The sequence below is a fragment of the Arachis ipaensis genome, chromosome B3 (genome assembly GCF_059453495.1).
Source record: "Arachis ipaensis isolate K30076 ecotype BB chromosome B3, ASM5945349v1, whole genome shotgun sequence".
In the NCBI taxonomy this organism is placed as follows: Eukaryota; Viridiplantae; Streptophyta; class Magnoliopsida; order Fabales; family Fabaceae; genus Arachis; species Arachis ipaensis.
In genome coordinates this window covers 26,847,301-26,919,389 of record NC_142438.1, presented here as the reverse complement: position 1 = coordinate 26,919,389, position 72,089 = coordinate 26,847,301, and the positions used below count along the sequence as shown (strand labels likewise).

At 34.6% G+C, this 72,089-nt stretch overlaps 1 protein-coding gene, 1 non-coding gene and 2 pseudogenes across 3 annotated transcripts; all 4 read left to right on the top strand.

Moving 5' to 3' along the window:
* Positions 1–5,386: 5,386 nt before the first annotated feature.
* LOC107632855 (uncharacterized) lies at positions 5,387–6,663 on the top strand (annotated as a pseudogene).
* Positions 6,664–24,790: 18,127 nt separating this feature from the next.
* On the top strand, positions 24,791–28,290 carry LOC107630145 (thiamine thiazole synthase, chloroplastic). The gene is made up of 3 exons (XM_016333204.2): positions 24,791–25,280; positions 26,655–27,143; positions 27,961–28,290. The coding sequence occupies exons 1-3, from the start codon at positions 24,864–24,866 to the stop codon at positions 28,117–28,119; spliced, it is 1,065 nt and encodes a 354-aa protein (XP_016188690.1). The 5' UTR covers positions 24,791–24,863; the 3' UTR covers positions 28,120–28,290.
* An 11,338-nt stretch (positions 28,291–39,628) lies between these two features.
* On the top strand, positions 39,629–40,616 carry LOC110269419 (uncharacterized; annotated as a pseudogene). The gene is made up of 2 exons (XR_015907163.1): positions 39,629–39,718; positions 40,164–40,616. The product of XR_015907163.1 is annotated as an uncharacterized LOC110269419 (transcript).
* A 20,438-nt stretch (positions 40,617–61,054) lies between these two features.
* LOC148570122 (small nucleolar RNA R71) lies at positions 61,055–61,162 on the top strand. Its single transcript, XR_015908301.1, has one exon. It is a non-coding gene; the product is annotated as a small nucleolar RNA R71 (small nucleolar RNA).
* Positions 61,163–72,089: the final 10,927 nt, after the last annotated feature.

Here is a 72,089-nt window from a genome sequence, read left to right as displayed (position 1 = left end):
CATACGAATTGTGAACAGAAGTAGTTATCGTTAGTCATCATAAATAGTAAATAGTGCCAACATAACATTAGCGATGAACATATTGAAACTCTAAATACTCACATCCCCGAACTGAAGTAAATCTATCCTAAACCTCCAATGTGCGACTAGAGGCCCTTTGTCGCTCAACGTTGGCTGATAACCTGACCATTTGAAACCCAAAACATTTTATCAACAATAGAAATAAACTGATAACATATTAAAAATCACAGCATAACCCAAAAGTAAGTACTTCGACGCCAACTAGGGAACTACTAGAAGATCCATAACTGCAGGAACTGCAATGGACCGGCTAACTTGATGACGTTCCTGTTGGCCACACGATACATACACCGGTATAACCATGACAGAGCAGCAAACCCTCAGCTATATCGACCCATGTCCTTCATCTTGGCTACATAGGGTAGCCAACGAATATGAAGACGTGTACCAGACTTATCGCCGAATAGATGAGTCGATAAGAGCATCATGATATACGCAGGGGCATACCTCCTAACCGTAGCATCGTTTGCAGCCTGCGGAAGCTCACTAAATGTCTCCTACATCCAAGTGCACTTCGCCGTGAACTTGTCGATACAGTTCACAGGAGGTAAAACACCTAATAGCTCCTCGAACCATGCCCATGCTAGGCGGCCATCGTCGATGTGTCGCTCAAAGTTTGTCAAGAATTTGCTGACGTATTGGTCGTCGATTAAAAGTCCTAATTGGTATGCTACATCATGTAGCCTAATCGTGCACTCTCCGAATGGCATATGAAAAGTATGCATATCCGGACGCCATCTCTCTATGAATGCAGTCACTAATGGCTCATCCAATCTAGACCAAGTCTTGTTCAGCCTTGCAAGGTGGTATAAACCGGTCATCTGCAAGTACGATATGATCCTATCATCCAGGGACATACCGTGTTACCTTCTCATGCTGGTGATACATCGCTGGAGCTGCACAACGATACAAGATTGTTTATAACAACCATAACCAAACAGTGTTCGATTAAAAAAATTCTAAATACGTTAAATATTGCATGCCCTAATTTATAAAAAATCGTTTATAAGAACCATGAAAAAATTGTTCATAGAAACCACAACAAAACGCTAAATAATGCATGACCTAATTCAAAAAAAAAAACATAACCCAAATATACAATCTTACTCGTTCAAACAAAAGAAAAAAATGATAAAATTAAATGGGCCTAACACATGACTACTTTGAAAAAAAATATCTTTAACATATAAAACATATCGCAATCCTCAATCACCATCATGACTGCCAAAGTTGACTTAAAGTGAATTCTAACCCTTAACTACTTCTCACTGAATATAACTAATAATTTAAAAAATCTAACAGAGCCTACAATCAATACTCTAACTAACATTTTAGGTACCATTTCAAGTTTTCAAAATCTAACTAACTAATAACTTACTACTTCTAACCACCGTTTATATTAAAAAAATTAATTTTCTAATTTTTAACTAAGGACTATAAACAACTACTAGAGGAAGCATGTTAACATTACTAGCATGACTAAATTATGTTGAAAACAAAAATTTTCATTCACTAACCTCTTCATAGACGGCACCAGCAATAGGCGCAACTCCATCCAACTGATAGATACAGTTTGGATCGTCCTCCATGTGTTCAGATTTGAAATTTGTGGAGTTTATTTCCAAAATTTTTGTCCAAGTTCGTTTGTGGTGGGGTTGGGTGAGAGTAATTTGTAATTCGAACCAGGTGAATTCGAATTCTACATATAGGCCTTATGCAAGTAAATTGACTCCATTGATATCGATTTACTAATAATCTTCAATGGCTGTAAATTGAAGTCATTGCATTCGATTTAGTAAGGATGGTAAATCTAAACCACTTGTTTCGATTTACTATGTACACAATGCAAAGCCCATTGATTCGATTTACCATGAGCTTCTCAACTCAACGTTTAAACCCTAGTAAATCGAAGCTATCTAACTTGATTTTTTCCTTAACCTACTAAATCGAATACTATAAATTCGATTTACATATAAATAAGCAAAACGACTTGCACGTAACCTTTTTTGCTTTGGGACTTTCACGTAATATTGCAATGAGTTTGGTTTATGAACATGTTTTATCCTTCTATCTTTATTATTTTTAATTTGCAACTATATTTTATTATCATTGTTATTTTCTCTACCATCGTTAACATCAACACCAATGGCATCAACATCAACATCACTTGTCTCTTCTCTCATTTCTTGTTTGATATTTTTTTTATTTTTAAAAGGTTTTCGTACTACAATTATTTTTTCTTCATGCACATTACTTCTAACAATAGTCTTTCTCCACTTTACCATCACCAATAAAAAAAAGTTTTAAAAAATAAAATCCTACCTATTACAAATAAAATCCTACTCAATCAATTTTCTTTACTTTTGACATTTTTTTACAAAAAATCGTATTATTCTAAAATAATAAAGTTGAAAATCAAAGTATTTTTTTAACCAAAATCGTCTTGTTCTTCGGAAAAATAAATAGGAATAGATTAAGTATTTACTCTTTCACATTTACCATAGTTACTAAAATTTTTTATTTTGAATTTTATTAATATTAAATTATTAATTTTAAATATTTAATTTTATTATTTATTGATTTAAATAATTTTATTAATTTTATTGAGTTTCTCTTTTTGCCTATTAAATTTTGGGAGTCGTTCAAGTTTTCAGATTTTTTATTTAAATAAATAAAAAATGTAATAATTATCAAAATAAATAATTTTTAAAATATTTACCGTTTTGCGTTCTCCAGTCATATCTCGTTTACAGTGTAAACGAGATAAGGCTGAGGGTTGCCTATAAGTATAAGTCGTTTACACACATTTGTTGGACCCCACTTTGACCTAGTCAAACTCTTTCTCCCATCTTTTGACCTTTTCCTTCCATATCTGAGTCCGAGACGGTGATGGCACGCCAGGCGGGCAACGACGGTGATATCAACAGACTAAACGAGACTTCACATTACGCTGGGGCGGCCGACTTTGAGGTTAGTTGTGTTATGTTCAGTTAATCTAAGTATGTGGACATTGTTAGGGTAGTCTCGTAGTGACAAACACTGAGTAAGATGCTTTAGGGTTAGGACTGTATGATGAATTTAGAACAATATTTGCTTGTCTAAGATTGGTATTACTTAATTAGGGTTTGCTTACCGACATAAGTAAGTTAGAGACAGATGTAGAGTAGACACATGGTAGTATATTACTAAGTACGAGTAGTACTTTGTTCCTTAGTAGAGTAGAAAAATGTATTATTATGTATGTATAGATTAAAAATTTATTTTTCATTCCGCAGAGGCCTCGCCTTCTATTGCCCTGGCGAGTCAGCCATACTCTTCCTCCACCCGATGCCATCGTCCCGTATCTGGTTGAGGCCGGATTCGGTGACACGGTACCGCTCAGGGACTTCACATTTGACAATTCTCTAATTTCGGCACTCGTGGAGCGATGGCATCCGGAGACGCACACGTTTTATCTTCCGTGGGGGTGAGGTCACTATCACCCTACAGGACGTGGCGTACCACCTTGGCTTGCGTGCACACGGGAACCCCGTTGGGGGGTGCCTTCGTGACTTCGGTCGGTGGTACGGCATTGAGACGTGGGCAATGGTGGAGCAGCTGCTTGGTGCCAGGCCACCGGTAGCGGCACAGCAGACAGAGCAGAGGAAGGAGTCGTTCACGCTGAAGCTGGTTTGGTTGCGTGATCGTGTACGACAGATGCCCCCCACCGACGATCCTGAGACCCTCCGACAGTATGCGCGATGCTACATTATGTTACTGATCGGAAGGTATCTGCTGACAGACAAGTCCAATAACCTGGTGTACGTACGGTGGTTACCGCTTCTCCGGGACTTCGAGGAGTGCAGGGCGCTATCATGGGGCTCTGCTGTGCTGGCTTGGACTTACCAGTCACTCTGTTTAGCGGTACAACGGGGAGTCACGGATATCGCCGGTCAAGAAACGGAGTCCTCTCGTGCATGGCATCCAAATTCAGACTGTGATAGTGAGACGGAACTGCCGAAAGCGCCGGTATCGGAAAAGGGGGAGGCAGGACATGGCGGGGGACAGTCGGAACGGGTGTCTCCGAAACACATTCATTCTCATCCTCACCATCGGACGATTCGCTATCACCACTGTCCGCCACTTAATCCTTATCCGACTCCTCCTCACCCTCCTCCGCCTCATCCACTGGAACGGCGACATGAATGGTGCGGTGGTGCGAGAGGTCGGTCGTCCTGCACATAGGTCGAGTGTACAGAAGGACCACCGCCATTGTGCCCCACCTCTGCAGACAGCTCCATTACTTGCCCCACCATGATCCTCCCATGTATATTGAACATGACTCGCACATGCTCTTCCCCTTAAGTCGGAATAGTCAAAATCGAAAGACTCCATTACCCATAGGGGCCAGTAACCTATACGCCACCCTTCCGATTTCTCTCGCCACTGTACCTCCGAGCTTGCTCAGTATCAAACTCTTCAAATCCGACAACGTATTCACACGTTGAGTGCGAAATAATATTGGATCCTCGCACTCAAATGTGACCCCGTTGTCGCCGTTAAACATGCGGCAATTGGAATACACAAGCACAACTATATAAGGATTATTACTGACCATGCCTTGTATTTGTGAGAAATATGATATGAAAAGTTTGTGAAGAATACCAAAGGTTACACATTCTTTTATAGCTGGTGGGACACAACTCATTGTATCTCGTTTACAGTATAAACGAGATGAGTATTCCATGTATCTCATTTACACTATAAACGAGATATGATTGGAAAACACAAAACGATAAATATTTTTTAAATTATTTATTTCGGTAATTATTACAATTTTTTATTTATTTAAATAAAAAATCCTCAAGTTTTCATAGGATTACATTTTTTTCCTAAACCTTGGGAGATGTATGAATTTTATACTAAAATATCAAACATAATACTTATATATTCTCACGATTTTACCTATAAAAATAGCAAATATATAAAAAAACGATAAATCAGTAATATTGAATTCAATTTATGAGGAGTGCTAGGGAGCCACCAACTTTTGTGATTTGTAGCCATCAAATAGCCATCAATGATGATTTTAATGGTGTGAGATTGGTATGAGATTTCATCCAATGGCTCACTTTTCTTTGCTGGTTACATGCTGGCCAGAATTTGAAAAAGTTGCTGGCCCTAGACTTTTCCCAAAAAAAAAAGCAGCTCAGACTCGGACACTATCGGATCAAATCAAAATACCCCTCTAAAACCTCAAAGGCAAAAATCCAAAACCCTAATTACCCGCCCCGCCCCCTTTCTTCTTCTTCCTCTTCTCTCCGAAATGGCTTCCGCAGCCTCTCCAAGAATACCCACCGAGACGGTGAAGAGCGTCGTGGAGGCTCTCCTGAAGTGGCGAGATTCCAATTCCGAGTCTCACAAACCCAAACTCTTCGACACTGACAAAGAATTCATTTACTTAGTCGTCACTCTGAAAACCATCCCTCACAAATCCCGCATTAACCCTTACAAGGTCCCTTTACCCCACTCTCTCCTCTCTCCCTTCAACGAGACTTGCCTCATCATCGACGACAGGTCCAAATCCAAACTCACTAAACAAGAAGCTCAAAAGAAGATCAAGGCCAATAACGTCGCCGTTTCCAAGGTCCTCAGGTTGTCGAAGCTGGCCTCCGATTACCGCCCTTTCGAGGCAAAGCGGAAGCTCTGTGATTCATATGATCTTTTTTCGCTGATAAGAGAGTGGTGCCTTTGATGCCCAGGCTGTTGGGGAAGAAATTCTTTAAGAAGAAGAAGGCAGTGTAGGTGGACTTGACTAAGAAGAATTGGAAGGAGCAGGTGGATAAGGCGTGTTCGTCGGCGCTTCTGTTTCTTGGAATGGGGACTTATTGTGTTGTGAAGGTTGCCAAGGTTTCCATGGAGAGTGAGCAGATTGTTGAGAATATAATGGCTGTCATTGAGGGGGTTGTTGAGGTTGTGCTGAAGAAGTGGGCGAATGTGAGGTCCTTGCATGTTAAGCTTTACGAGTCGCTGGCGCTGCCTGTCTTCCAGGCTATTCCGGAGGTGAAGTTGAGGATTGAGGGAAGTAAGGTTGAGGAGGCAGAGAAAGAGAAGCAGACGATGGAGGAGGAGGAGGAAGAGGGCGAAGACGATAGTGGCGCGAAGGCAGTGAAGAAGAAGAAGAAGAAGGGAAGGATTCATGAAGTTAGATACATGGATAGCGAAGTTGGTGAGGATAATGTTGAATATGTGGCAGGTAGTGAGGATGATGGTGGTGGTGTTGTTATGGAGGAAGATTTAAAGGATGCTGGAAAAGGTAGTGGAGAATTGGCGAATAAGAAGAGGAAGAAAGGGGCATTGAGTGAGTTGAGCAGTGTCAAAGAATTGAAAAAATCTGTTAAGAAAAGTGGTAAACTGAATAAATCTGCAAAAGTGATGAAGGAAAATTCCATCGAGAAGAGTCAGAATAGTGAATTATCTGCTAAGGATGGAGATTTAGGAAAGAAGGGGAAGAATATCAAGAAGAAACAATCTCTATTGAAGTCAGAAGAAGATGATTTGAAAAAGAAAGTGAGGGCTAAGAAAAGTAAGAAGGCTGCTTAAGGTTATTATTAGGATTTACTGTTAGATTTCACTGCTTGATTTAACTCTTGGTGGCTGCCATGTGTTGTTTTCACTTGTTGAGTCCTCTGGCAGATTTTGTATCAAGCATAATTTATTTTGTTATTCTTTCTGCGTTCTGTTTTGATCATTTTATAACTTGCTATTGCTACTATCCAATATTCCTATACTTGAGCTTTAGATTGATTTGTGAGAAGGAGAATCAAAATATTGTTTTCTCAGTTCAGAAAACTCTTTTAAGTTGTTTAGATTTCATATTGTCAGAGACTCCATAGAAATTGTGAGACGAATGGTCCCTTACTTTAAAGTAAAAGGCTTATCAAAGTTTAGCTTGAAAATCTACTACCTCCTATTTTGCCTAAGTATATCTCTGAAATTATTGTCTTCGATATCTTGCATGTTGGCTTCTAGTTTTCATTTCTTGAGCTCCAAGAATATTAGAAAATGGAAAATCTATTACTCTTGTTGACTTCTTTTTACAGATTGAGAGGATTAAAGAAGCTTATGATACTCTTGAATTCATCGTAGGACTTGGGATATATTTGTTTTCCTAGTTAACTCTATTATGATTTGTTATATATCGAATGTAAATGGTGTCAAATGTACTTATGTTTCATTCGGGAATTTAGAGTAGAATTGGGTAAAGAGTGAAGATTTCTTTAATTTAGAATGAACATATAAATTTTTATTGGTGAATTTTTTTTAATTCTATAAAAAGCAATTTTCACTCTTCACTCTTTACCCTAGCAATATACCCTTTCATACTTGCATCTTTTATTGTTTTGGCATTTATCGTCCGTGCCGTAGTTCCAGTTAACTCAAATGATATAACAAGCTTACGTATTCCTTTAGTTCTGTGTTTTTTGACGTATTGAACATTAACTAGCATACTAGAAACTTGTATATTCCAAAGTTATTTCTTTTTTTTTTCTTTTCCTTTCCTTTCCTTTTTGTTATTTTTTTTATAACTTTATATTGAGGGTCATCTGGTCTCTTATTCACTTGCATACTTTCTTCATGGCTGGAAGATACTTAGCATCTGTTGCAAAGTGTGATTGAATGAGTTATAATTCAGGGTTTTCCAGGTAAATTTCAGTTATTTCAAAAAATAGATTTTCTCAATTTTTTTTGTCGATTGTTGTTATAAAGTGTGATTTCTCACGCTCTTTAAGTGGGACAAAAAAAAGCATGCGAAAGATGTTAAATGTTATAAGATTACACTTGACAATAGGTAAGAGGGAAAGAAACATCATTCCCTTTTTGTTTAGACATCATGGATTCTGCCTCATTTGCTTCATTTTCTGGTTAGTCAGCATGGTTCCTATTCACATGTCAATGAAGGATCAGATAAATTGGATCTGTGTTATGCTTTTAGGTGATGATACTTTATAGCCGCAAGTTGTTAAAATTATCAAAGCAAGTTCTACAAGAGTATTTGAATAAGTTTGATTTGTGAAATTTGGTTTGTAGCGTTGCAAGTTGTAATTACTGTCTATATTTCTCTCCGGTATTTTGTTGGCGGTGATGTTACACGACTAAATTATTTTAATGATTAAGTTCAATTAAGTTAGTTTAATAGTTTGAAAATTGATAACAAAAAATTTTTAATTGAAGAAAATGGAGAAAAAACAAGAAAGAGAGAGTATAAAAAAAAGAAAAATTTAATTAGATGTAGTTATAAAATTAAGGGATAAATATTGTTTTGGTCCCTCACGTTAAGGGTCGGAATCGAACTCGTCCCTGACGTATATTTTGATTTAAAATCGTCCTTAATGTTATATTTGGTATTAAAATCATCCTTTTTGACCATTTTACCCTTGTATTCTCTCACCTCTCTAACTTCAAACCTTATCTTCTTCACTCCACCGTTACAACACAAAACACATAGCGCAGCTCCTTCTCCTTCTTCTTCTTCACACACAACAATCACTCTTCTTTTTCTTCTTCACACACAACCATCACACACCACCTCCTTCTTCTTCTTCTTCTTCTCCATTACAGACAACCGCCACACACACTTCACCTCGACGGCGACCTCCACCCTGATGGCGGCGACCTCCACCCTGACGGCACGGCGCTCCACTCCGACGGCGCAGCAACCTCCACCCAACGGCTTAGTGACCTCCAAGCACAGCAGCGGCCAATGACGACCTTCACCTCGACGGTGCAGTGATCTCCAAGTGCAGCAGCGGCCAACGACGACCTCCACTCCGATGGCGATCTCCAAGAGCAACAACGGCGACCTCCATGATTTTTATAAGATAAAGTTTCATTCTTTCTGTTTTAAAAAGAAATTAAATATGTTGTTGTTGTTAGATTTGGAGAATTTGATGTTGTTCATCATAATCCCTAATTTCCTAATTTTTATTATTGGTTTTGTTTTTATTCTTATTTCTGGACTTTTGGATTTTTGGATTACTGTTGTATTTTTGTTTTTGAATTTTGTGTTTCTCTCTAATTTTTGTTCTTTTTTTCTTGTATTTGATTGTTCTTGATAATTAAAATGATAATTTTTTTATTTTTGTAATTGGAGATGAATTTGAGTATTTTTAATTCTTGTAATTGGATTTTGTTAATTGTATTAAGATTTGAAGTTTTGAGTTTGTTAATGGAAGAATTTCTTCTTCTGGAAGAAGAAGAACAAGAACAGAATTTGTTCTCCTGGAGGAAGAAGAACAAGAAGAATGAAATGGTGAAAAAAAGGGGTATTTTTGTCATTTAAAAAAATAAAATATTTAAAAGGACAATTTTAAAATCAAATACAACATTAAGGATGATTTTAAATAAAAATATACACCAGGGACGGGTTTGATTCCAACCCTCAACGTGAGGGACCAAAACAATACTTATCCCTAAAATTAACTTGTTTATATTCCAAATGAAATATGTTTCGTGGTTTATATTTGTTAGTGATGACTTTCAACGGGACTTTAATATTTAGGATTTTTTTTAAGATGCCTATTTTTACTACCTTAGTTTTATTTTTCCCCTATATATATATGCTAGTATGTGCATAAGTAGTGCTCGAATATCATGTTTTTTTATTTTACAAATAAGTGTTTTTTTAGCTAACATTTTGGATTAATCTATGAGTTTAATATTTTGTATTTAGTATTTTTTATATCAATATCTCAAATTTGATAAACATGATGTAAAGAAAATAGGTTATAATAAAGAAAAATGGTATAAATTATTAAGATTAGTTAGTTTTTTTTTTCTTTAAGTTTGTTTATGAAATTGCAGCGGTTCAAAACTGTTGCAAATTTTTTTTTGAAAATGCACATAAGTTTGTGGTGGTTTTGTAATTGCTGCCATTTATTTTTTAAATCCGCTCATTGCAATAGCGGTGGTTTTAAACCGCCGCTAAATCAAACAACGCTAATCCTTGGTTTTGTATCGGTTGTGTCAGCGGTTTCTTAGAACCACTGCAAAATCAAATATCCACCCCCTAAATCACAACGCTTCTGGAACTGCTGGTATCTAAAATTGCGGCAAATCCATAAAAAATTGCCGCTATTCGACGTGTGTCTTGTAGTGAACAAAAGTGACGTTACCATGTAGAGGAGGAAGATACAAATACTTATCATATTAGATTTTTAATTGGAGTTACGGATCACAAGAAATCGAAGGCAAAAGCTCATGGGAGGTCACGGTTCTTCTCAAGCACACTCTCAGTCTCTCCCTCTTTTCTTTCAAGTTCATACGGTGATGAAGGAAGGAAAATGAAAATAATTAAGGCCGATGGTGATATATGAGGATTTGTGGTGTTAAGTATTAGGTGTCATGGTTAATAAATTGATGAAACATGTGTCATAATTATATATATGTACATATGCATATAAACCACATTTCCATTTTCTTTTCTTTTGTTCACTTAGAGGCTTCCGCCAAGTGAATGGAACTAATGGTAATGATAATAATTAATGGTAATATAGTGGCTAGGTGTCAAGTTCAGGAACTATTGAATCAGCGGTTTAAATTATAAATATCTTAAATGAATAATTATGAAAATTAAATATATTATTACACAAGTAATAATGTATATAAGGTTAAATATATATGAATTACTAATATAAATGACATTAGTAACTTAAGGATGAAAGATATTTGATGAAGCATTAACAACTCTAAACTCATCAAAAAATACTGATAATTACTTATATTGACAAATATCGGACTTGATAATAATAGTAATATTAGCAAAACTTGCAAGATTTGAAGCGATCATACAAGTGTGAACTCCCTTGCTTAAGGCCACCTAAGAGCTTTGACTTGCAATAGTTACAAATAACTTTTCACTTGCCATCAATTCTTTGTCTTTTGAAATGATTCATCACATCAGAAGTTAATTTTCTTTTAATTCCACAACCATAAGGAGTTGAGCTTTCAGTTTGTGATTGTGCTACTTGAGTTCGTTGGTGTTGGTATTTTTAAACTAGCATTAGCTTCCTGTTGAGACTCAACCGTTGCTGGCAGCACTGCTACTGCACCTTGTGTTTCACCTTCCCTTGTAAATGATGAAGGTTTTTGAAAGAATTGAAACAAAACAAAACAATTCATACATAAAAACATAGCAAATTCATTCATCATTCATAAAAGTATAAGATCTATTAACAACAACATAATAACAAGACTTAGAAAGTGAAATTTTTACATTAACCCTAACTACCAACAACACTCAGAAAGTAAAATTTTCACATTAACAGTAACACAATAACAACACAAGGTTCAATAACAGTTCCAGGAGAAGAGGAAGAGGAAGATGAACCTAAAAGGTCTTTGTCGACGACAAGTTTAGCGAGGGAGACAACGACGTTCGTGAAAGAGATGATGGAAGATCTTCAGAGGCGATGGGCAAAATCGCAAGAGAGAGGGATAGAGGAAGGGACTGGAGAGTGAGCAGAGTTTATGGGTTGTGGATTCACCTTCCGCGACGACAGATCTTCACCTTCTACGATGGCGAAGCTTGCATGGGAGGGACGAGGAGACCTCAGCGACACTTACGACAAAAGAGTATGGCGGTGGCGTAGTTGGAGTCGGTGACGTCGTAGATGGTGTCGACGATGGAGAGCAGAGGGAGAGAGGCCAAGCATGGTTGGAGAGAGAGAGAGAGAGAGAGAGAGAGGGGTGGGTAGATAAGAGAGTGCAAGTGTGCAACCGTATGAGAGTTCAAAACTAACGTTTTTCTTCCTTACTTGCTATGCATCTTATATATATATAAAACTATAAAAGGCATTTAAGTAGTTTCACTTAAGTGGAGATTCAGCGGGTCCCCATAGGGAGGGTACCTCAGTGCCCACCCCTTCTCTGTTTATTAGTAGGGACGCGACTCCATCCCCGTGGAGACTTAGTGGGTCTCCATTTTCCTCCCCATCACAGGTAATTTTCACAGGTTCAGATTTTTTTGTTATCCCTACTCGTCACCCCTACTTTCAAACCATGAAGGGTAAAAGTCACAAAGCGCCCACCCGTCCTGTCCTACCCAAGCCTGCCCAAAACGGGTGGGGTAGGTTGACCCATCAAAGTCAAACGAACTAGAATTTCTAAACCATCTCGTCTAACAGGGGGACAGCGGGCTAGCTCGCTCTTTTAGCCCTTTTTGTAAAGCTAAATTATAATGTAACTAATTGCTTAACTAAGATTAATTCAATAAAATCCTAAATATAGACACTATTTTTTGAGAAAAACTCTAAACGGCCCCTGACAATTACCTCGAAAGACAACGAGGCATTTAACAAAAAAAAAATACCTAACCCAGCTCCTGATTACTTTTATGGGACTGATTAGCCCATGTAGTAGTGTTTTTTTTTTGTTTTTTGTTTTCACAGGGGCTAATCAGTCCCATAAAAGTAAAGTTCAGGGGCCGAGTTAGGTTTTTTTTTGTTGGGGGCCTCATAATCCTTTCGAGGTAATTGTCAAGGGTCGGGTTGGGTATTCATTCTTTTTTTTTCCACAATCAAAATTGATCATCAGAATACAATTCACATAATGAGAGTCTTTTGCAAAATCAAAAGTTTTTTAGCATAATCAGCGAGTAGAATATAACTGAAACAAGAAGTAGAACAACATAATTATAATTTTTATCATAATCAGTGAGCAGCAGTACTTAGAAGCATAACAATCCAGAACCCAAAGGCAGTGTGTAAAGGTGAGCAAACAATCGACGACGAGCGACGAACAACGATGGCAAATCTACGATTGCTTTGATGTCGGTGCAGAGGAGGAGATGTGGCGTTGTCGGAGAATGAGTTAAGAGAAGGCAGAGAGGCTTGAATTGAGAAGAGAATTACGGAATTGATTTTTAGGTTTTCTATTATTTTTTCATTAAAAAACAAAAGAAAAAATAAAGCGATTGCCCGCTGGTCCAACTTGCCCTACTCCCACCCAAGCTGAGGGTTTGGTGGGCTTTTTTATTTTGACGAGTTCAAAATCTTAATCTATTTGACAATTTTTGGCAGTTTGATGAGTTCGACCTATTTTGTCATTTCTAATGAAGAGTGTTAGTGGAGTTGAAGTGCAAAGTAGTTTCTATTACATGGAGTTTTTTATTATGCGTGAATTAAAATTTTATCTCTAGATCCTTATCTATCTATCTATCTATCTATCTATCTAAAAGGGATATAAAAGTAATTTGATGTCCAATTTTTTTAAAATATCTTTTATTATATGTAATTAATAAAATAAAACATTTTGTTACTTACCTAATTTCAAATTTATTATTGTTATTTTGTTACTTGGCTTACCATTAATCTTACGTCAATAACTTGGAAAATATGGAGGACCTAAGATTACATTGTTTAAAGGTCGGAACAAAAATGTTCATTTTGAATAGTCTTTGCCATATATTATTGATTGCGATGATATATATAAAGATATGGATGTGTGTTGTATGTATTATTATTAATGGCTGAAAATGAAAGAAATATGATTATATAATATCGACTATGCTACGTGTACACTATGTGTGATTATGCAGCAGTGATGTGTGACTAGAGAATTAGATAGTAGAGAATCAAAGAGTAGAGAGAAAATGTAATTGATTTTTATTCTCTTTTAGTAGCCAAGAGTGTTATTTATAGATACATCAGAGGGTATATATTACAAGAACCAAGATCAAGAAAGGTGAGGCTCTAACTACTCCTTGACTGTATCAGTTTGAGGCCCTATATTAGAAGTGGTACTCTTCACATCCCCCCTAAAAGTTAGTGTGAAATTGGAAACCACCCTAAGTTTGGTTCAAAATTTATGAAAGAGAGTTGCTGAGAGGGGCTTGGTCAGCACATCAGCTACCTGAGAATCAGAAGGAATATGAACCACAAAAAGTTAGCGTTTTGCAACTCTATCTTGCACAAAATGCAAATCAATTTCAAAATGTTTGCTGCGATTATGAATAACTGAATTGGCAGCAAGCATAACAACACTCAAATTATCGCAGAAGATGGTTGGGGAGATAGTTTGTGGTATGCCAAGTTCCTATAACAACTTCTGCACCCAGAGAACATCAGCCTTGCATCTGCCAAGCACCTGAATTCTGCTTCAGTGGAGGATCGACTCACTACATTATATTTCCTACTTCACCAAAAGATGGGATTACAGTCTAGGTAGACACAATAACCACTGGTACTTCTTCTATCCTCTAAGTCACTAGCCCAATCAACATCTGCAAACACCAGAATACGAAGATCAGTAGATTTAGAATATACTAAACCATGATGATGATACGTACCTGAGAGATATTTGGGTATGTGCTTTAGAGCTTTCCAATGATTCTTCTTGGGATTCTGCATGAATTGGCTAATCCTATTTACAAAAAAGGCAATTTCAAGTAGCATATTGAAAGCCTCCAATCAGTGAATGATATTTAGTTGGATCCGCAAACTCTGGTGAGCCTTGGGAGACGAGTTTTAGAGTAGATAACATAGGGGTAGGTACAATTTTTGATTCATGCATCTGAGCTCTGTGTAATAGATCCAGAATATATTTTGACTGAGATATGTGTAGGTCACCATTAGGTAATTTATTGAATTCTAAACCAAGAAAGTAATGCAGGCCGCCTAAATCCTTAAGAGAGAATTTATTGTGAAGAGATTGAATGAGAGTTTTTATTTCAGATGCATTACAACATAAACTAAGAGGTAGATAGTAGAAGTGTTAGTGATTCGAACAAATAAAGAGTTATTAGCCTTAGTATTAGTAAAACCATAATGAAAAAGGGTGGAGCTAAGAGCAGAAAACCAAGCATGAGGTGCTTGCTTCAAGCCATAGAATGTCCTATCTAACTTACATACTAAAGTAGAGTTAGAGGAAGCAAAACTTGGTGGTTGCATCATATAAACATCCGCATCCAATGTGCCATTTAGAAAGGCATCATTGAAATCGAACTGCCGCAGAGGCCAGCTTTTTGTCACAGCAATAGAAATCATAGTCCTAATGGTAGATGATCTTATAACAGGACTAAAAATCTAGTTAAAATCCAAATTTTTAACTTGGTGACATCCATTAGCTACTAGTCTTGCCTTATATTTTTTTATTGTATTGTCCGGAGCTCTTTTCACGACATACACCCACTTCATCCAATGACTGTGGCGTTGGGAGGAGGTGTTGTGAGAAGCCAAATGTGATGTTTCATTAAGGCATTATATTCTTTTTGCATGGCCCCTAACCAGTGGGAAGAATTCAAGGCATGTTTCAAGGATGTTGGTTTTGGAAAAGATAATGGAAAGAGAAAGTAGCACTTAATACTTTTGGTTTGTAAATGCCAGATTTTGACTTGGTAACCATACTATGTTGGTTTTGAGTGACCTGGGGGGTGGGGGTTTGGCAAAAAACAGGAGCTCCTGAGGGTTTAGTTTCTATCGCTTGAATTGGAGTAGCACCAGAAACATTTAATGAGGAGTTGGTGGAAGGTTGGACTGAGAAAGGATGAAGATTTGAGAGATGGGAATTGGAAGAGGTTGATATAAGGGAAGAATTGGCAGGGTGTACAATCTCAACAGTTGGAATATGAGGAGGTAAAATAGGAGGAGCTAAATCTTTGGAGGAAGAACCTGCAGTATAGGGTTGGCAACGGGGCGGGTAGGGGCAGGTTTTTGCTAACCCGACCCCGCTCTGCCGTACAACAACCCGCAAAGAACCCGCCCCGCTTCTACCTGCAGGTAGTAAAACGTTGAACCTTAACCCGCCCCTGCGGGTACCTGCCCCGCCCTATAATTATTAAAATCCAATAAATAAAATTAAATTTCAAAATTTATATAACTATCATCACATACATAACATAAATTAAAGTAAAAATTTAAATATGATACAATATTATTAATCATTTACTAATTATTTTACATATATTATACATATTATATATTAAAATTATATATATTATATATATAGTGGGGCGGGTAGGGGCGGGTGTTACCTAAACCCCACCCGGCCCTGCCCTTCCCAAGAACCCGCCCCACTAAAAACCCGCCTCGGTGTGGGTAGGAGTGGGGTGGGTACCCACGGTTCAGGTGGTATTGCCATCCCTACTGCAGTATGAATGCTAGAAACAACAAATAAAGATGAAAAGGAAAACAACTGTTAATCAAAGATAACATTTCTTGCAATATAATTTTTTCTTCGGATGTAAGACATTTGAACCATTTAGACTGAGGAGCATAGACCAGAAAAATACATTGTTAAGACCTATAGTCCATTTTATGAGTGTTAAAGGGTCTGAGATGAGGATAGCATGCACAACCAAAAACTTTTAGCATGTTGTGATTTAGTTTCACATTATGTAACATCTCATAAGGTGATTTATAGTTCAAAACTTTGGTAGAAAGTCTATTGATAAAAAATGCAGAGGTCAAGAACGCATCTTCCCAGAAAGAAAATGGAAGTTTAGCAGTGGCAAGAAAAGATAAATTCATCTCAGCCAAGTGTCTATGCTGTCTCTCAACAACTCCTTGTTGTTGATGGGTGCGTGGACAAGACAAGCGATAAACAATACCATTTTCTTGAACAAAATACTTGAAAGAGGATGACAAGAATTCTTTATCGTTGTCTGGTTGCACTTATTTTAAGAAAAAATCAGTTTGTTTCTCCATTAGAGTTTTATACTGTTTAAAAATTCCAAACACTTGAGATTTATTTTGAAGCAAATACAGACAGGTGTATCTACTAATGGCATCAACAAAACTTACATAATACCTAAAACCACATCGAGATGCATTTGGAGCTGGACCTCATATATCAACAAAAATTTGTTCCCAGGTAACAAAATTGGTATCATCCAATTTGTCAAGAATAGGTTGGAGGAGAGATTTGTTGCTATTGGCTAAAGCATTCGAAACAATCAAAGTCATGGGTCAGAACCTTGAGAACAATGATGATGCTAATGGATCTGAAATTTTGCCTTCACCCGAGAGTAAAGATGCAAAAAAAAAAAAAATCCGAAGAATAAGAAACGTGGTGTTGTTGTTGATGCTGCAGTTTTGGAATCGGGCGCTATGAATCGCGATGTTCCAATTGAGAAGACGAAGAAGACCTAGAATTCAAAGAAAAAGAAAAATGTGAAGGCTCTGATACCATGTGTGATTATGCAGCAGTGATGTGTGACTAGAGAATTAGAGAGTAGAGAATCAAGGAGTAGAGAGAACTGTAATTGATTCTTATTCTCTTTTAGTAGTCAAGAGTGTTATTTATAGATACATCAGAGGGTTATATTACAAGAACCAAGATCAAAAAATGTGAGGCTCTAACTACTCCTTGATTGCATCAATTTGAGGCCCTATATTAAGAGTGTCTTCACACTCTAAAATCAGCCACAAAAGTCAGTATAAAATATATGTTAAAATACAAATACATATTAAAAATAAATTAAACCACACATATATTTAGATATAAATATATTGGTAACTAATTTTGGTATATAAATAACATTTTTGATATAATATAAGTTTTAATTGGAACAAAAATTTACTAACTAAAAATTTAAATAGTGTATCAAATCAAGATTAAACTAAAATGACTTTTTAAATAATTTATAATACATATGGTAGATGTAATATTAATGTATATTTGTATATATATCTTATCGGCTTTATTGGTCACAAATAATAAATATTGGATAGTTATTGTATACCATGAAATACAAATCTTTTTTCTTCTTTTATTTTTAATTTCAAGCTAAATAAGTCACATCACATGCAATTTGTAGTAACAAAAAAAATTATTATAAAGGACGTTAAAAATATTTAATTATTAAAAAGGATTTTTAATATTAAAATTATTTAGAAGGTTTAATTTTATAATATTTAAAGAGAAAGACCAAATTTTTTTTATGAAGAGACAAATATATCCATAAATTATTTTTTTTTTTAAACATATTTTTTTTCTAATTTTTTATTATACTCTAATCTTTTAATGGGGAGAAGAACTTATGATTAGCTTTTTCAAAAAATTTGAAACGAACAATTTCAACAAAATCTTTCAATTTTTTATATGACTACTTTGTCAATAGTTGAGACTCAATCGGAAGATATTGTAGATTATATTCCTACAAATATAATTTTTATACAGATGTCCAAATATTTATCGAGAATCTTTTTGTTAGTCTAAAATAATCAATACATAAAATCAGAGTAAGTGATTGTTTAGATTCGCGCGAGAACATGCACTTTAAATGTAAAAGAAAAAAATCGAGAATATATTTACTCTAACTCATAAAGAGAAATGCATTAGAGTACTAAAGTATATTATACATCTGAATTTAATGGGGTAACATACATATCTTACCAAAGACAAGTAATTTATTTTAGTTAATTACTATAGTAATATTTACTACAACGATAAAGAATCAAATTATCATTATATTTATTCATTTTTCTACTTTTTCTTCCAAGAAATTTCGAATTACTTTTTACTAACTGGGGCCTCCTTTCACCACTTTTTTGGGGATAATTTATAGGGTTCATAACTACTCTTTTTATTACAGGATGTTTACTTATCCAACATTTAGATCTTGCTCCACTCAAAATTTCAATTAGACTATTTTGGCAGGCATTTTCTTTCATCTTCATTCTCAAATCTGATTACCGCCTCTATTTTCTCATCACTGTCTTCCCTTTCTTCTCTATTTGCTCTTGCTCTTGGTTTTATTGTGTTGCAAGCATCAATAGAATTCAGATTGATTGTCACTTAACTATTTTTTTTGGCCCTGGACAATTATCTTGGACAATTATCTCGAAAGACAACAAAATTCTTAACAAAAAAAATCTAATCCAACCCTTGATCTTTACTTTTATGGGACTGATTAGCCCCCGTAAAGTGCCTCGTAGTACTTTAGAAATAATTATCAAAGTATCGAGTGGGATATTCACTCTTTTTTATCAGACTCTATCAGAGCCACTCTATTATCATACTTCAAACTAATTTTATCTTTGGTCTTTATATAGTCCATTCTTTAACCATTCTTTAATCTATTCATAATTTTTGTTTTGAAATTGTGAGTACTTTTAGAAACTTTTAATAATTTTGCTTTTAAAATTTTTACTCCTTTCAAATAAATTCTCGTTGCTTGCACATACATGGGAGCAGAAGCATGGAGGTGAGCTCGTGAACCACGTAGAAGAACACGACGCACATTTTGAAAAAGACAAAAGTGTGCTTAGCCGAGTGAGAAGAACGAAAGTTACATAATGTCCGATTTTTTTGGTGAAGAACGCGACATAACTTTTATCGTATTCTGACTAATTATAATTAAAAACATCGCATTTTATAGCTTAATTTTAAATATCACATCTTGAAAATACATAAAAATTATTTTTTATTCATATAATTTTTTTTCTTATTTTTTAAAAAATATTAAAACTGAAAAAAAAAAAAGAGCTCAAAGAAAGAAAACAAAAAATTGAGAAAAAAGATAAACAAAAAACACTGATATTTTTTGAAAGGCGCTCATTTTTAATTTCACTTTCATTTAAATTATTATTTTTTATCCGATTCCCCCTACTATTTGTTGAGATCGTCCCCAACTAGGGGTGGCAACACTACCCGAACTCGCGGGTACCCACCCCGCCTCTACCCGCTCGGGGCGGGTAATTACCCGCCCCCGCACCGGGGCGGGTTTTAACGGGGCGGGGCGGGGTCGGTTTAGGTTAAACCCGCCCCTACCCGCCCCGGTATATATAATATATATATATAAATATATATATTTTTAATATATAATATATGTTACATATATAAAATAATTAGTAAAATGATTAATAATATTATATCATATATAAATTTTTACTTTAATTTATGTTATGTATGTAAATGGTGGTTATATAATTTTTAAAATTTTATTTTATTTGTTGGATTTAATAATTATAGGGGCGGGTAGGGGCGGGGCGGGTACCCGCAGGGACGGGTTAGGGTTTTACATTTTACTACCCGCGGGTAGGACGGGGCGGGTTTCATGCGGGTTTTTTGTAGGGCGGGACGGGGTCGGGTAGAGCAAAAACCCGCCCCTACCCGCCCCGTTGCCACCCCTATCCCCAACACTTTGTTTTTACTAAATTTTTAATTTTTAAGCAATTAAATCGTTCCATCATTTTTTGTTTTAAATAAGTTTAAATTTTGTTAAAGGAAGTGATTCTGATAAAAATGTCAAAAATATCTTTTTTTTTTAATTTTTTTAATAATTAAAATTTAACACATATAATCAATTAAACTGTGTTATTTTTATTAAAATTAGACTAGACAAATCAGTTTAGTAAAAAATTAATAAATAAAATTTTAAACCGGTCTAGATTAATATAAAAAATAACTATAATATCTTTATTATAAAAAATAACTAAAATGTCCATATATATATATATATATATATATATATTGAAAACTCTAAATTCTAATTTTATGACGACAGAAAAAAAAAAGGACTAAAATTTAGAACTCTCAAAATTAATATATATATATATATATAATAAGAATATTTTAGTCATTTTTTATAATAGGATATGGTAGTCATTTTCTATAAAAAATAAATATTAATTTAGACCAGTTCAAAATTTAATTCACTATTTTTCGATCAAATTAATTTGTCTGACCTAATTTTGATAAAAAAAAATACGACTTAATCGATTATATGTGTTAAATTTTAATTATTAAAAAATATCTTAAAAAAAAGACATTTTAAGCATTTTTATCAAAGTAACTTTTTTGTTAAATTATAAATCTCTCCAGCTATTTCTTTTTTTTTAATTTCAAATTTTTTATTTAAAAAATTGTCCTTACCTACAGATTTGTCTTATTGGTTTAAATTAAAAATTTCAAAACACTGAAGTTACTAAATACTATGATCCAATTTGAAAAAACAACTTAATTAAGCATTCTTTTAAAAAAATAGCTTAAACAATAAATAATTATATTAAAAGTAGTTTATAAATAAGTTATTTTGTTTTTAAGTTTTTAGTTCTAAAAGTGCTTATTTTAAAAGAAATGTGATAAAAAATAATAGTATTAGGAGAGAAGTCATTTTTTTTAACTTCTCTACAAACTTCTAAATAACTTTTTAAAAACTGTAATTTAATTTTAAAAATTACACCAAATATTAATACTACTATTTTTCATAAGTTAAAAATTCAAATAAGTTACTTTTGATATATATTTTACATTTCACAATATTCCCACCAATACTTATAAAATTCAATTAAATATCAGTGTTATTGATGGATGAAAAATCCAAAGTTACTTTCTTGAAATACATTATTGATGATTTTCAATAGAGGGAGACGTCAATAGTTCGATTTTTATGTCAACCTCTTTTGATGATCTGTAATTCTGTATCCATTCATGGCGTAAAAATATTTTATATTTGATTATGTATTCTTTTTAATTTTAAATAAATATTTACTAACAAGTATCTTAGGATAAAGAAAAAGTTTTTATAGAAAATACAAAGTAAATGTTAATTTCTTGAATTTTCTATTTATTTAGTACATAGAAAAATATAAAAATATTATTAATTTATTCTCTTAATCAATGTTTTTTAGGACACATGTTTACTTTATGTGGCTCATATAAATGTTTATTCGTAGTTGGAAAACATATTAATACACACTGTTAGCCTTTTTTTTTTCAAAAGTAATTCTATTAAATGAAAATAAAAAAAGGCAAGAGAGATTTATAAAAATAAATAATTAATTAATAAAGATAATTTTATTTAACTAATCTAATTAATCGTAAATAATTATTATTATTTTTAATATATATAATTATATAATTGTATGGGATTAAAAAAATAATATTTTATTAATAAAAGTAATATTTATATATAATTATATAATTGTGTGAGATTAAAAAAAAATAATATTTTATTAATAAAAGTAATATTTTTCCATAATCATTAATTGAATTTGCTAGAAAAAGAATTGCATTAGATAATAGTAACATGACAAACTAAGATGGCTCTAAATAAAGTGGGGGAATTATCTCATAGACATATATGGTGATTGGTGACAAAAGATGAATTTTTCTGGTGGCAGCATATCTTCAAAAGCTTACAAAAGATGGTAAATTGTGAAAGCCAAGAGCGTGCTGCATTTGTGAGGTTGATGGCAAAAGGAGACTCAAATGAAAATTTGAAGTTTTGATTTTTGAACATTAAATGTGTATTTGAATTGGTAATTTTGAATGAAAGTGATTTTATATAATTAATTAATTTTGAATAGCAGTAAGTTTATGTTAATATAATTTATATTTGGTAATTTTATATTAAAATTAATTTTAATAAAATAAATATTATTTAAATAATATTAATTAAAATTATTTTTAGATAAATAATTATTAAAAAAATAATAATAAATTATAATATTATTTTTATTATATTTAATTTTTTAATATTTTTTAGTATTTTTTTTAGTATTTTTAGTACTTTTTTAGTTTGTTGCAATTTTTTATTGTTATTATTATTTATAATTTTTTGTTTAATTTATTTTATCTAATAAAATTAATAAATTATATTATAAAAAATAATAATAATTTAATACACAAAAATTATAATTATAAAAATGTATAATATGAAATTAAACAAAAATTAACAAAAAAATAAAAATAATAAAAAAAATTCATATAAAAAATAATAAAAATTATATAAATAAAATAATAACATATATAAAAAATAAGATTGATAAAAGAAAATTAAAATTTAGAATTAATGACTGGAATGTTGATTTAGTAAACACAAAAATTAAAATATTTTGCTTTCTGTAAATGCGAATTTGAAAATCAAATCCCATCTTCGTTCGTAACGGAGAAAAAAAAGGCATCCCAATCAAAACTAAGTACACCATGACTATGAACTAAATCCTCCTTATATTAGTGCATGCATGACACTTGTTAGATTTATCAGATAAAAATTTCTAGAATAGTCTGCTTCACTTATAAGCCAAAATTGGCGAAGTAGAAGCACGCGCCGATAAGTAAAACTGAGTGCTATACTCTATATGTGTTTTTTTTTTTTAATTAATAAAAAATTGGTTAAAATAAGTAATTAACAATTGAGAAATATTAATAATAAGAATAAGATAATAATAAAGATAATAATAATAAATAATAGTAAATTTTATTTTTTAAAAAAAATTTATGAGAGCATAACATTTCACCTTAAGGAGTCTGGGTGAAAAATCTATTTTAATTCAATAATAATAATAATAATAATAATAATAATAATAATAATAATAATAATAATAATAATAAATACTTGTCATAATTGTATCATAAAATAATAAATGATCAATATTTTTTTCCTTATATTTAAGTCAGCTAATTTCTCATTTTTTAAACTAAAACTACTAATTTTCTAGCATTTTGTATCTATAAAAACCTATAAATTTGATGATTATTGTATTTATTTTTATTTTTGACGTATATCTTATATTATTGTTTCTAATAATTCTTTTTATAAATTAGTAGGTAAATTTTATATTTTTAATATAATTATAGATTTATTGAGTTAAGAAAAAGAATTTCAGTTGTTGAATTAAAATATGAAACTAAAAATTGAAAAATATGAAAAAGATGAATACTATAAAAATGGTTACTTAAAAAAAATACAACACTTCACTAAAAAAAACTCGAAGAAAAAACTTAGGGATTTCAAGCATTTAATAATTCTTCTAAGAATTCAATTTTGCAAGAAAGGTACATGCATTCTACATTTATGAGTTTGACTCCACCTTTTTTTTTTCACTCCAGAAGTATTTTTGGTACACAATAAAAACAAATTTAAATAAATCAGAATTTTTTTTAAATAAAAAAATTATTTTTCAAAACTTTAATTTTTAATTTTAATTTTTTAAATATAATTTTTTTATTTAAAGTAAGTTTTCTGTACTTCCAACTAACTCTTTAATTTTTATAGAATTTCGAATTTTACTTCAAATTCTACAAAAATAACTAACTCAAATTTTTAAGCTTCATAATAAACAATGATAACTATTATCATTATTTCCAAATTTCAGAGTACACAAAAATAAATTATATTTTTTATTGAAAAATAATTTCTTGTTAAATATTATTTTGTTAAATAATATTTTTTATATAATAATTTTTTTATTATATATATAAAATTATATAATATTAAAATTTTATTTTACGTTGATTAATTACTTCTGAACTAAATATATAATATTAAATAAATATATAATTTTAGATATTATATTAAATAAAATAATTTTAAATTATTATTTTTTTAGTATTATTAATTTTACTCTTTTTAAATAATTTTTAAATAAAATATATTTTTTATTTCTTAAATTTATCAAAAATTTAAAAAAAATTTAAATTTTTTTATTTAATTTTATTCTAAAATATTTTATTTACATAAAAATATTTATCTTTTACAATTAATTTTTTAAAAAAATTAAATTCAATTCAATAATAATTTTACAAAAATAATTTTTAATATAAATATTTTTTTATTATCAAATATTATTATTAAATTGATTTAAAAATTTAACCATTAGTAATATATTTAATATAAATAAAAAAAATTTAAAATAAAATAAAACTAAAAATTTTTTAAAATTTTTGACTCGGAATATTTTTCTCCACCAATTTTGTCCCAATCCCAAGTCTCCATCCATAAATATCGGCATCAACACCCACCAGAACCCACAACACATCAAAAACTTCACTGAACACACTCCAAAATCCAACCAACCATGGCTTCCACCACCATCTCCTCTCCCTCCTTCACCAAAACCGCAAGCCCTTCTTCTCTCCTCTCCCATAACACCGTGTTCCGCCTGAACCCCCAACAACATGCACGCAAAAACTTCAACCTCTCCCTCCGCGCATCCATGTCAGCATCATCACCATCACAACCACCGTACGATCTCCAGTCCTTCAAGTTCGAGCCAATCAGGGAGTCGATCGTGTCACGGGAGATGACCCGCAGGTACATGACAGACATGGTGACGCACGCCGACACCGACGTTGTGATCGTGGGTGCCGGTTCTGCCGGGCTGTCGTGCGCCTACGAGCTCAGCAAGAACCCGTCAATCAACATAGCCATCATTGAACAGTCTGTCAGTCCCGGTGGTGGCGCTTGGCTCGGTGGCCAACTTTTCTCTGCCATGGTAAACCTTTTCATTTATGTATATCAATACACAATATTTAATGTTTATTGCCTATTCCGGAGAGCAGCAAGAATTTGTGGCCGGATTCTTGCAACAATTTCTCTTATATGTACATGCATGTTTTAGCAAGAAAATTAACTGTGAAAGCTTTTAAATTTTTCATAAGTTTAATATATAAGAAAATTTTATTATCAAAATTAGGAAGACCCAAAAAAAGGAGCCATACTAAAAATCAAAAGTGGTGATTTGTACTAAAAATATAAGTTCGGGGTAGATGTATGTGTCGCCGGCCCTGAAAATTGAAGAACAAAAATGTTAATTGTATATTAAAATTAATCGTTATATTTGAATTAATTTTTGTATTGATATATAATTTAATTTATTTTTAATATATATTTTATATTTAATATATATTTTATATTACTAATTGAAAATTAATTTTAATAATTTATTGTAATATACACCTAATATGGGTTGATTTAAAAAAATGATTGAAGCATGTTAAGATGGGTTCTCTGTTGAGGACTTTATTATGTCCGATGTTCTGAAGAGGATGAAAGATCTAATACATAGACAGACTGTTCCCCCTGTTCTAGTTTTTAGTGCCAAATATTAATTTATTCATAATCAGGAAAGAAAACATATTATTATTATTATTATTATTATTATTATTATTATTATTATTATTATTATTATGTGTTGTGTTACTATTTTGTTCTGGCAAATATTTCAAAAAAGAAAAAAATAAAGAATATATTGTTATGTGAAAATTTACTTTTATTAAATATAAAAAAAGTAAAATAAAACATTCAAACTAAATTTTAAATTTGAGCTATTTAAAATAACTATATTAAGAAACGAAAATAAATTAAAATTATACACCCCAACAATATCAAATATATTCATACTATCACGTAAATAAATTGCAATGAAGTGTCAATTCAACGTGATTGCGCACCATGATTTCTCATTTTCCAGTAATTCTATTGGCTGACAATTTGGGGAAAAAATGTTCTTATACTATGCTTGATGCTAAAAAAATTTCTTATACTAATATATTGTCAATAATCAATAATACAGAGAAAGGATGTCATGTTATGTTAATCCGGATTGATCATTTTATTAATGCTTTAAAACACTCTTTGTTTAATATAATTTCTAAAACATTCAATAGTATATTATCACATTTTGTTGCAGGTAGCAGGGGTGGAGCCTCATGTAGTAAAAAGGGACAATGGCTCCTCCCAAATTTCAAAATTTTTTTTATTTTAAATTTTAGTTTAGTCCTCTTAAAAATTTTATTTTATTCTTTTTCTATTACAAAATTAATTTTTGATCCTTCCCTAAAATTTAACATAGCTTCGCCCCTGGCAGGTAGTGCGTAAGCCGGCACATCTGTTCCTAGACGAGCTCGGCATTGAGTACGACGAGCAAGAGAACTACGTGGTGATCAAGCATGCAGCGTTGTTCACTTCAACCATCATGAGCAAGCTCCTCGCCCGCCCCAACGTGAAGCTATTCAACGCTGTGGCGGCCGAGGACTTGATAGTAAAGAACAACAGGGTTGGTGGTGTTGTGACAAACTGGGCCTTGGTGTCAATGAACCATGACACACAGTCATGCATGGACCCAAATGTGATGGAGGCTAAGGTTGTGGTTAGTTCATGTGGGCATGATGGGCCGTTTGGGGCCACAGGGGTTAAGAGACTCAAGAGCATTGGGATGATTGATAGTGTTCCTGGGATGAAGGCACTTGATATGAATGCTGCTGAGGATGCTATTGTCAAACTCACTCGGGAGATTGTTCCTGGAATGATTGTTACTGGCATGGAAGTTGCTGAGATTGATGGTGCCCCTAGAATGGTAAATAAATTTTTTAAATCTTTTGATTTGTCATCCAATTCTGTTACCAAGTTTTTTTTTTAACAGAGGAAGAATTTTAAATTTTTTAAGTTTTTAACATTTTTTTAATGCATTAAAAACTTCAATTTTTTTTTTAGTTTTGGATTGCAAACCTTTTACTTTTTCTTTTGGACACTCGCTAGCAAAATTTTTGTCCTCAAACTAAATCACATTTAAAAGTTTTGGACTTTGGATCTTAATTAATTTGGACCGAATATACTCAAAAGTTTGGAAAGAAATGATTTTCCTAATGAGACAACTCTCTTTATTTTGAGTTGGACCGTGTCATAAGATCATATCTATTTGTGTGCATGATGACATCTTTCTTGTACATTATCAATTTTCCTTTTGGTGCTTTTGTTTGTATATAATTGTTTTTTCTTTAACTTTTTCGTAGAAAAAACTTTTAATCGCATATCTAATTAAGGTTGTTACTGTATATCCAATGGAATAGCAGACAAAACCCAACAAAATAAAAAAGACTTGTGTAGTATCGCTACAATGCTAGTCTTACACGGTGAAATCATTTTGAAATAAATAACATTAGAATATATTTAAGATATTATATATCAATACAGAATTTAGATATATCTCGAATTAATTTTATGTTTATTTAATTTAATATTATTTTGATTTTATTATGATTAAATTTTTATTTTGACCTATAAACAAACACGTTTTGTCATATATTTTTATATGGATAATAATATCATCTATCTAAATATAAAGTTTATTAATGAGTTATTATTATTAACAACTTTAATAAATAATAATGCAGGGTCCAACATTTGGGGCAATGATGATATCTGGGCAGAAGGCAGCACATCTGGCTTTGAGAGCACTGGGACTCCCAAATGCTATGGACTACGCTGGAAACATCTCCCACCCTGAGCTTGTCCTTGCTGCTGCACAATCTCCTCATGTTGTTGATGCTTAAAATCAATATTCCATTAAGTTGGAATTCACCCGAAATAAGAAAAACAATTTAAAATTATAATAATAAATCTCTGTTTAGCTGTGTTAGTAAGTAATGTATGGTGGTAGATTGTGGGTTGGTTTATGTGAGACTCTTATAAAGTTTGTTAATGACATGAATATGTGTTGCCTACATTGCTGCCTTTGTCTAATGTTTTTAGTGCTTTAAAAATTTTCTTTTGCAATCTGATCCAAAATGAAAAAAAAAAAAAGTACAAGTTAAACTCTTAATTTATGTAAAACTATTCAAAATGTCCTTTTAAAGAGGTTTAAATATTATTTCTTCTCTCTGTATGCATTGTGAACAACTAAACTATTATATTAAGGGATGGGACTATCCAAATTCAATATTTAATTAGGCATTAAGAAAATCAGATACTCGTTCCGTGCTTTTGGCTATTTGCTTAGTCAGCTTTTAATGGTATTGACTATTGACATATGGCGAGTTTTTGCCTACACCTCACACAATGAGATTCATCATTAGTCTCATACTTTCTGCTTTCGTGTCGCTTAGAGAGTGTTATGCGTGGCTAATTTTTTGTTGCGTGTCAGGAAATGACACAACAGGTAACCATGTATCGAGAGAACAGGTTTTTTGGGAAATTCTTAAAAGTTTGACAAGATTGGGAGGAGCCGCTCTACTGTACAAATTTAAATTGATTCAGATATACAGATATTTTCATTTTGTTGAATTGCTTTGTGACATGTGGACTTCTTATCTCTTTTAAGGGAGTAGCTTGGCAGATTATATGTCTGAGGGAGCCGCACAAACAGCCGAACTATTAATAAATTTTGGGTAATTATTGATGGGCTTTTTTTTTAGAGAATTGCTTCTATTTTTAGAGCTTTCTATTATATTATTGTTATATTATATAAAAGGTCCATAGAAGTATATTAGACTATTAGTTTACTAGAATAGTATCAAATAGAAATTAATATTAATAGTATTATCGAACTGGTGGATATAGAACTGAATGATCGTAAATTTATGTGGTTCAAGGGGTTAATCATGTAGTCAAATTAATAAAATATTGGTGAATTTGATTTTATTGTTATCATTTGGAGCACTTGGTTGAAAAGAAATCACAGAATTTTCAAAAATAAAGTATTGTAGGAGTAGTTAACAAATCGATTAAGAGTTACAAATAGTAGAGTGATATTTAATCTTTTGGGTTGTTAATGACTTTTATCAAAGATGATTAGAAATTAGTTTATTTTATCTGTTTAGTATTTTTTGTGGAGACGTTGATGCTCCACCTTGTTGTGTTGAGCTTTTTATTTAAAAAAAATATATATATTAAACCACCATAATAAAAAAAATCAATATTAAACTAAAGAATTAACGTATGTAATCCTATTTCCCAACAAAAAATAAAGCATTCCAACATTAACTACATATAAATATTAATACGGTGGGAGGAAAATAATAATAATAATAATAATAATAATAATAAATTAATAATAATAATAATAATAATAATAATAATAGTCAACCATATTTAACTAGAGATTTTGTACTTATGTTCACACCAAATGTAAACTACATTTGTCAATTATCATAAATTCATATTTATAGAATCAAAGTATATTGAAAAACGTTAAAACATAATAATGAATATAGTTATAACGTATTATAAAAAATTTAACGATTAAGTTTATTTTAATAAACATATGATTGCTTCTTATAAAATAAAAGTCCCCCTGTGGAGACAATAGTTTATTTGTACAATATGTATAATTACAAAATGAACATCTCCCATACTATCTAGAATAATCATCCGAGTACTAGGGATAATAAACATCTTCCCAAAAGCTTAAACTGATTTTTGGATTTACTAAGGATCGAAACCTTTCAGATCTAGAGCTCTAATATCATGTCATGATACCACTCATTCCAAAAACTTCAGTTAATGGGAAAAGGTAATACTAATGGTTATATCTTTAATACTCTCTAAATCTCTATTGTACACATTATACAAATATTCCATTAGTTCCTCATTCTTTCCCAATAAATAATGTTACATTACTTTATCTATTTTGTACTTCACTTGAAATTTAATTTGGAATTATAAAAGATTAAATTTAATAAAAGAATATGAAATTATGTGTTTAAGGCTTTAAGAGACCTATATGGACTAATAAAAAAATAATAAAAAATTATATATTTATATTATGAATTCAATTAACGTGTCTTTAGATTATATAATAAGTTTATTGATGATACACTGATTTATAATTTAGTCAAACCCAAAATAAATAAAACATAATCTACATACGTCATACAGAACGACACCTACTTGACCTCATAGAAGTCGGTCATAACGACAAAAACATGACCCTACTTATTTAAATAAGTAACTAATTCCTATTATCATTCTTATTTATCTAGAAAGGAGATCTTAAAAAAACTCCCTATTAAAGGAAGTAACCAACCCATTATCAAAAATAGGACTAATAAAAAAATAGTTATTGACTCTATATCTATAGTTATAAATACCCTGACATCCTCAAGTATATATACTTCGAACTCAATCTACTAAAAATCTGTTTAAACTCTTGCTAACTTAAATATCAGAGTCCCTTGTAGGTACCACCCCCACCTCCTCAAAAGAAACTCAGACGACGACACCTCGACTTCGAAAGATGTTAGATGCTGTCCCAAAAGAGTCTGAATCTCATATTAAGGTCTAAATCCATCCGTTTCAGGTAACCTTCGGAACACTTATCATTATTGAAAAGTTTTAAATATTTTTATTTAATAAATACAAAATAAATGTATTAATTTTTTTATATTTTTAATAAAAATTTTTTATTTTATAATTTTAACATATGCCTTTAGAGCACAAGATAGATACATTCTTATATTAAAATTTTTGTTTTCTAATGGTATCTTATTTTTCTTTAAAGTTAACATTAAAAAATTTATTTTTACTATTTTTAGTATGTTAAAAGTAAACTATAGAGACATTTTAGTCATTTAAAATTAATGTTAAAATGAAATTTTAGTCTCTTATGATAGATTATGTGAATATTTTAGTTTTTATAAATTTAAATTCAAATTTTAATTTTTAATATAATTTAACAATATTTATTAATTTTTAATTGAAAAGGGTATAAAATTAATTCTAAAAGGTTAATTAAAGTATTAAGAAAGATACTTTAATTTTTTTGCAATATTACTCAAAAGAATATTTTAATAGTTTTTTAGTTAATTAGAAGGACATTTTCTTATGAAATAATTAATATATATGATATATGATATGTTTTTAAATTTAATTAAATATTTGGGTAAAAATATAAAAAGATATAAATTGTTGTGGCTAAATATGATTTATTTACTTATTAATGATATGGTGTTAAATGATCATATGATTAATTTAATTCGATGGCATATATATATATATATTTTGCCAAATATTAACCATACATCCACCCAAATTCAATTATATTAACAAAAAATTTATTTTCACCTACTATTTATTAAGAAAAAGTATAGAGAGACAATAAATTTAATGTACAATGTGTATAATAAGGATAAAAAAATTAAATTCAGATGATAATTAAGTTAATTAATTTTTAATAATTTTTAATTTTGAATTAAAAAAATAATGATTTACAACTGCGACAATTACATATCCCATAAATCCCCCTCCGCATGTAATGCGACTTCTTCAGAAACGTTCTTTTCGTTTAGTCTCTTCCCTTTTCACCAGTTTGTCGCCGCCAACAACATCAGTCGTCGCTGCCCAAAGCACCGGCCGACACCGCACTGCGCACCGCAAACGTCCAAGCAATACCATCGTGCACTTTCCTTCATTGGCGCAGCCCCCCAACGCGCTGGCCGTGCAGCCCCCAGCAGCCGACGGGTTTCACCATTCTTGCGTCTTCATCCGCGACAGATGAAGAGACAGACGAGGCGGTCGTTTCATACGTGCATCACTCCGTGCTATACATATCAACAATCAACGAAGATACAGAATTAACGGCAGAGATGGCAAAAAATTTATTGGTCCATGGCTTTGATTGCCATATATTCACATATCCACAATTAATGAAAATACAGAATCTTTAGCTCTTTTTTCTCCCTTCTTTAACACCTCTGATTTAATTTTTCTCTCTTTCACAATCTAGTTACAATTGACTCTCTCCACCGTATAAATGTACTAGATGTTCAATTCACTAGATATATAGATGGTTATTTTAATTTTTAATTAGATGATTATTTTGTTCACTTCAATTTAAGTATATATAATTAACAAATGCTGGATGGATGGGGAGGAAGTGATTTGGGGGGAGGGGGTAAAAATTGTTTGTAATTTAGGGGGTTTGGATGGTTATTTCGAAAATAATTGAGTGAAAATTTTTGAATTTAGGATAATTTGTAGAATAATTTTTATTTTTTATCTTTATTAGGCTAAATAATCAACCCATTGTACACATTGCCAAAATTTCTCATTGTCTCTCTAACGAAATTTATTCACTAAATATACTTCCACATTAAAAATAAAAGCTCCTCAAAACAATTAACACTAACACAAACACATTGATTTATATCCAGTAACATGTCATCTATTTGTATGCTCACTTATTTATCGCTTTTGTTGGTTAAACAAATTTACTTATCTAGTAATTCTAATGAAGTCCCATGTCTAAACTAATTCCTGTAAAATATGGGTTCATAATAGCCCAATGTATGTATGAGGTGTATATTAACCATCGCTCATGACCAAAAAACAACCACTTTTCAGTTCTTATCATTGGCTAAAGTAGAAAAGTTGCAAGCTAGCCATAAGAGATACTACATCAACCTCTATCAATTCTGAGAAGCTGTTCCCTGCTCATAGACAACATATCTGTATCAACAACTAATTGAATCTAACAGAATATCTTTATTTACATATCTGTACGTTATAATTCATTTTGTTGTTATTATTATCTATTAATATATAATAGAAATGTAGTAGTTAGTTTACAAGTGAAAATTTGTATGATCAACTAATGGAATTTTGTATGACAGACATGTAGCACAGCAGTAAAAATTAATAAAAAAAATAAAAATTCTAAGCTTTACGAACAAACAAAATTATAAAATTATTGAACGAAAATTTTGATTGAATTCGAATTCGAATTTAAAATAGATCACCTTAAAACATTCATTTTCTCTCTGAGAGAGAGAGAGAGAACATGGCGACTAAACTGCTCCATAACACTCATAGGTCCGAACATGACTTAATCTTGCAGCTTCTTCACTGATACGTGCTTCAAATGTTCGTGATATGAAGATTTCAAGTATTATTTAGAAGATATTAGATTATATTTTTAGAATGTTTTAATTTAATTTGATTTATTTTGATTTTGTTTATTTAATTACTAGATTGGAACTTATGTTTGTGGGCTTAGAGTTTTCTATATTTTAACCTAATAAGAGGTTATAAATACCTCATAAATTAGGGTAATCGCAGTACATAATGATTTAGAGGTTTGAAAACCCCTTTTTGGTTTCGCGATGAAACCATGATGTGGACAATTGAGGTTGAGGAGTTCCTCTCTTGTTGCATTGGGGAATTAGGTAGAAGGTTGAAGAGTCCATTCGATTTAATTCCCAAACTATGGCGTTGACAAGTTAGGTTGAGGAATCCCTTTCTTGTTGCATTAAGAAATTGGGTAGAAAGTAAAGTGATTCTATTTGTATTCAATTTCAACCTATCATTTTTGTTTTTATTTCAATTACAATTTATCTTTTCTATTCAATTTCAATTTTTGTCTTGCTTATCCTTTTATTTTTTTTATCATTTGGTATCAGAGATCAGGTATTAGATTAATTCTTATTAATCTATGTTTGTTCTTCTTTTATCATTAAAAAAAAGTCCAATGTCTGTCGCGTCTTTCTTTAAGTTCTTGTGTTCTTGAATTTATTATAATTTGTTCTTCTTGCGTTAAGTTCTTGTTTTTATTATAATTTCAATATATCTTCTCTTATTAGGTTAAAACAAAGAAAACTCTAAAATTCATAAGCATAAGGCCCAATCTAGTAATTAAATAAACAAAATTAAAATATATCAAATTAAATTAAAACATTTTAAAAATATAAACTAATATCTTTTAAATAATAGTTGAACTCTTCATATCACGAACATATTAAAATACGTATCATTCATGCAATTTGAAGTGCTAAGAATAAACTGCTGGCCGCCAATGAAAAATCAACCCCATAAATGATGATGCAAAGCGCAACAGTAAGACACTCGAAGTATATAGCAGCGACAACCTAACCCCTATTGCTCTGGATTAGACAACTTTTTTCAAGAACAATTAAGTCGTGCATTGGCTCCATCCGCCTCTAAATATCTTCAAGCTTAAATACAGTGAGATGAATTAAGTTTGCTCAATGTTTTTCACTAAATTTTTGATACTTTTGGTGTGTTGGTATGACCAGTTAAAAATGTTGAAACTTTTTAAAAATACTGATATAAAAGTGTAATCTATGATATAAGTTACTATTTTTGAGTAGACAGCGTAAATTTTAAAGACAAAATACCTACTACTAATACAATTAATTTAGATTCTATCCAATTATTTGTTTATAGTTTAAAATTGTTTCATTGTTATCAGTTTTTAATAAAAGATGAAAATTTATTACACATAGTAGCATATAATTTTTATTCATTCTCAATTTTTTTATACTAAATGTCATAAGCTTAAATATTTATGGCCACCTAATTCTATTTATATATTTTTTGAAAATTTATATAATTTTGTTTTGACTTACTGTTAAATATTAAAAAATTATATTTTTATTTAAAAGTTTAATTATTCTGCAGGTCCTATAATTTCACCAAATTTTCAATTAGATCCCTATATCTTTTTTTTTTAAATTAGGTCTCTATAGGTTATTTTTTTTTAATTTAGTCCATACCGTCACAAATCTATTTAAAATAATAGAATATTCTATTAAAAAAATCAAATATTCTTATAATTAGATTAAAATAATTAATTAAGGGTTGCCTCTTCTCGAGTCGTCATGCAGATCGGCTTGCTGCCTCTTTAGGGGATAGTAATCTGTTTGACTTGAAGACTATTGGAAGACAGTTTTCTTGGTACAGAAGGGTTAAAAATGGTGTTGAGGTGGCGAAAAAACTTGACCGGGTTTGTATCAATAGTGGCTGGCTATCTCTCTTTCCAGAGGCTTACGCAGAAATTTTAAATAGGCTTCAGTCTGATCATTGTCCTATCCTAGTACGCTGTACAGGTCGTCCCCAACCGAAAAAGAATAGACCTTTTCGGTTTATTGCAGCTTGGGCAACTCATCCGGGGTACATAAATATTGTGAACCAGTCATGGCAGGCTGGCTACAGAGAGATGCATGGCAAGCTTTCAGAAGTGCAGAAGAACTCTTTGGAGTTTAATTCTAAAGTGTTCGGCAACATTTTCGTTAGGAAATGCAAATTGGAGAGACAGATTAATTTTCTTCAGAAGCGACTTGAAGTAATGGAAGATTTGTCTATGCGGCAAAAAGAAAAACAGCTGATTGAGGAATTTAATAACACGCTTGTGCAGGAGGAACTTCTATGGTTTCAAAAATCCAGAGAGCAGTGGGTAAAATTTGGGGATAGAAATACCAAGTTCTTTCATGTCCAGACTCTTGTGCGGAGAAAGCATAATAAGATTCATGGTCTCTTTCTTCAAGATGGGGTGTGGGAAACGGACCCGGATGTCCTTAGAAAGGAAGCTGAATCCTTCTATAAATGCCTATTCTGCCAGTCGGAGGATGTAGACTTAGGTTGTCTTGGTGATGTGCCGCTGCCTTCCCTGAATGATGAAGCCTGTTGTAGCCTCACAGCGCCAGTTACTCTGGAAGAAGTTAAGTCGGCTGTTTTCAGTATGCATTCTTTTAAGGCGCCGGGCCCTGATGGGTTTCAGGCTTTCTTCTTTAAAGAATACTGGAAGATTGTTGGTTTTGATGTTTGGACTATGGTTCGTCATGCGTTCTCTGGTTTGGATATGGATCCAAGGATGATGGAAACTCTTGTGGTTCTTATTCCGAAGGTAGAAAACCCGGTTTCCATGAAGGATTTCCGACCAATTAGTCTCTGTAATGTGGTTTACAAAGTTATAACGAAGGTCCTGGTCAATAGACTTCGTCCCCATCTCAAAGAGATTATTGGGCCCCTTCAAGGAGGGTTTATCCCGGGGAGAGGAACCCCTGACAACATCATTGTAGCACAAGAGGTTCTCCATTTTATGAAGAAGACAAAGTCAAAGAAAGGCACCCTGGCCTTTAAGATTGATTTGGAGAAAGCGTACGATAGAGTGGATTGGGGATTTCTGAAACAAACCCTGGTGAGTTTTGGCTTTCCTCCTCCGACAGTCAATCTGATTATGCGTTGTGTCACTGCTTCCTCACTGTCTATCCTCTGGAATGGGGATAGATTAAATAGCTTTACTCCGAGCAGGGGTCTTAGGCAAGGAGATCCTATATCACCGTATCTGTTTGTGTTGTGTATGGAGAGATTGTCCTGTTCTATTAATCAGCAAGTTGATAAGGGCTTGTGGAAGCCAGTTGCGGTTTCTAGAGGGGGTCCAAGAATTTCTCATTTGATGTTTGCCGATGATTTGCTTCTTTTCTGTAAAGCTGAAAAACAACAAGTTCAAACTGTAATGGTAGCTTTGGAAAATTTCTGCAAAGCCTCTGGGATAAAGGTTAATGTGGAAAAATCTAAAGCGCTATGCTCCAGGAATGTTTCAGCGACAAGAAAAGAGATTTTCACTAGAGTCTCCTCCATCAGATTCGTCCAGAACTTGGGCAAGTATTTAGGGGTGAACCTTAATCACTCTCGGGTGACACGCGCAACTTTCAACGATGTTTTGGACAAGATTCGGGGAAGGCTAGCCAACTGGAAAGGGAGATTGCTTAATAAGGCAGGCAGACTCTGTTTGCTCAACTCGGTAGTGACTGCGATTCCTACTTATCGCATGCAAGTATCTCTCTTCCCTAAAGAGATAACTAATAAGATAGAATCCATGATGCGAAACTTTCTATGGAAGGGTCAAGCTGATGGTAGAGGCCTGAATCTAGTTAACTGGAAAGTGTTGGTCACTCCTAAGAAGTTTGGAGGTCTGGGAATTAGAGATCCTTTTTGTGCCAATATTGCTCTTCTTGAAAAACTAGTTTGGCAACTTTTTCACCATCCTGACAAGCTATGGGTTCAACTGTTGACGGAGAAATACCATTCTTCTAAGGCTGATTGTTTTAGTCGGTCTCGAGGAAGGGGATCTTATGTTTGGAAGAGTATATGTCGAGCTTGGGATATCCTGAAGGAAGGTTTTAGTTGGTGCATTGGGGATTTGGAACAGAACTTTTGGTTTTCTAAATGGAGAAGAGAGGGGCGACTATGTCAGGAGATGGATTATGTTCACATTTCTGATTCGGATCTCAGGATCTTGGACCTTTGGTCATCTGGACAGTGGAACCTTGAGAATATCTATTCTCATCTGAATCAGTCTCTGCAGAGCAACATTAACTCTTACAACCCAGATGTTCAAGCTGGTTCAGAGGTCGGTTGGTGTTGGACTGGTGCGGCCTCAAAGGTTTATGATGCTCATAGTGGTTATTTGTGGCTCAGTAAGAAGATGTTTAGTTGGGAGGATAGGGGTAATTGGCTTTGGCTTTGGCGTCAACATGTTCCAGAAAAGCACAAATTTTTGGCCTGGCTATGTCTTCGGGAGGCTCTTCCTACTGCTGCATTTCGTTTTAGGAGGGGCATTTCGCACACGGATAGCTGTCCATGATGTTTCTCAGGTCAGGAATCGGTTTTACATTGTATTCGGGATTGTCCAAAAGCCCAACTTGTTTGGCAAGCTTTAGGGATCTCCGATCAACCAGTGGATTTGATGAGTTAGTTCTTATATAATAGCAAACAGCGCCCTTTTAGATTCTTTTCTGGTCTCTGGTGGATTTGGTGTTCGAGAAATAACGAGATCTTTCATCCTCACGAGCATTGGACCACAGACAAGGTGATTGGTATGGCTTTGTCCTTAGAAAAGGAGCTCCGAAATATTTTTGAGTTGCAACGACTATCTATCCCCTCAACCATTAGTGGCTCTTGGATTCCCCCCTCAGTGGGTACCTTTAAGATTAATTGTGATGCTAGCTATCCTGGCAGTGGTGCTCGAGTTAGTTTTGCTTGTGTTAGCAGAGATTGGAAGGGAAGGTGGCAACGAGGCTGTCTGGGAACAATTGAGAGTCGTAGCATTTTGCAAGGAGAGTTGTTTGCTATTTGGAGAGGCTTTCTTTTAGCATGGGACTCGGGACAAAGAGACATTATATGTGAAACAGACTGTGTGGAGGCATTTACTATTGTCAATAATTTACAAGATTGCTCTGGGTTTATTAATCCTTTGGTGTTAAAAATCCGAGATATCATGTCTTGGAAATGGCGTGCTGATCTTTGGTTGATCTTGAGAGATGCAAATACAGTAGCAGACATCATGGCAAAGACTGCAACGAGGACTATTTCTCCCCAAGTGGAGCTTCCATTGCCTTGGAAGGAGTTTGAGAGTAGTATTCAGCGGGACTGCCTTTCTTAAGCAGTTTCTTATTTTTTTTTCTTTCTTAGTTTTTGTTTATTTTCTTTTAAGTCACCAAAAAAAAATAATTAATTAAGATCTCTTCTATTTTTTTAAAATACCAATAATACCCTTTGCATTTTGTCCCCAAATTAAAAAACCCTAACCAGCCCTAAGTTAGTTTCCTAAGATCCAAATTGAGTTTCTCCTCCGTCGCACTCTGCCGCCGTCTTCTGTGGCGTCGTCCTTGTCCGTCGTTGGGTGGTCATCGTCCGTCTGCATCATCCACGGGTCCACGGTCCACAGGTGCTCTGCTCCGCTTGTCTGCCTTGCCCATTGCATCGCCTCGTCTCGCCTTGTCTCATCGCGCCTCGCCTCGAATCGCCGATGTTCAACTCCGTCTTGCTTCCTGGATTGGCTCTGCAACAACGTGTGGCTGCTAAAAAATTATGGTAAAGATTAAAATGGTAGCGATTAAAATGGGGATTAAAATGGGGATGAAGCAGCAGGAAGAGTATGATGGCGATGGTGCTGCTGCTGTTTATTCCACACAGAAAATTGTGTTTGCTTACTATGTCACTGGTCATGAATTTGGCCACGCAACTCGTGTTGCGGAGGTAACCTCTCATTTCTCATCCTCATTCTCATTGTCATTGTCGTTCATGATTCATTATTTGGATATTGTATTGCACTTAAGTTTGAATTGCAATTTCAATTTCAATTGCATGTATATATGTAGGTGGTGAGGCATCTAATCCTTGCTGGTCATGATGTTCATGTGGTCACTGCTGCTCCTGAATTTGTTTTCACCAACGAAGTGCATTCTCCTTGCTTGTTCTTTCGCAAGGTGAGTTTAATTCATTTTAGCTTGATTCAGGCTTAGTTTGATAATTTCCAAATTTCCAATTTCAGATTGTGTTGCTGAAGAAAAAAGAGAAGGCTTTACTCTCTGCGAATTTCTCACTCTCTCTCTCTCACTCACTCTCTCTCTTCAGGTACTTGCAGTGCTATCTGTAGTGTCGATTAGGATTTAGAATCTGAAAAACCTAAGCCAGGTTTTGTCGTAGCTATTTATTAGAATTCAAATTTTGTACTAATTGATGATTATGTTTGCTCTGAATCCAAATGCTGTACCTAGAATTCTTGTTACTGTGAGTCTGTGATTTTGTGATGCGCTCTTCGTTGCACTCCTAGATTTTAGGAATTCTATTTAATTCAGCTCCAAGCCTTTGTAGAATGCGATGAATTATCTTTTTTTGTTTGTATGCTTGTATATATAATTTAGGGAAACTATGTTTGCATTTAGAGCAACACTGCATAGTGAGAACAATAATGAATTTCTTTAGTTTTGTCCTTCCATTTCTAACCTGCTAGTTAACTTTTTCTGTAGGATTATTACGGCGTTACTATTTGCTTGTTTGATTCATTAAGCCTTTGAAGGTGAAGGCTTGCTTATTCAACTATGGGAGATAGTGAAACAGTAGTTGCCGAAGCACCTGCAGCTGAGACACATGCTGCTGCTGGGTTTGGTGACTCTGCCTCAAACCCTACTCAGGAAGTAGCTTCTACTGTTGCTGAGCCTGCTGCAGAGGCTGCTACTCAAGCCAATTCAGCTTATGCCTTAGGTTATTCGAATACTGGCGACGGAAATGCTTATGCTGAGGATCCTAATGCTATGCAACCAGAAGCCCAAACCAATTCAACGGAGGATTCCAAGCAAGGTACTGAAGCTCCAAGTGGGCTTGGAACTGCAGCTACAGGCTCAAGTCAAGTAAATGGTGGTCCAGTGGGTGCAATAGCAAATGCAACAGGACTTGAGAATGGGAATGCATTAGGGAACACTGTCAAAATAGGCAGAAAATGTACAAAGAAAAAAAGGAAGAAAAAACTTAGTTATATATTTTGACTGATATTGTGCAATTATCTTTTTTCATGTCTTCATCATTATTCTATTTATAAGAAAGAGTTTTCATGTCTTCATCATTTCATTCTATTTTAGGATAGCTGATATGAATTATTCTATTTATAAGAAAAAGAGAGCTTAAAAAGTGAGTATCAACTTCTGTCATGAGAAAGGCAAGAGAGCTAAGATGTGAGAATATCTAGAAAAAGTCATGAGGTATTTGAGAATTTTGTTTTGTATTTGGTTTGAATTGATATTTGTAACTTAAATTCGATTATAGTAAAAAATTCTACCATAAATTCTACTATTTGTTGTTGTGGAGATTGGATGTATATCTCACTTTTGGAATCGAACCAGGACATATTGTAATCTTTTCTATTATAGCTTTCATCCAAAATATCATTAAAATTAACCAGGACATATTGTAATCTTTTCTATTATAGCTTTCATCCAAAATATCATTAACATTGTCATCTGCATATCTTTCCAAAAATCTTGTGAAATTGTAAACACTAGCAGATTTTTTTTAACAAATGAAGATGCATTCAGAATGTAATTGTTACAAATATGATAGTAACAAAATAAAAAGGATTATAGAAATATCTTTCATGTCGTAAAATCATTGAATAGGGATTATAGGAATATATTTTATTGAATATTTATAGTTTCATCGAATTTTCAATTAGGTCCCTATACTTTTTTTTCTTTTCAATTGGGTCCCTAAAGGTATACAAGTAATTTCACAATTTACTAACATTTTTTTGACGTTTAACGTTAACAAGGACTAAATTGAAAAAAAAATTAATGTATAGGGACCCAATTAAAAAGAAAAAAAGTATAGAGACCTAATTGAAAATTCGGTGAAACTATAGGGACCTGCAGAGTAATTAAACCTTATTTAAAATATGATATATAAAACGTTATCTCGGCTTTCTTATAATTTCTTTTTGTTCAAGGTTACGAGGAATAGTTGCCATAGGATTTTTTGTTCCTCAAGCTTATATTATATTATAGGTCATAAAATCTTATAATGAATATTGAGTGACGTAATTCACTACGAGAATCCCAGTTCTCTGATTGATTAAGGCCGAGATCAATCTCTTGTGGCCACAGACATTAATATTATTAATATCCTTAATTTTTTTTTAAATATTGTTGTTTAATGCAATGAACTTATATTCAATGGAGAAAATAAAACTTAAAACATAGAGAACTTGTTTGAAAATCTATAAATTAAAATTTATTAAAAAATTAGAATTGTTTTTTGTTTTGAAATAAATAAAAAAGAATGTTTTAATTTTTTTTTTAAATTTAAATTCTCACTTTTCTTTATTTATAAATTACACTAAAAAGTGTCTAATTTTAAAATTAATTCTCATACTAAATAAGTTTAATATGTCAAATGTCAAAAATATTTCTATTTAAAATTGATTATTTTAATTTTATCCAATATTTATTTAGTCTTCTTTCTTCTCTTTGTCAAAGATAAAGTTGTAAAAGAAACAAATTTAACTCATAAAAAAGTTATTCCAAGTTAAAGAATTAAATTCTATTATATTAATATATTAAAGTTATTTGAAATTATGAAATTAAATTTCAAATAAAAATAAATTCTATTTTTTAAAAAAATATAATTTTTTTCCATTTAAATAATTTTCAAACAAATTCAAAGTAAATGGATATTGAGACTCCAAAAACTGTTCCTACTCAAAAATATAGATACTAGCTTTATTACTTATTTAAATAAACTTTTAAAAAAATTATTATAAAATTACTCTCTTCTAAAGTTGAAACAAAGAACCCTAATTTTCAATCAAACTTGATGGTTTCAGTGGTTAAGAGAAAGGGGGTTGAATCTTAGCCCCTTTTTCGTTGCTAACACTTGCTGAACTTAGAGGAGACTTTTCTGTTTTAGCTCGTCTCTGGACACGAGACTTTTTGTTTTGTCTCGTCACTTGCCACGAGACTTTTTTGTTTTGGCTCGTCACTTGGCACGAGACATTTTAGTTTTTGCTCCTGTGCAGTAGAAAACAGAAATAGAGTAGAAGGGAAGAAAGATTACACCCAGATATATCCTGGTTCAGCTGCTAAATGCAGTGCAGCCTACATCCAGTCTCCATCACAAACATGATGGAATTTCACTATAATCTTCTTGATTACAAGCTGTAAAGTGCTAACCCAACTTACAAGGGGATTCCCACAGAATCATGAAACACAACATAGATGAACAAAGGAACTCTAAGACATCTATGGCTTTTTCTTTTAATTTTGCACTCTCTGCCTTTTTTCGCTCTATGGCTTTTTCATACAAACCCCACTGTTTGCCTTTTTCCATGAGACTCAAGACATGACAAAATTAAACAGAAAAATACAAAACAGAATACATTGAAGGAGAAGAGAAAACTGTTAGCTCAGGTAGCTCTGAGAACTCTGTGCCTTGCACTCTCAAATTTTCTCCTTGCTCCAAACAGTGGCTGTTCTCTCTTAATATAGAAGAGGGAAGCCTCCACTTATTGAAGCCAACACCCAAACCAACTTCTTCCTCCTTCAACAAACAGAACCGGTTCGGCCACATAGAGAGAAGAGATAACCATGTAAAACCCAACATGCAATTACCTCTGGTCCTTTCTTGATCATCACCCTTCATCAATCCGAGCTCTCCATCCTTGGCTTGCTCTCCAAGATGGATTTCTGGCCCTTGATGCTTCATGATGACAATGACTTCATCTGCTTCAATCTCTGCTTTAACCATCACTTCGCCACTCTAGCTACTCCCTGTGGTGGTTAAACAGAATCAAAGACAAGCCATGCTTCAAGAATCTCCTCCATGCTTGCCGAATCTTCAACGTCCATTTTTGAGCATGAAAGGCTCAAGATACATCACCAAATCTAACCAAATATAGTGAATATCTCAGCCACAGCTCATTTTTATTTTAGTATGTTTTCTTGCCATCATTAGCTTGATGGTCTTGATGCATGCAACTTCTTCCTTTTCTTGGTTGATGAGCATAGCGTCCATAGCTCCCTGGACAAGGACCGAAGGAAGAAGAAGAAAGAGATGAGAGAAAGAAAAGAATCTGAAGAAAAGCAATACAAAGTGGTTAAACAAATTAATTGAGAATAGCTTGCTTTTACTTCCCTAGCTTAGAGTGGCGTATTTGTCATAATAGCCATCAATCAATTCAGCTGAATTTTTCTCTCTCATATTCCCCATGCATTAATTAACAATGTAATAGATTTTGAAATCCATCACATGGTTAAAGGCTTGGTTCCATTGGAAGCACTTTGCTTTCATTTTTCCTTGGTTTCGGACCAAAATTGGAACCATTTATCACTAATAGAATTTAGGCTTGTAACATTGAGATTAAAACTGGCCCATTTGGTTAACATTTGCTTTCTTGATGAATTTGGGATCAAACATAGAACATATAAGAAAGCATCTGTTTGGGCTTGCAACAATAATATTTATTTTAGCCCATTTAATATTTCAGCCTCATGGTATGAGAAATATGTAACAAGGCTGATCATTGGGCTTAAACTAAAAACTCATTTTTCGGCCCAATATAAAATCTGCACAACAAAATTATTAATTTAGTAAGTATGAGTTAAGATCAAATTAATAATTTTGTAATTAAATATTTTAATAATATTTGTTCATCATCAAAATTAAATAAGAGTTTTTCAAACTCATCAAAACTCTTGGTAACTTTTTCCTTATATCTTTAAAGTTTAAATCAAACTACTAGTTACTCTTTAGTGTTAGCATTTAGCAGTTAGCACACGTCTTTATTTCAAATCAATTCATTCTCCGTAGTGAATTAGTGATGGCCAAAAAAATTCTGAATGCTTATATACGGAAGAATATACCATGTTTTTTGGTGGGTCATTTTCAGTTGTCAAAACTTTCAACTTTTACTAAGGAAAGCTACCTTTCCACCAATAACCTTTTTATTTTTAGGACGTACTCAGTGACCGGATCCAAAAAAATTTTAGTAGTGTGGCAAAATTTATATAATATGATAATAATTTTTATAATAAAAATAATATGTGTATATAAAAAATTAAATATTAAATTATCTATTAACTATTATATATCTATGTATAAATACTGAAATATATGTATTATTTAACTTATTTTTAAGGTGTATTTTATATTTTAATATATAATTTATACAGATAATTATTTTTTATGTACATATAGCATGATTATTGTTATGATTATATTTTGTTATTGTAAAATATGATTAGCCTTCAAAATATCTAATATACAAATTAAAACACTAAAATAGTAATTTAAATAATAATATATAATTTAAAATTCTATTCTTTTAGGTTTTATATTTTTAAAAAATTAAGTAATTTTTCTCTTAACACTACCATCAAAATTTCTCCCTTTCCATATATATTACTAAACAATTATTTAAAAATTCACTTCCCAATATAATTAGAAGCCGACTCTTATTGATATTCATAGTTAAAAAAATTCTTTCAATTAATATAGTTACTATGCAAAAATTAAAGCTAATTTGAAAAGAAGATAAATAATATTCTTTTGAGTTGATTTTTAAAAAAGAATACTAATTTCGTTTAAATTTTAGAATGGATCATTTTAACGAATATCTAATATAAAATTTTTAACTTGACGATTAAGTACTAAAAGTTGAGTAAAAAATTATTGTGGGGTCAAATTTAATAATCTAATAGAACAAATAAATATTATTATCATATACTACTTAAAAAAATTCTAAATTATAGTGGGACGCTTGTCCCGCACCACTTCCGTCCCTGGATGTACTTAAACTAAACCTTCTAAGACTTTTTTTTTGTTAGTTAGATAACCTTTCATCCCGTCAACAAATATATGAAAACCTCATTTATATAAACAAAGACTCTTTAACTCACTTTATTATATATACATATATGCTTGCTATTTCAAAGAGGTTTATATAAGCATGAAAAATAAAAAATAACCATATAAACCTCTTATGATTATTGAAGCAGCTTAAAGCACGTATAAATGGTGCTTTAAGTCACAATCAATCTGCGCAAAATATGGCCGTCATATTCATACTTTGTATCACATGCGGATGGAAGCTTTCCCCAAAATATAACCAATAAGAATTAATTAAAACGGAGAAATAATTAGATTTTTTTTAAATAAATAAAATAAATAATTTGTAGTATTTTTATTAAAATATATTGGATCTCTTATCTCGTTTATAACGATGTAAGAGCCATAATTTTTAAAAAAATATTATTATGAGTTAATTTTAATTTATTTATTTATTAAAGACTTTATTTTAAAAATTATTTTACTAGAAGTAATTAAATAAAGTTTTGACAATTAAATTAAAAATTTTATTTAATTTTATAGTTATTGAATAATTTTCTATAATTAAATTATACAGCTTAACAGTTGCAAAAGAATAAGAATTTCATACAATTTAGTTAAATAATTGAGATTCTAAAATTTAATACTTTAATTTTATAAACAAAGAAAATTAATTATATTCAAGTTTAAATTAAAATATTTGATTAAAAGTTAATTAGTAAATTAATAATCAAATAATATTTTCAAAATAATTTTAATAGATTAAATTAGATTTTAAATTAATATCATATACTCCTAATTTTATAAAAATTACCTAAACTACCCTAATCCTAACCTACCCCACCGTCCTTCCCTTTCCCAAACCTAAACTGCTTCAGGGAACAAAATAAAAAAACAATACAGAAGAGAGAAGAGAGAAAGAAAGGAAAATAGAAAGGGGAAATGGGAAAAAGAAAGAAAGAAAACGTTGAGGGAGAGAGGGAGAAATGAAACAGAGTTAGAGAAGAGAGGAAAGGGGGACGGCTAGCGCTGGTGGCCCGGCTGCTCGCCGCCATCGCTCGTTAGCACCGACGCGGAGGAGAGAGTCAAGAGAAGAGGGGAAGGAGGCGCACCGGCGTTGCTGGGCCTCGCCGCTGCCGCCACCGTCGTGTCCTCACCGAGCCTTGGAGGGAGACCACGCCGTTAAGCCGCTTCATCGCCGAACTTGTCCAACCGCGTCATCGCCGTCGGATTTGTCATCGCGCCGCCGAGGAAGAGAAGAGAAAGACCCGTGAGAGAGGGAGGGGAGGAGGAGCTGTTCGCACCGCCTCCGTCGTGTCACTTGCGCCGTCGCCACCATTCGTCGCGCCGCCACCACGCTGCGCTGCCATCGTCATCATCGCGGGCTGCTGCTGCTACGCGTATGGTCGTCGCCGCCTCTGGGTCCGTCACCGTCAAGGCTGGTCGCGGGTAGAAAAAGGAGAAGAGATCTCCGTCGCCGCCGAGCCAAACGCAGGAGAGAGAAGGAGCTCGCGGGAGAGGAGCTTGTTGCCGCTGCTGCCATGGCTTCCTTGCTGTTGTCGTGGTTAGGTAGTCAGTGGAGGGAGCTGTCGTTGTCAGCGCCGCCATCGGGGTTACTGCCGCTTCTGCCGCCAGAGAACACCTCTGCCGCCACCGAGATCTACCGCCGGTAAGGTTTTAAGTTGGTTTTCGTTTCCTTTGAATTTCCGGGAGCTCAATCATCGCTGTATGTTTGTTTCAGTCGCCGTTGCCGGAGTTCTGGTTGCCGCTGCCATTCGAGGTGGCTGCCGGAGCTGCCGCCAAACCGGTTCAGCGACCGCCGCTGTTTCATTTTCTTAGTTCGGTAAGTATTTATGTTCCGGAAACTCGTGTTAATATTCTGTTATGTTTGGTTATAAACTCTGAGGTTCTGGTAACATAGGGTCGTGTTTTGAGCATTGCATGTCGCTTTTAAGTTGCTGTGAGTGCTGCGAAAGTGATCAGGGACTGAGTTTACGGTTGCTGCTGGTTTCGGGTTAAGAGAAACGGTTTCGTTGGCGCGTTTTGAGTTATGGTTTCGACGAGTCGAGGTAGGGGTTTTTCTTAAATTCTATTTTATATTACATAGTTGTTATAAATAGATATTGACGTAGAAAGATATACTTTTGTGATTATATTTGTCTTGTGAATGTGATGGTTTGTTAGACTGATTTATTGGTTGCTTAATTGCTTGAGTGAAGTACGGTTGTTGATAAGAAATAGGTTTGAAAAGTTATTTACTTAATTATTATGAAAAGTGGTTTTTCTTGGTTTGGAGTTAAAGCGGTTTGATTTTGAGTCGGTCTGATTTTATAAATGATTTAATACTTGAGCTTGTTTGATTTTAAAAAGAGTTTTATTATTGGAATTGGTCTGATTTGAGAATAATTTGATATTGGAGCTGGTTCAACTCTGGAAAATGTTTGGAATTTGGAAATGGTTGAGAAAAGGTTTGAGAAATGTTTGGGAGGGACCCGAAAAGGGTGGCAGTGTCCGAGTTTTAGAGGAGATGCTGCCAAAATTTTATAAAATTGAAAGTTTTGCCTGAAGTAATAATTTAAAAAGATTTAGTTTTTGAACGTTATATGTTTTAAGATTGATTTATTCAGAAAAGAAAGAATTATGTTTTGAATTGAGATTGTTGATTAACGGAAAGAAGGATGATGAAGATTGATTTGGAATATGATTTTTGAATGAATTTGGAAATGGGATATGGATTGACGAATGATGATGATATTGAGAATGGCTTAGATGTTGATAAATGATGAATGAATTATTTATATGGCTTATGAATTTGAAATATCTGAGATACGAGGTTCCCTGGATTAAGTGCCGTGGCTTGCCACCACGTGTACCAGGTTGAAAACTCGATACTCTGTTGACCCTACGACGTAAGTGTGACCGGGCACTATATAAATTCCCGGGAATGATACCCCCATTGAGTAATATTGATTATTTGAGAAAAAGCTATGCATAGACTCTTGGGGATGCACGTCGGGGGACAGTCTAAGGACAATTCAGACTTGTCGGGTTGGCTGGATAACCGACAGATGAGCCTCATCAGCCATAGGACAGGCATGCATCATATGCATTTGTATGTTTTGCTTGGGTTTGAAATTGTTTTGGTTTGCCTAATTGCTAGACTGTTCTTAACTGCTACTTGAACTATTTGCTGTAACTGCTACCTACTTGTGCTTTCTTTGTCTGTCTTGTCTGTGTTTGTCCTGACGTGCTACATTTGAGAATGAACTTGGATGCTGAATTAATAATTGTGTTGTTTGATTGCGTAGTTGATTTCTGATTGAGATTTTCTTATAAGAAAGGAAAGATTTTGGATTTCTGAAAGATTTAAACATTGTTCCTTTGAAAAGGGTTTTGAACGATTTCCTATTGGTTTTAAAAGATTCATAAGGCAATGATAATCACTGAGCTTGAAAACAGTTTCTTATTAAATATCTTCCTATAACAACTTTGAAACTCTATGGTGAGACCGTGTGGTTAGGTTCTCACCCCCCTACAGCTTTACCTTTTCAGGAACCGGATGAAGAAGCATTAAGAAGAGATATACTGCGTTTGGTTTATAAGATGTGTTAATTAGATTATTTTCTTCCCTCGTCTTTGTTATTACGAGTTTGTAAGAGGGATAGGAATTGTATGTTTTATATGTATATTATTATTATGAGTTATTATGTAAAGAGTCTTGTATATGAATCTATGCCTGTTTGTATTTTTCTTAAGATAAAATGTTTATTTTCGGTTTTCTAAGAAATCAGCGATACAGTGTCGAGTCACAGGCTCCTATTTTAGTATTTAGTATGTAAAGTAGTCGTAATACTTCTTGCTATCAGAGTAGCGCAGCCGGAAGCGTGACTTTTGATAGTAAGGGTGTTACATTATGGTATCAGAGCGGTCTTTCCTGTAGAGCCTGAGGAATGGACTGATTATGCTTCAATTGCATATTCTGAGAGTTTGTCATGTAGTAGGTCTTGTTTGAATAACGAGAATTAGAGCTTATGCACATGACGGTCTATTGATTAATGCCATTAGTCTTGCATTGCATTATTCCTGGTATTAAGTTTGGCTGGCTTAGCACTAGTGAATTATGTATATGGAAGCACCAATGGGTTATCATAGACAATATGCGAGTCATAGGTAATGCGAATCGCGGGTTTTGGGAACGTTAGGAGTTAGTTCTTGAGGTTATCCGGTTAGGTGTCTTGAACTCTGCGAATATCACGTATCTTATTCCTGCTTGGTATGCTCTAAGGTTCTTGTCTGCGATACTTTTCTTTGAAAGTGAACAAATTATCTTTCAATCCTACTCTCTCGTTCACGTACGCTTTTGTTTGATCCTAACTGCATATACCTGTTTAAAACCTTTGGTGTATTTACCTTCTTTATTTAGGCACTTCTTTTTGAATCATGTATTTTTTTGATATACATTTGAATCTGTTTTGATGCAGGACACCTTTTTAAGTTCATATTTCGAGTCCTTTGTAAATAAATTGTAATTTAATTTTCCTCTTATTTGATAATAATTACATCCATTCTTTAAATCTTAACAAAACCGTTTTTGATTTGAAATATACAACCGCTTTTAATTTGATATATACTTCTTTATATAAACGTTGAAAGTTTCTTATACAGTTTAAAACTAATTATTTCTAATATCTTGCCTGTTTGTTCACTGATTTATGGAAAAGTATATATGCTTTAAATACAATTTGATTTTCTAACAATTTTATTACGGTTTTTACGAATATCCTTATTTGACTATATATTTAGATATTTTTCAAAGAAAGGTTTTTGTCTCTTTCCAGTTGGTTTTGTTTGGTAAGCTTCACCTAATTTATTTTTTTTATTCGAATTTGGTTTAGCATACTATATTATTTACGTAATTGTTGTTCTTACCGAAAAAAAAAATGTTGGACTCATGTCTTTATTCTCATGAATGGATCAATTTCTTTCTTAAACTTTTTATTTCTGTGGATGTCATATTTAATTCTGTTTTTAACTACTCTTTTATTTATTTATTTTTTAACGTCACCATTAGTCTTAGTTTTTCAATTCTTGTGAATCTCATTCTCATCCGAGTCAACTTTAATTCGTTTCCATCTAATACACCATTTGTCCTTTTATTTTTTTTTTAGTCAAAGGTTTTTTCTTGAGAATTTTCTATTGATTGAGTTGTCTTCCTAGCGCGTTCCTTTAGACTAATTGGAAACTCATTTGATAATCCATACCCAGTGAGTTTTTGTTTGAATTCCCTTAATTTAAAGGTCCTTTCTTCCATGGGTTGATTTCATTTTAAACACATCGTGATCTTCTTAAATGATACTCGCGAGGTGGTTATTTCAAATATACTTTCAGAATTTTGTTTTGAACCATTTTTGAAAAGGTTTTGAATTCTTTTGAAGAAATTTAAGTTTTGAATCAACTTTTTAAGTTGCTGAGTTCTTTCTTAAGCTTTTTGTTTCTACGAGTGACATGCTTTATGAATTCTAATTAAAATCCTTTGATTTAAGTTCCTTTCTTAAAATGAGCTGGTTTCCTCTTAGCGCATCTTAATGTTATTGAACATTCTTATAAGGTTGTGATTTCAAGTATATTATTGAAGTTTTAATAAAATCACTTACAATTTAGCCTACACTCTTTTATCTTATACTCTGACAATTTCTGTATGTGATTTAAACATGTTCGATTGTAATGCATCCTCTTTTCTTTTATGAGCAAAACTTTTCTCATGTTTCCTTCCTACAAGATTGCAGTTTTCATGCATGCTTTAGAAAAAAAATTTGCTCTTAGCCAAATTAATCTTTCCATTTACAAACTTTGTGTAATCTATTTCCACTTAATTTTATATCGAAATAATGCCACATTTATGCTTTTATTAATCTTTTGAAGGATGTTTGTTAATCATTTTCTTTTTTTAGAACATGAAATGATTTTTCCTTAAATTTTCCATTCTTTACGAATAATGTATTTTAAAATATTTTTTTAAACCATACTCTTGAGTTCTGTAAGCTTTGTCTTTGGTTTGGATATTCTTCTTTTGTAAACCTTATATTTACTTGACTCAGCTTGGATTCGTTTTAAAATACTGCATTTTTTTTCATCTTATTGGTCCTATCGAATTCCTTCGATTCAAGAGTTACCCTTGAAATTGTCAGTTGATTCTCTTTCCAGCATTCTTTATTGCTTGTTCATCCTTGTCTACTTGTGATTTCAACAACTCTTTCAAATTCTCGCGAACACGGTCCTTATTACTTTTCTTTCTTTTCTATAGTCTATTATCTTTCTGAATATACTCGAGATTAGTTTTAGTATCTTGTGCGATCGTTGGACTTAATAAACGGCACATTAGCTCTTTAGGACACGTTTGGTGAACACAAAAGGTGAAAATTTGTAAATATACGACGTTGCAGGGAGTTGTGGAACCTTATTTCATGTGAAAGAATTTTGTTGATGTTGGGTTTGTGACCATTAAGATTTGCGAAGTGTTGACAAGGTTGAAAACCTTCGGATGAGTTACTCAATGAAGTACGGTTAAGAATGGTAGAGATAAGTTATGTTGAAATTTGAATAATTGAATCTTTGAAGTTCGTATGAGATTAGTATACAGACGTTAAGCGCATCATTTTAACCCCGGCTTGTTTTATAACTTTTTGCCGTCTTGCTTTACCATCTCTTGTTTGAAACATATCATCTTATACATCAAGCCTATCTTGTAACTTTTGTTTTGCATCACACTTATACCCTTTATATCTTTATGCCATATGAAAATCCTGGTATTTGAAACTATATGTATATATATATTGAAAACTTTTTACCTTTTCTTTCAATGCGTTCAAGAGTGAAGTGATATGAAATCTCTTTTATTTTATACCAATTTTCGAGGACGAAAATTTTTATAAGGTGGGTAGGATGTAAGACCCATAATTTTCAAAAAAATATTATTATGAGTTAATTTCAATTTATTTAGTCATTAAAGACTTTATTTTAAAAATTATTTTACTAGAAGTAATTAAATAAAGTTTTGACAATTAAATTAAAAATTTTACTTAATTTTATAGTTATTGAATAATTTTCTATATTTAAATTATACAGCTTAACAGTTGCAAAAGAATAAGAATTTCATACGATTTAGTTAAATAATTGAGATTCTAAAATTTAATACTTTAATTTTATAAATAAAGAAAATTAATTATATTCAAGTTTAAATTAAAATATTTGATTAAAAGTTAATTAGTAAATTAATAATCAAATAATATTTTCAAAATAATTTTAATAGATTAAATTAGATTTTAAATTAATATCATATACCCCTAATTTTATAAAAATTACCTAAACTTCCCTAATCCTAACCTACCCCACCGTCCTTCCCTTTCCCAAACCTAAACTGCTTCAGGGAACAAAATAAAAAAATAATACAGAAGAGAGAAAGAAAGGAAAATAGAAAGGGAAAATGGGAAGAAGAAAGAAAGAAAACGTTGAGGGAGAGAGGGAGAAATGAAACAGAGTTAGAGAAGAGAGGAAAGGGGGACGGCTAGTGCTGGTGGCCCGGCTGCTCGCCGCCATCGCTCGTTAGCACCGACGCGGAGGAGAGAGTAAAGAGAAGAGGGGAAGGAGGCACACCGGCGTTGCTGGGCCTTGCCGCTGCCGCCACCGTCGTGTCCTCACCGAGCCTTGGAGGGAGACCACGCCGTTAAGCCGCTTCATCGCCGAACTTGTCCAACCGCGTCACCGCCGTCGGATCTGTCATCGCGCCACCGAGGAAGAGAAGAGAAAGACCCGTGAGAGAGGGAGGGGAGGAGGAGCTGTTCGCACCGCCTCCGTCGTGTCACTTGCGCCGTCGCCACCATTCGTCGCGCCGCCACCACGCTGCGCTGCCATCGTCATCATCGCGGGCTGCTGCTGCTGCGCATATGGTCGTCGCCGCCTCTGGGTCTGTCACCGTCAAGGCTGGTCGCGAGTAGAAAAAGGAGAAGAGATCTCCGTCGCCGCCGAGCCAAACGCAGGAGAGAGAAGGAGCTCGCGGGAGAGGAGCTTGTTGCTGCCGCTGCCATGGCTTCCTTGCCGTTGCCGTGGTTAGGTAGTCACTGGAGGGAGCCGTCGTTGTCAGCGCCGCAGTCGGGGTTACTGCCGCTTCTGCCGCCGGAGAACACCTCTGCCGCCACCGAGATCTACCGCCGGTAAGGTTTTAAGTTGGTTTTCGTTTCCTTTGAATTTCTGGGAGCTCAATCATCGCTGTATGTTTGTTTCAGTCGCCGTTGCCGGAGTTCTGGTTGCCGCTGCCGTTCGAGGTGGCTGCCGGACCTGCCGCCAAACCGGTTCAGCGACCGCCGCTGTTTCATTTTCTAAGTTCGGTAAGTATTTATGTTCCGGAAACTCGTGTTAATATTCTGTTATATTTGGTTATAAACTCTGAGGTTCTGGTAACGTAGGGTCGTGTTTTGAGCGTTGCATGTCGCTTTTAAGTTGCTGTGAGTGCTGCGAAAGTGATCAGGGACTGAGTTTACGGTTGCTGCTGGTTTCGGGTTAAGAGAAACGGTTTCGTTGGCGCATTTTGAGTTATGGTTTCGACGAGTCGAGGTAGGGGTTTTTCTTAAATTCTATTTTATATTACAGAGTTGTTATAAATAGATATTGACGTAGAAAGATATACTTTTGTGATTATATTTGTCTTGTGAATGTGATGGTTTGTTAGACTGATTTATTGGTTGCTTGATTGCTTGAGTGAAGTACGGTTATTGATAAGAAATAGGTTTGAAAAGTTATTTACTTAATTATTATGAAAAGTGGTTTTTCTTGGTTTGGAGTTAAAGCGGTTTGATTTTGAGTCGGTCTGATTTTATAAATGATTTAATACTTGAGCTTGTTTGATTTTAAAAAGAGTTTTATTATTGGAATTGGTCTGATTTGAGAATAATTTGATATTGGAGCTGGTTCAACTCTGGAAAATGTTTGGAATTTGGAAATGGTTGAGAAAAGGTTTGAGAAATGTTTGGGTGGGACCCGAAAAGGGTGGCAGTGTCCGAGTTTTAGAGGAGATGCTGCCGAAATTTTATAAAATTGAAAGTTTTGCCTGAAGTAATAATTTAAAAAGATTTAGTTTTTGAACGTTATATGTTTTAAGATTGATTTATTCAGAAAAGAAAGAATTATGTTTTGAATTGAGATTGTTGATTAACGGAAAGAAGGATGATGGAGATTGATTTGGAATATGATTTTTGAATGAATTTGGAAATGGGATATGGATTGACGAATGATGATGATATTGAGAATGGCTTAGATGTTGATAAATGATGAATGAATTATTTATATGGCTTATGAATTTGAAATATCTGAGATACGAGGTTCCCTGGATTAAGTGCCGTGGCTTGCTACCACGTGTACCAGGTTGAAAACTCGATACTCTGTTGACCCTACGACGTAAGTGTGACCGGGCACTATATAAATTCCCGGGAATGATACCCCCATTGAGTAATATTGATTATTTGAGAAAAAACTATGCATAGACTCTTGGGGATGCACGTCGGGGGACAGTCTAAGGACAATTCAGACTTGTCGGGTTGGCTGGATAACCGACAGATGAGCCTCATCAGCCATAGGACAGGCATGCATCATATGCATTTGTATGTTTTGCTTGGGTTTGAACTTGTTTTGGTTTGCCTAATTGCTAGACTGTTCTTAACTGCTACTTGAACTATTTGCTGTAACTGCTACCTACTTGTGCTTTCCTTGTCTGTCTTGCCTGTGTTTGTCCTGACGTGCTACATTTGAGAATGAACTTGGATGCTGAATTAATGATTGTGTTGTTTGATTGCGTAGTTGATTTTTGATTGAGATTTTCTTATAAGAAAGGAAGGATTTTGGATTTTTGAAAGATTTAAACATTGTTCCTTTGAAAAGGGTTTTGAACGATTTCCTATTGGTTTTAAAAGATTCATAAGGCAATGATAATCACTGAGCTTGAAAACAGTTTTGGTGCACGAAATTGTGATCTCCAGGCTCGAACAAATCCTGGTAATGGCTCCAAAGCTTGGTGCTCTGATCTTAATTCATGATTGTCACAACTTCGATACAACTAACCAGCAAGTGCACTGGGTCGTCCAAGTAATACCTTACGTGAGTAAGGGTCGAATCCCACGGAGATTGTTGGTATGAAGCAAGCTATGGTCACCTTGTAAATCTCAGTCAGGCGGATATAGAATAATTATGGAGTTTTCGAATATTATATAATAAAATAGGGATAGAGATACTTATATAATTCATTGGTAGGAATTTCAGATAAGCGAATGGAGATGCTTTTCGTTCCTCTGAACCTCTGCTTTCCTGCTATCTTCATCCAATCAGTCTTACTCCTTTCCATGGCTGGCTTTATGTGATACATCACCACTGTCAATGGCTACTTTCGGTCATCTCTCGGGAAAATGATCCAATGCCCTGTCACGGCACGGCTAATCGTCTGGAGGCATCACCCTTGTCAATGGCTTCATCTTATCCTCTCAGTGAATAATATGCTCACGCACCCTGTCACGGCACGGCTATTCATCTGTCGGTTCTCGATCATGCTGGAATAGGATTTACTATCCTTTTGCGTCTGTCACTAACGCCCTGCAATCGCGAGTTTGGAGCTCGTCACAGTCATTCAATCATTGAATCCTACTCGGAATACCACAGACAAGGTTTAGACCTTCCGGATTCTCTTGAATGCCGCCATCATTCTAGCTTACACCACGAAGATTCTGGTTAGGAGATCTAAGAGATATTCATTCTAGCTTGTTGCATGTAGAACGGAAGTGTTTGTCAGGCACGTGTTCATAGGGGAGAATGGTGATGAGCGTCACACATAATCATCACCTTCATCATGTTCTTGGGTGCGAATGGATATCTTAGAAGCGAAATAAGAAGAATTGAATAGAAAACAGTAGTACTTTGCATTAATCTTTGAGGAACAGCAGAGCTCCACACCTTAATCTATGGAGTGTAGAAACTCTACCGTTAAAAATACATAAGTGAAGGTCCAGGCATGGCCGAGATGGCCAGCCCCCTAAAACGTGATCAAAGGATCATAAGGTAATCCAAAGATGTCAAATACAATAGTAAGAGGTCCTATTTATAATAAACTAGCTACTAGAGTTTACATGAGTAAGTAATTGATGCATAAATCCACTTCTGGGGCCCACTTGGTGTGTGCTTGGGCCGAGCCTTAAATTTCCACGTGCAGAGGCCATTTTTGGAGTTGAACGCCAGGTTTTGATCCATTTCTGGCGTTCAACTCTGGTTTTGGATCCTTTTCTGGCGCTGGACGCCAGATTTGGGCAGAGAGCTGGCGTTGAACACCAGTTTACGTCGTCTATTCTTAGCCAAAGTATGGACTAGTATATATTGCTGGAAAGCCCTGGATGTCTACTTTCCAACGCAATTGGAAGCGCGCCATTTCGAGTTCTGTAGCTCCAGAAAATCCACTTTAAGTGTAGGGAGGTCAGAATCCAACAGCATCAGCAGTCCTTCTTCAACCTCTGAATCTGATTTTTGCTCAAGTCCCTCAATTTCAGTCAGAAAATACCTAAAATCACAGAAAAACACACAAACTCATAGTAAAGTCCAGAAATGTGAATTTAACATAAAATCTATTAAAAACATCCCTAAAAGTAACTAGATTCTACTAAAAATATACTAAAAATAATGCCAAAAAGCGTATAAATTATCCGCTCATCACAACACCAAACTTAAATTGTTGCTTGTCCCCAAGCAACTGAAAATCAAGTAGGATAAAAAGAATAGAATATACTATAAATTCCAAACTATCAATGAAACATAGCTCCAATCATATGAGCGGGACTTATAGCTTTTTGCCTCTTGAATAGTTTTGGCATCTCACTTTATCCATTGAGGTTCAGAATGATTGGCATCTATAGGAAATTCAGATTTTGAATAGTGTTATTGACTCTCCTAGTTTAGTATGATGATTCTTGAACACAGCTTCTTTATGAGTCTTGGCCGTGGCCCTAAGCACTTTGTTTTCCAGTATTACCACCGGATACATAAATGCCACAGACACATAATTGGGTGAACCTTTTCAGATTGTGACTCAGCTTTGCTAAAGTCCCCAATTAGAGGTGTCCAGGGTTCTTAAGCACACTCTTTTTTTGCTTTGGACCTTGACTTTAACCGCTCAGTCTCAAGTTTTCACTTGACACCTACACGCCACAAGCACATGGTTAGGGACAGCTTGGTTTAGCCGCTTAGACCAGGATTTTATTCCTTTAGGCCCTCCTATCCACTGATGCTCAAAGCCTTGGGATCCTTTTTATTTGCCCTTGCCTTTTGGTTTTAAGGGTTATTGGCTTTTTGCTCTTGCCTCTTGGTTTTAAGAGCTTTTGGCTTTTTCTGCTTGCTTTTTCTTTTTCTTTCCTTTTTTTTTCCGCCTATGTTTTCAGAAATTTTTTTTTCTGCAAGCTTTGTTCTTTGCTGCTTTTTCTTGCTTCAAGAATCATTTTTATGATTTTTCAGATTATCAAATAACATGTCTCCTAGTCATCATTCTTTCAAGAGCCAACATATTTAACATTCTTAAACAACAACTTCAAAAGACATATGCACTGTTCAATCATACATTCAGAAAACAAGAAGCATTGTCACCACATCAATATAATTAAACTAAGTTCAAGGATAAATTCGAAACTCATGTACTTCTTGTTCTTTTAAATTAAAACAGTTTTTATTTTAAGAGAGGTGATGGATTCATAGGATATTCATATCTTTAAGACATAGTTACTAACTACTAATGATCATGTAATGAAGACACAAACATAGATAAGCACCATAACATAGAAAAAAATAGAAGAAATAAGAGCAAGGAATGAATCCACCTTAGTGATGATGGCATTTCAATGATGTTTTTGAGCTCTTCTATGTCTCTTCCTTGCCTTTGTTGCTCCTCCTTCATTGCTTTTTAGATCTTCTCTGATTTCATGAAGGATGAAGGAGTGCTCTTGATGTTCCACCCTTAGTTGCTTCCAATAATTGTGTGGAAGAAAATGTATCCCCTGAGGTATCTCAGAGATCTCTTGATTTGCAGTCAAATGTTCTACCACTGAGCTATAGACCCTTGATGGAAGCTTTTGTCTTCCCTTTCCTCTTTCTAGAGGCTTCTCTGGCCTTAGGTGCCATCACTGGTTATGGAAAAAACAAAAAAGCTATGCTTTTACCACACCAAACTTAGAATGTTGCTCACCCTCGAGCAAAAGAAGAACGAATAGAAGAATAAGAAGATATGGAAGAGATGGAGGGATCTGTGTATGGATGTGAGTGGTGAATGGAGAACAGAAGGGATGGTCATGAATGGAGAGAGAGAGGGTGAGGTGGGTGAGGGATTCACAGATCCTGAGATGATCCTGTGGTGTCCACAGATCTTGAGGTGATCCTGTGGTGTCCACAGATCCTGAGGTGTCAAGGCATTTACATCCCTACACCAATTTAGGCATGCAAAATGCCCTTGCACATAACTCTGGGCGTTCAGCGCCAGGTTGGTGGCCATTTTGGGCGTTCAGCGCCCATTTGTGTGCCATTTCTGGCGTTGAACGCCAGAACCATGCCTGTTCTGGCGTTCAGCGCCCAGAAGCTGCCCATTTTGGGCGTTCAGCGCCAGCACCATGCTCTGTTCTGGCGCTGAACGCCAGACAGATGCTCCTCCAGGGTGTGATTTTTCTTCTGCTGTTTTTGATTCCGTTTTCAATTTTTATATTTATTTTGTGACTCCACATGATCATGAACCTACAAAGACATATAACTAAGAAAAATATAGTTAGATAAATAAAAATTGGGTTGCCTCCCAACAAGCGCTTCTTTAATGTCAATAGCTTGATAGTGGGCTCTCATTGAGCCTCACAGATGTGCAGAGCTTTGTTGAGACTCTCCAACACCAAACTTAGAGTTTGGATATGGGATTTCAACATCAAACTTAGAGTTTGGTTGTGGCCTCCCAACACCAAACTTAGAGTTTGACTGTGGGGGCTCTGGTTGACTCTGCTTTGAGAGAAGCTTTTTCTGCTTCCTCTCCATGGTTGCAGAGGGAGATCCTTGAGTTTTAAACACAAGGGAGTCCTCATTCCATTGAAGGACTATTTCACCTCTGTCAATATCAATCACAGCTCTTGCTGTGGCCAGGAAAGGTCTTCCTAGGACGATGGATTCATCCTCTTCCTTTCCAGTATCCAGGACTATGAAATCAGCAGGGATGTAAACGCCCTCAACCTTTACTAACACGTCCTCTACTTGTCCATAAGCCTGTTTTCTGGAATTATCTGCCATCTCTAATGAGATTTTAGCAGTTTGCACCCCATAGATTCCCAGTTTCTCTATTACAGAGAGGGGCATGAGGTTTATTCCTGAACCAAGGTCACACAGAGCCTTAAAGAGCATGGTGCCTATGGTACAGGGTATTATGAACTTTCTAGGATCCTGTCTCTTCTGAGGCAATGTCAGTTGATCTAGATCACTTAGTTCATTGATGAACAAGGGAGGCTCAACTTCCCAAGTATCAATGCCAAATAATTTGGCATTCAGCTTCATGATTGCACCAAAAAACTTGGCAGTTTGCTCTTCAGTAACATCCTCATTCTCTTCAGAAGAGGAATACTCATCAGAGCTCATGAAGGGTATAAGGAGGTTCAATGGAATCTCTATGGTCCCTAGATGAGCCTCAGAGTCCTTTGGTTCCTCAGAGGGAAGCTCCTTATTGACCACTGGACGTCCCAGGAGGTCTTCCTCCTTGGGATTCACGTCCTCTCCTCTCCTCACAGGTTCGGCCATGATGCTTATGTCAATGGCCTTGCACTCTCCTTTTGGATTCTCTTCTGTATTGCTTGGGAGAGTACTAGGAGGGATTTCAGTGATCCTTTTACTCAGCTGGCCCACTTGTGCTTCCAGATTTCTAATGGAAGACCTTGTCTCATTCATGAAACTCACAGTGGCCTTGGATAGATCAGAGACTAGATTTGCTAAATTAGAAGCATTTTGTTTAGAGTTCTCTGTCTGTGGCTGAGTGGATGATGGAAAAGGTTTATTATTGTTAAACCTGTTTCTTCCACCATTATTAAAGCCTTGTTGAGGCTTTTGATCCTTCCATGAGAAATTTGGATGATTTCTCCATGATGAGTTATAGGTGTTTCCATAAGGTTCACCTAAGTAATTCACCTCTGCTATTGCAGGGTTCTCAGGATCATAAGCTTCTTTTTCATAAGAAGCCTCTTGAGTACTGTTGGATGCAGCTTGCATTCCATGCAGACTCTGTGAGATCATATTGACTTGCTGAGTCAATATTTTGTTCTGAGCCAATATGGCATTCAGAGTATCAACTTCAAGAACTCCCTTCTTCATAGGCGTCCCATTATTCACAGGATTCCTTTCAGAAGTGTACATGAACTGGTTATTTGCAACCATGTCAATGAGTTCTTGAGCTTCTGCAGGCGTTTTCTTTAGGTGAATGGATCCACCTACAGAAGTGTCCAGTGACATCTTTGATAGCTCAGATAAACCATCATAGAATATATCCAGGATGGTCCATTTTGAAAGCATGTCAGAGGGACACTTTTTGGTCAACTGTTTGTATCTTTCCCAAGCTTCATAGAGGGATTCACCTTCTTTCTGTATGAAGGTTTGAACATCAGCTCTAAGCTTGCTCAGCTTTTGAGGAGGAAAGTACTTGGCTAAGAAAGCCGTGACCAGCTTATCCCAAGAGTTCAGGCTGTCTTTGGGTTGAGAATCCAACCATAATCTAGCTCTGTCTCTTACAGCAAAAGGGAAAAGCATGAGCTTGTAGACTTCAGGATCTACTCCATTAGTCTTAACAGTATCACATATCTGCAAGAATTCAGTTAAGAACTGAAAAGGATCTTCAGATGGAAGTCCATGAAACTTGCAGTTCTGCTGCATCAGAGAAACTAATTGAGGTTTCAGCTCAAAGTTGTTTTCTCCAATGGCAGGAATGGAGATGCTTCTTCCATGTAAATTGGAATTAGGTGCAGTAAAGTCACCAAGCATCTTCCTTACATTATTATTATTTTCGGCTGCCATCTCCTCTTCCTATTCGAAAATTTCTGAAAGGTTATCTCTGGATTGTTGTATTTTAGCTTCTCTTAGTTTTCTCTTCAGAGTCCTTTCAGGTTCTGGATCTGCTTCCACAAGAATGTTCTTATCCTTGCTCCTGCTCATATGACAAAGAAGAAGGCACAGAAAAATAATAATAATAATATGGATCCTTTATACCACAGTATAGGGATCCCTGTGTGAGTAGAAGAAGAGGGGGAGACAAAGAATGTAATATAATGGAAGAAACACAACTGTGAGGATGGCAGAGATGTGAGATGAGATGTTAGGATATGAATGAATAAATAGAATAAGATGGGGGAGGGATAATTTTCGAAAATTTTTTGAAAAAGAGTTAGTGATTTTCGAAAATGGTTTTTGAAAATTGTTAGTATTTTTTTCGAAATTTTTTTTTAAAATTAAAAATAAAAATAATTAGTTAATTAAAAAGAAATTTTTGAAAAAGGGGGGGAGATATTTTCGAAAATTAGAGAGAGAGAGTTAGTTAGGTAGTTTTGAAAAAGTTAAGAAACAAACAAAAAGTTAGTTAGTTAGTTGAAACAAATTTTGAAAAGATAAGAAGTTAGGAAGTTAGAAAAGATATTTTGAAAAGATATTTTTTTGAAAAAGATAAGATAAGAAGATATTTTTGAAAAGATATGATTGAAATTAGTTTTGAAAAAAATTTGATTTTTAAAATCACAATTAATGACTTGATTCATAAGAAATCACAAGATATGATTCTAGAACTTAAAGTTTGAATCTTTCTTAACAAGCAAGTAACAAACTTCAAATTTTTGAATCAAAACATTAATTGTTTATGTTATTTTCGAAAATTTGGTATAAAAATAAGAAAAAGATTTTTGAAAAATATTTTTTTGAATTTTCAAAAATAACTAAGAATTTTGAAAAAGATTTGATTTTTGAAAAAGATTTTGAAAAAGATAAGATTTTCAAATTGAAAATTTGATTTGACTCATAAGAAACAACTTGATTTTAAAAATTTTTGAAAAAGTCAACTCAAATTTTCGAATTTGATGAGAGAAAAAGGGAAAGATATTTTTTTTTATTTTTTGAATTTTTATGATGCAAGGGAAAAACAAGAAAAATGATGCAATGCATGAAATTTTTAGATCAAAACAATGAATGCATGCATGAATGATATGAGTGTCAAGATGAACACCAAGAACACTTTGAATGTCAAGATGAACATCAAGAACATAATTTTGAAAAATTTTTAATGCAAAGAAAACATGCAAGACACCAAACTTAGAATTCTTTAATGTTTAGACACTAAGAATTCAAGAATGCATATGAAAAACATGAAAAGACACAAAACAAAAAATCATCAAGATCAAACAAGAAGACTTACCAAGAACAACTTGAAGATCATGAAGAACACTATGAATGCATGAGAATTTTCGAAAAATGCAAGATGCATATGCAAGTGACACCAAACTTATGATATGACTCAAGACTCAAACAAGAAACACAAAAATATTTTTGATTTTTATGATTTTCTAATTTTTTTGGATTTTTATTTTATATTTTTCGAAAAATTCTTTTGAAAAAGAAAATAAGGATTCCAAAATTTTTAATATGAATTCCAGGAATCTTATGCTCTAAAGCTCCAATCAAAGGGTCAGGCATGGCTTAATAGCCAGCCAAGCTTTAGTATGTAACTCAGACATGACACGCCTGACATTCCTTACATTCAACAGCCAATTGGCTAAGAAAGATAAAGAAGCTCTTCTCTTGAGTATAAGAATTGAGACATGGCTTTACAGCCAGCCAGGCTTCAACATGCTTCATGAAACACTAGAATTCATTCTTAAAAATTTTGAAGCTATAGAATAATTTATTTTTGAAAACATTTTTTCTTTTTTTTTTTTTTCGAAAACAAAGGAAAAAATTTTTTGAAATTTTTTTTTTGAAAACAAAACAAAAAGAAAATTACCTAATCTGAGCAACAAGATGAACCGTCAGTTGTCCAAACTCGAACAATCCCCGGCAACGGCACCAAAAACTTGGTGCACGAAATTGTGATCTCCAGGCTCGAACAAATCCTGGTAATGGCTCCAAAGCTTGGTGCTCTGATCTTAATTCATGATTGTCACAACTTCGATACAACTAACCAGCAAGTGCACTGGGTCGTCCAAGTAATACCTTACGTGAGTAAGGGTCGAATCCCACGGAGATTGTTGGTATGAAGCAAGCTATGGTCACCTTGTAAATCTCAGTCAGGCGGATATAGAATAATTATGGAGTTTTCGAATATTATATAATAAAATAGGGATAGAGATACTTATATAATTCATTGGTAGGAATTTCAGATAAGCGAATGGAGATGCTTTTCGTTCCTCTGAACCTCTGCTTTCCTGCTATCTTCATCCAATCAGTCTTACTCCTTTCCATGGCTGGCTTTATGTGATACATCACCACTGTCAATGGCTACTTTCGGTCATCTCTCGGGAAAATGATCCAATGCCCTGTCACGGCACGGCTAATCGTCTGGAGGCATCACCCTTGTCAATGGCTTCATCTTATCCTCTCAGTGAATAATATGCTCACGCACCCTGTCACGGCACGGCTATTCATCTGTCGGTTCTCGATCATGCTGGAATAGGATTTACTATCCTTTTGCGTCTGTCACTAACGCCCTGCAATCGCGAGTTTGGAGCTCGTCATAGTCATTCAATCATTGAATCCTACTCGGAATACCACAGACAAGGTTTAGACCTTCCGGATTCTCTTGAATGCCGCCATCATTCTTGCTTACGCCACGAAGATTCTGGTTAGGAGATCTAAGAGATATTCATTCTAGCTTGTTGCATGTAGAACGGAAGTGTTTGTCAGGCACGTGTTCATAGAGGAGAATGGTGATGAGCGTCACACATAATCATCACCTTCATCACGTTCTTGGGTGCGAATGAATATCTTAGAAGCGAAATAAGAAGAATTGAATAGAAAACAGTAGTACTTTGCATTAATCTTTGAGGAACAGCAGAGCTCCACACCTTAATCTATGGAGTGTAGAAACTCTACCGTTAAAAATACATAAGTGAAGGTCCAGGCATGGCCGAGATGGCCAGCCCCCTAAAACGTGATCAAAGGATCATAAGGTAATCCAAAGATGTCAAATACAATAGTAAGAGGTCCTATTTATAATAAACTAGCTACTAGGGTTTACATGAGTAAGTAATTGATGCATAAATCCACTTCTAGGGCCCACTTGGTGTGTGCTTGGGCCGAGCCTTAAATTTCCACGTACATAGGCCATTTTTGGAGTTGAACGCCAGGTTTTGATCCATTTTTGGCGTTCAACTCTGGTTTTGGATCCTTTTCTGGCGCTGGACGCCAGATTTGGGCAGAGAGCTGGCGTTGAATGCCAGTTTATGTCATCTATTCTTAGCCAAAGTATGGACTATTATATATTTCTGGAAAGCCCTGGATGTCTACTTTCCAACGCAATTGGAAGCGCGCCATTTCGAGTTCTGTAGCTCCAGAAAATCCACTTTGAGTGCAGGGAGGTCAGAATCCAACAGCATCAGCAGTCCTTCTTCAACCTCTGAATCTGATTTTTGCTCAAGTCCCTCAATTTCAGTAAGAAAATACCTGAAATCACAGAAAAATACACAAACTCATAGTAAAGTCCAGAAATGTGAATTTAACATAAAATCTATTAAAAACATCCCTAAAAGTAACTAGATTCTACTAAAAATATACTAAAAACAATGCCAAAAAGCGTATAAATTATCCGCTCATCAAGTTTCTTATTAAATATCTTCCTATAACAACTTTGAAACTCTATGGTGAGACCGTGTGGTTAGGTTCTCACCCCCTACAGCTTTACCTTTTCAGGAACCGGATGAAGAAGCATTAAGAAGAGATATACTGCGTTTGGTTTATAAGATGTGTTAATTAGATTATTTTCTTCCCTCGTCTTTGTTATTACGAGTTTGTAAGAGGGATAGGAATTGTATGTTTTATATGTATATTATTATTATGAGTTATTATGTAAAGAGTCTTGTATATGAATCTATGCCTGTTTGTATTTTTCTTAAGATAAAATGTTTATTTTCGGTTTTCTAAGAAATCAGCGATACAGTGTCAAGTCACAGGCTCCTATTTTAGTATTTAGTATGTAAAGTAGTCGTAATACTTCTTGCTATCAGAGTAGCGCAGTCGGAAGCGTGACTTCTGATAGTAAGGGTGTTACAAACGACGCAGTCATATTACGTTTGTACACGTGTTGTATAATGTCTTTATCTCGTTTACATTATAAACGAGATACGTTTAGTCTTATTTTACTTATACTGTTAACGAAATAAGATTGGATGAGGCCTACATATATGCATTTTGTCCACACTCACAGTTAAGAGCTTATCACTTCTATTTCTTGGTATTTTCTCCCACTTTTATCTTTTTCTAATCATATTTTCGAATTACTTCAAGATTATGGCGTGCGCCGATAATCACGATGTAGGCATCAACCAAATGAACGCGACCTGGTACATTGTTGGGGCAGCCGACTTTGAAGTTGGTGTTTTTTGTTTTATGTTTATGTTAAAGTATAGATGTGTTGCCATATTTAGGGTACTTTTGTAGAAATAGTATGCAATATATGTTAGGTAAATGAAAATATTGTTAGGAATGATTTAAATGATATGGTATGATGTTAGGCATATTTTAAAATAGATTTATTAATTAAATATTTATTTAGGTTTGCTTTTTTTTAATCTAAGTTACTAAGTATATGTTTATTACTTTAGTTATTAATTTTGGTTATTAAAAATGTTTAATAAACTTAATTAAGTAATAAAATATGTATGTTTTTATTTATTAAATATTTTAGTAAATATTTTTTTTAAAAATTTGTTATTACTTAAATTAAGTTATTAAGTTGATGGCATACTTGTTAGCTATTTAAGTATATGTTTTCACTTAATCTAACTTATGGAGGAGATGCGAAATGAATGTTGTTATTAAAATATTTAACTAAATAATCTTATTTAAATTAAATTATATAAAGGTTTATTAATTTAGCTATTAATTATTTAACTAAAAATTTTTATTTAAATTAAATTATACAGACATTTAGTAATTTAGTTATTCATTATTTAAGTAAATATTTTTATTTATATGAATTTCTAATGTAAAGTGTGTAGTTATTTGTTGAAGTAGTTTACTTATAATTCAAATTAATTTGTTATGTAAACGTTTGTTGGTAGAATTTTTTACTTTGAAATTTTTATAGCTTTATACATTTCTAATTCGCATTTTTTATTTTTTACCAGAGGTCTCGCCTACTTCTTTTCAGGAGGGCGAGTCACACACTCCCACCACTCGACGCTATTGTCCCCTACCTGCAGGAGGCTGGCTTCGGTGACGTAGTGCTACTCAAGAATTTCGTATTTGACAACTCCCTAAACATGACATTCGTGGAGCGGTGGCGCCTAGAGAACCACACCTTCAACTTGCTGTGGGGTGAGTGCATCATCACCCTGTAGGACATCGTTTACCACTTCGGGCTGCATGCTAATGGAGAGCCAGTGGGTGGGTGCTTTCGTGACTTGCATACATGGTACGAAACTGAGGCCTGGAAATTGGTTGAGTGGCTACTCAGTGACAAGGCTTCGGGAGCGTGTCCGACAGATGCCCGATACAGATGATCCAGCCACCCTTCGACAGTATGCAAGGTGCTACATACTGTTGATGATTGGGGGTTACCTGATGACTGATAAGTCGAATAATCAGGTCCATCTCTGGTGGCTCCCACTAATAGATAACTTCTAGAGGTTGTCCTGAGGATTTAGGGTTCTAGCATGGACGTACCATTTTCTATGCTCTGCAGCACACTGCTCCATCACAGACATCGCATGATGCACTCCTTTGCTGATATCTTGGATATACCAAAGATTTCCTAAGTGGTGTGGGATCGATAGGTGTACATGTACCTTATGGCTGCAAGGTAACTGTTCATTTTGGTTTTACTATTCATTTTCGCAATTCAATATGATGTGCAATTAAATGAATTGTGGTTGTTCTTGCAAATGTTCATATGTTGATCGGCTTGACACAGTAGAGCAGAGACCACCACGCAGAGAGTCTTGCGGGATAAGGTAATCGAGTTACCCTTTTATTTGGTTTATCTTGCATAGATAACTCACAATTTTTTAGCACATGTGATTGATCATTATTTCACTAAACTAATGTAGTTCATGTGAACGCCATACGACAATCCTGCACTGCAGTATATCTGCTTGTTATGGCCGAAGAAAGAGGCAGAGTTGGGGACATGAATGTCTGTTGTCCCCCTCGTCTGCTTCAACGAAGTTGAATTCTACCATGCTGACCGGGTCAAGAGCCAGTTCAATGGCGAGCAGCCAGTGCCAAGAGACCCGGTCAATGTTGACAACTTCCTGACTACCACAGGTAGGGGCGAGGACTTTTGGTGGCCTACTAAACTTCGTGAGTGGTACGATCGGTGGAGGGCTCGGTTTCGGGAGGGATACCGGATATCCATTCAGCCATGCTTAGACTATCGGCCAACGCAGGAGTACTGGATTGGTATTGGATGGCTTGCCGAGTTAGACACGTGTCGGGACAGGATGTACTTGAGGATCCAAGGCTGTTGGACTTACTGAGAGACGTGCAGCTTTCTGCTAGCCAGCCGAGGGACATCCTAGACCTTCTCTGGGACATCTCTGACTGTCGTCGGCGGGCCCGGGAGGTTCAGGCGGACACCTGGAGGCCTACCAGGAGGGGGTATTAGAGAGTACGGAGGAGCTGCAGGATGCTGGAGGGATAGGGTTAGGCCTCGTGGAAAGCGCTTGGATGTGGAGTCTGCGAAGGAGGTAGAGTATCACCAACAAGAGAAGTACGATGATATCCCTGATGACCAGGGTGACTCACCACCTCCTCCACCACCACCACCACCCTCTCTTCCACCTCCACCACCACATCTGCCTTCAGGGTCAAGCTCATAGGTAGTTTGAAATGATTAGGATGTTGTCCCCCTGGTTGGCATGACCTCGGTACATTCAGCAGTCATCACGAGGCATCGATGGTCGACGAGATAGACTTCGAGGATGCGTTCCATATTCATACCATCGACCATCCCACCATGCAGCACACTGTGGAGCAGTTCTGCATAGGTCGAGAGCAGAGCATGGGTCAGCCATAGCAGCATTCCTCTGCCTCTATGTCCACCACTGTTTGGCTTTCATACATTTCTCCGGGTTCTGGCACTTCATACGGCAAACACTTTCGACCCGATGCTCAGTATGTGACACCACCTTCGGTGGATTACAGCCTATTGATAACGGCATCCTAGCCGGTGCCTGTACCTTCTGTTGCTCCACCTTACCTGCCTCAGTATCAGCCAGTGACCTACTCAGAGAGTTACTATATCCCACATCATCTGCTCCCATCACAGCCACCTCATTAGGCATAAGATGCCTCTCCCCACCCACAACCTCTTGCAGACCCACGTCCTAGCAGACCACAACGACAGGCACAACCTCCACCATGTGGCATCAGACATCGGCTGCATTTCCCGGGTGATCACAACCCTGACATCGTTATTATTTTTGTATTCTGTTATTCTACATGTTACCATTGATGTACTTGATGCACTTTCCATGTTGTATTTTGGAACACTATTTATCTTATATTTTGGTACGCTATTTATGTTCTTCTTAAATATGGTTATATGTTGTAGTTTAAGTTTTCGAATTCAAATCCAATATAAATTCCTAAATCATTGATACCTTAAATCACATAAAATTCGAGTACAAAATATATTTAGTGAAAATATCACAAAGTGAACCATGACATAAACAACACAAACACATGACCAACACAAAAAACAACGTCAACAAACACATACAAAGTAGCGACCGTAAACTAAGCCTCGTCCATCGGCTGGTTTAGATAACCTTTTTTGGTATGACCGATTTTCCTGCAGAGACCACACCGTTTTTTTGGCGCTCGCCCTCATCCATTTCATTATGAAACTTGGTGGAAATAGGTTTGCCAGTAGACTTCCTGCGCATAGCAGGGTTAGGACAAAGCCGTGTCCTATACCACTTCGACCAAAGCTTCTCATCTAGTATCGAGGGAAACTTCACCTCATACACCTTGAATACAGCCTGCCGTAGGTACACCGGATGGACATATAGACCCCATTCAACACTCGCGGCGGCACAGCCGATAAGTGCATGATGACGTGGGAAATGGAGTGATTGGAAAAGACCACAGTCATACATCCCAGCCGTCAAGCAAACATGGAACGACCCTTACGACCAACTCTCGAAAGGCTTTAACTCCTCAACCAGGAACACTAAAGCCCGTCTATCATAGTGAGTGACGTGCATCTTTGAGATTTTCTCCCTGTTCTTCTCAATAACAGCTATCAACCATTATGAAAATTGATTACCCGCCACTAGTTGTGCATGTACCTCCCATCCCTTCCTAACGAACAACTGTTGTAGCCTCTTGTAGGTGCATCTCACGATGCCTGAAATCGGTAAATAGCGTATACCCTTAAGCACAACATTCATGCACTCAGAAAGGTTCGTCATCATATGCCCAATCCGGTAGTCGTTATTGCAGTGTTGTAGCCAGATCTCTTTGTTGAACCTACCAGCCCAGTCTGTCATCTCCTGTGACAAAACCCTTAATGTATCCATTTACCACTCATATCGAGCCTTGCTTGGATTGTAAGTAGCATTTATGAGATACCACTTTTCCTCAGCAGACTTAAAACGAGACATAAAGTTTGCCACCATGTGCCAGACATAGTAAGCATGAAAAGCTCTAGGAGAATGCCAACCACTATCATCAGCTCTCAATACAGCCTTGATCGCCTGAAATCTGTTAGAAATAATCAAGAGGCCTTCTTGTTGGGTGACATGTTGCCTCAGATTGGTAAGGAAGAAAGAACATGCTCTGTCGTCTCAAAATCAACAATTGCAAAGGCTACAGGAAGGATATTGCTGTTACCATCTTGTGCCACTGTAATAAGCAAAACACCACCATATTTGCCATACAAATGTGTGCCATCGACGGAGACGAACGTCTTGCAATGCTTGAAAGTCTCCACACAGGCAGGGAAGGCCCAAAATACCTTATCAAACATGCTGCAATCATGCACCATAAGGTGCCCATCATAGTACGGTACATCACTGATCTCACATATCATTTCGGGACAACAACTCTGTAGTGCTTGCAGCAACCTTGACACTTTATTGTATGACTCCTCCCAATCTCCATATATCTGCGTAATTGCATTTTGCTTCGCCATTCAATTATCCCATGTATTTAGGCTCTCCTTAGGCTGTGTGTCAAGCCACTTCTTGGCTTTGTCCCGTACAACAAACGAGAAAAGCAATAACCTATAGACATAGGATGGACTCTAATGGTCTTTATTGTATCACAGATTTGCAAAAAATTGGAGATGAATAAATTTGGGTCTTCCTGTAGAAGTCCATGAAATTGACAGTTTTGTTGCACCAAAGTAATGAGCTGAGGCTTCAACCCAAAATTGTTGGCATTCACAGGTGGCACAATGTAACACCCTAACTACCAAAGCTCACGCTTCCGGCTGCGCGACTCTGATATCTCGGACATTACGACGACACTTATACTATTTAATACTAAAATATGAGCCTATTTAAAATTTTAAACCGCAAAACCGCTCCCAAAAATACTTTTGTTCGACAAAGCACATCCATAGATACCATACAACTTACAGAAACTCACAAAGAGTACATCCATATATATACATATATATATATAAATAACATTACAAGCACTAATCAATACAATTCCTATCCCTCTTACAGAATATATCAAGATAAAGGCGAGGGTACAACAAGTAATAATCTAAAGCAATACAGAGCATTTCAACAACTAAATAAACTCTTCGTGACTTTTGCACCCATATCCTGAAAGGGAAAAAATGTAGGGGAGGGGGGTGAGAACATCGTCCTCGAAAGGGTTCTCAGTAGAGGGTTTTTGGGAATTACTGTAATAGGATACGTGGAGATAAACCGTACCAGTGATTAATAACCGTCTTATGCCTCTTTTCAAAAACAAAGGTTTACAATAAAAGAGAAATCTGAAATCCTTTTCTGAAAGAGGAAACTGTTCATTTAAAACAATATTCAAAAGCCTTTCAAAAGGTTTATCTATGCTGAACCAAATTAGCCTTTCATACATTCCCAAACCATAACCACAAACTAAAACCAACCATCGATCCATCTCAATTCAACCACGGTTCTAGGCCTAAACAATCCATCCAACAACCAATCACCACAATCCAACAGAGTCCCAGTTGCAAACACAGATAGGAAGTTCAAGCACAAACAAACAGTTACAGCAAGTAGAACAAGTAGCAGTTAATCTCAAGTAATCACATAGGCAAACCAAGTACAATATGCACACGCAAACAATGTTACATAGATGCATATGATGCATGCCTGTCCCTAGTGGCTGATGATATCATCTGTCGGTT

Coding starts and splice junctions, on each gene's coding strand:
- LOC107630145 (XM_016333204.2), top strand. CDS start 24,864: ATGGCTTCCACCACCATCTCCTCTCCCTCCTTCACCAAAACCGCAAGC. Junction 25,281..26,654: donor GCCAACTTTTCTCTGCCATG/GTAAACCTTTTC, acceptor CGCCCCTGGCAG/GTAGTGCGTAAGCCGGCACA. Junction 27,144..27,960: donor TTGATGGTGCCCCTAGAATG/GTAAATAAATTT, acceptor ATAATAATGCAG/GGTCCAACATTTGGGGCAAT.